This window comes from Papilio machaon, chromosome 1, assembly GCF_912999745.1.
Source record: "Papilio machaon chromosome 1, ilPapMach1.1, whole genome shotgun sequence".
NCBI lineage: Eukaryota > Metazoa > Arthropoda > Insecta > Lepidoptera > Papilionidae > Papilio > Papilio machaon.
In genome coordinates, this window is record NC_059986.1 from 1,713,067 (window position 1) to 1,771,755 (window position 58,689).

The following is a 58,689-nucleotide window of genomic DNA, read 5'->3' on the forward strand; positions in this document are numbered from 1 at the left end:
AATTATTCCCATTTTTCTTTATTTAACGAAATACCTAATTAGAAAAAATTATAAGATTTGATTTAAATGATTAATTAAAATACTTCTTGCACGTTACGTTTTTTGTTTATTTTTATTTAAATATCTTGGTTTTAAATCTACTAACGTTTTGCAGTTAAGCTCTTAGAACATTAATTACTTTTAACTTTAATAATTTTATATAATTGTGAGTTTTTTTCCATTTTATTATAAAAAGTATTTCTCAGATAAGGGGATTTAATAATGAGAATATTCAATGATATCGAAAAAAAAATTCTTTAATTTATAAATTAATTAAGTTACGAAATATCTAATATTTAAACATAAGTGTTATTCAAAATTTTATGTATGTAAAAAAAAAATAAAAAAAAATCATTTATTACGTTATAACCCCACGCCTATGTTTATTAATACACGTTCCAATACAATCTAGCATTGACACACCCAACAAGAAGAAATGCCCAATACAACAATTGTTCTGGAATTGGTCTCGAACAAATGCATCGGCGGAACAATAAAATCTATCAAGAATCGTATTATTCTGTTACCTATACAATGTGATTGTCACTTGTCGGCGGGGGACGGATGGGGGCGGGGCGTCGCATACCACGCCCACTGAACGCACCGATAAGGTCCAAATCACAATACACAGCCTCGAGATATTCGGCTTTAGCGACCAGAAAGCCGAATGAACGCCAGCCGAGTGTGATACTCGCCTTAATATATACCCGCGATCCGCGACGGTCGCACGCAATGCGCCCTCGACGAAACGTATCCGAACGTTCCAACTAACATTTTTATTTTATCGTATATGCTAAAGCAAATATCCAAACATTCCAAAAAAGTGACAGATGATTTTTTAATTTTTTTTTGAACGTAAACATTGACAATGGAAGTTAGTGCGATGCCGCCGATGCCACTGGACTTCTCTATGGTACGGAATGACAGCGGCTCACCGGGAGGAGGCTTGAGGGAAGAATCTCCGAGGCCGGTGTCAAACAGCGCTTTTAGAGTTGTTACGCCGAAAGGTAAGTTTCTCAAGTTTTCACTTATAATTTTCACTGCTCATAAAAACCTGTTTGTAAACTAATTGTCATTCATCTCAATATTTAAAGGAAAGAAACAAAGATAATCTTTTTTTATATTTATTTTGGAAGTGTAAATTCGAGTATGAAAAGATATTGTTAATAAATCCCACCTTGCATTGTAAATGAAATTATTGTTACACTAAAAGGTTTTTATTGTTTTCTTCTACAAACAACAGTGAGTAGATTTATTATTACTAGAAATCAATAAAGAATTTTCATTACAAACTTTTATAATCACATTTATATAATAGGAAATATTACTGTTATTGGACGAAAAAATCTTTAAATTTTCTTATAAATATTGTAAGAATGTAAAATTAAGTAACATTTATTAAAACTAAAGTTATAAATAACCATTAAACTTTATGAGAAATGCCCATAAATTAATGTTAGGTGATAAGTTAAATTATGTTTATTTTTACGATTAGTAATGTTGAATAAATTAATTTTTGGATATGTCTGCCAATATTAAAAGTTTTTTGATACATATATTTTTTTCCATTAACTAAATGAAAAATGTCAATATTTTGACAAAATTAAATTAAATCTATATTTAGTGTGACTGTTTCGTTTAAATTACAATTTACTTTTGTTAATTGGCAACACTTTCAGAAATATCTTTAAGTTGTCTTTTTTGTCATTTTTTTCAAATTATTTGATAATGCGCTGTTTTGTTAGACACAATTAAGATAGTAAATACGTAATTAAGCAAGATGCTTTATTTTGATCGCTGTAGAAAAAGCCAAGAAAAAAAATCACTAAAGTTGGAAAAGTTAAAAAGACTGAATTATTGATTTAACTCTGCTATATCAAACTACAGTACAAAACTATCAGTAAACTCATACCAATAGGAGCATATGATATGTAGATATTAGAGAGGAAAGACTATGCTATAATGCATGCCCTAAAATTGAAGGAGGAAGTGAAATTCCGAAGTGAGTTCTGATTGATCAAAGGCTTACCTTACGTTGCATCAGACAATCGACAAAGGAGTATCGATACAGACGAAATATTAATTTTCAATTTGCTCTGCAGACGGTACAATTGTGAATACTGGAGGAGCTTTGGTGAACTGCATTTGTAATTTTAAATGATCGTTTAGTTGTAGCTACTTTTAGTTATTTTTGTTCTTTGAATACAACTTAAAACTTGCTACACGCATTCAATTTTAACTGTATAGTCAAACGACATACTTAAAACTGAAGAACTTTATGATAAACTAGTTTTTCCCGCGACTCCGTCCGCGCGGAATAAAAAATAGAAAACGGGGTAAAAATTATCCTATGTCCGTTTTCTGGTTCTAAGCTACATGTCCACCAATTTTCAGTCAAATCGATTCAGCCGTTCTTGAGTTATAAATAGTGTAACTAACACGACTTTCTTTTATATATATAGATTGCATAATTTAACTGACAGTTCAATTATTGCCAACATATTCTGTTTAACTAAACAGTCCGAATGTACCTACAGTTAAAACTGAAAGTGTTTAGCGGAATTTATTACTTGAAAAGTTTACAAAAATTTTGGTTTATAAGACAAAATGTTTTTGCATGTTATTATTTAAATCGATTTTATTTGAATATATCTAATATTAGTAACATTAAAAATATACTTACATTAAATAAATAATATTAAATATAAAAATAAAGTTACGCAAAAACACACAAGTCAAAATTTCAGTTTTCAATAAAAAAAAATCATAATTGATTAAAAAAAGGAATCATACAATCAAAAATTCTGCGTTTGATCAACAAAAGACTTGAAATAGGGAAGTCCAATTATTAGAACAATATAAAAAGGGCAAAACACCCCATTGAACGTCGGGTCGAGACAATAACATCGTAACACTAATCCGCCGCGAACCTCTTTGCCGTCGCGGGTTCCTGGCCCCTCGTGAGCTGTCGCAGAAATTGTGACCTTTCGTGGGCTGTGGGCCCTGTTGGGCTCACGTGGACCCTTTGCCGGCACGCGACCGCCGCAACGCCCTTTGAGTGCACTCGACCTACAACCGATTGTTGTTTTACACCGTTTTACTGGTGGATTAAGGAAGTGGAATAAATCCAATCAAGCTTTTATTAATGAACCTCTGCCGCAGTTACAAATTCAAAACGTTTAATGATAATGAATCATTAACCGTTTTGAATAAAAGAAACATTGAAATCCGTGAAATATTTTAAAATCGTTAAACTGGCAAAAAATCTTTTCATTTTTCAACAAGGCAGAATTGAAAGAAAAAAACTGTATTAGACAACGTATCATCGAAGTAACTAACAAGAACTAATTTAACTTCGCAAACAACGCAAAAGTTCATTACGCTCTAAAGACTAGACGACATAGTTTCATATGCACTATTAAAAATCAATGTCCATAAGAGTATTGTGTGCAGAGAACTAATACCAAATTCAATAACAGCCGGTGCTCGATCAGCTAAATCCGATTACCTTCGGGATCAGATGTCTCGGCTGCGTCCGGACAAATTATTGGCAACTTGGATTACGCCCGTTCTCTCTTGCTCTTTCTATAATATTAATTGCCCTCCGTAATCTGTATCATTGTGATTTTGTTTTGTTTTTAATATCATAAAAAGAAGCTTTTATAGACTGAAACTTTGTGTAACTTAAATGACCATAAATTGACATTCTCTATATTTTTGTGTGTAGTCTACACTCTTTTTAATTTATTAAAAGCGATTCAACAATGAAGAAATAATAATTTCTGAAGCTCTTCTAATCCTTTCTTACGTATAAATTATTCTAGGCAAGTCTTGTTTAGTTAATACTAGCTTTTACCCGCGACTCCGTCCGCGCGGAATAAAAATAGAAAACGGGGTAAAAATTATCCTATGTCCTTTTCCTGGTTCTAAGCTACCTGCCCATCAATTTTCAGTCAAATCGATTCAGCCGTTCTAGAGTTATAAATAGTGTAACTAACACGAATTTCTTTTATATATATAGACTAGCTTTTACCCGCGACTTCGTCCGCGCGGAATAAAAGTAGAAAACGGAGTAAAAATTATCCTATGTCCGTTTCCTGGTTCTAAGCTACCTGCCCACCAATTTTCAGTCAAATCGATTCAGCCGTTCTTGAGTTATAAATAGTGTAACTAACACGACTTTCTTTTATATATATAGATAGATATAGAAGATATGTTCAAATACTCCTACTAACAAAATGTTGAACACTACCATTTATGGAAAGATTTTTTTTTTAAATTATCTTCAGCTTTTTTTATAAAGGTAACCGTTAAACCTTCTGGCACAGATAACAATATCATTACAAAGTCAAGTGTGCATTTTATTGCACGAATGTTATGAAAAATTTCGTAGCTTGTACAATTTAGTAGCAGTATTAGTTATGTCACATCTTATCGAAACAGTATCGTATATTATCGTTTGTTTTATTATATCCTTCATCACATTATCTATGGTAACTGTACAAATGTATCAGGTATTATCAACCGCAGGTATCCGTTGATTGCTAAAATTTAAGCTTTTCGATTTGTTTTGCTGCGTACAAATGTTAAGTAATTACTATTATTACTACTTGTAGCTGATACATAAATCTGAATAATCATTATCTCACAACAAAATGACGTTATATTCATACGAGATGAAGAAACTTACAGCCGATTTCCTAATATCGATTGATACGATGTCTGTGGACATCTACAACATAAGAGTAACTGCTGGTGCGTTGTCGGTCTTTAAAGGGGTTTTTTTTGTTTATTTATTAATGATTGAATTATATTCAGAAATTATTTCTGTAGCAAATAATTTACTTGTTAAATTTGAACTCACTAACTAAATTTATTTTAAGAGCAATAATTAATTATTACTGAGGATAAAGTTTTACATATTCAGTACGTAATTCTAGTGCTACATAGTTAGCAATCGATGCGTGATTTGAAGCGGGGCCTACCTCCGATCCATCATCACCGATGGAAATCTAATTTGTCCGCATTCGGCCACTAGACGTCGCCCCTAAACGAATTAACTGCGACACGCGCTACTATTATTGCCTCCAACGATTTCTTTTTACCAGACTATTTTGCGCAAATGTTCACCAAAAGTTATCTAACAAAAGATTGTTTGTGTAATCTTTTAACACTTTTGTGAACTTTTAAAAACGAACTTTTATCTTTTAATGCCTGTTTGCATGTTCGTCAATGTCAAAGTAATGTGCTGGATAACTAACAAAAGAATTAATTGACACGTAATACTTCCTGTCAAAATAGTTCGCGTTTCACAGCTTATTTGGAGATTTTGAAACGGCGTCTACTACTACTAACCTACTGAGTAATTAATCTACTAATGAACATAATACATTCATAATTGAATGTCCTATGTCACACCGTAGCGAAAAAAAGTCACAAGAACGAAGTGCCGAGTGGCGAGTGGCACATGTTGTGACAAAACAACGACACCACAATCGCACGTCCTTGGCAACATCCTACATCCGCTTCTCACACTCAGCCAACCAACGACGCATTAAATCTTGACGCGTATAATAAGAAGACTTGATGAGGCTACAATTACACCGAAGCGTACGTTTCGTCTATTAATATTAAGAATCGAATTTTACACGTTGTTTGAAATTGTTTTGTGTAATGCTTAGGTCCAGCTAACTTAGTAGGTTTAGTTAAACTTCTATTATATGATCATCATCATCTGCTGGACATAGGCCTTTTCTAATTGCTCCCATAGTTTGCGCTTCTCCACCTTCCGCATACAGCGACTTCAAGCTATCTGCACTAAGTAGTCGGTCCACCTGGAGAGAGGATGTCCCACGCTCCAGGTCCCCTCGCGTGGCCTCCATTCCAAGATTCGTTGCATATTATTTTGAAAAAGATTAACATTTGTTTTTGCTCTTTTTTAACAAAGTCGAATCATAAGTTTCAACTGTAGTAAGCTGTAAGAAAGCGTTAACAAATTGAATGCGAACTTGAACAATCTAATAACAGAAATCTCCGAAATCGAGGATATTCCTGTAACAAGCATCTATCCCAAAACTCTTCCGCATCTTAATCAAATAGGTGTAATCTCTAAGGAAGTAATAACTACATTTATCTCTAAGGTTACGAATTGCTTTAATCTCACTCAAATGACAATTACAAATGTGCTTAGGCACGTTAAGCAAACTAAAAATACAATTATATTATAAAAATGTAAAGCCTAGAGCAATTTAGTAGAGGAGTACGACAGTACTGTTCTAGCCACTAACTTAGATTAATTATTAGCTCCTCGAACTAAACAAATACATCAGGAATTCTGTGAGAACCTCAGGAAAAAAGAATCATCTGCTTTGTTTAATTTTTACCAATAATGAAGTAATAATTGTAATTTTACAATCACAAGTTAACATAACAAAATGTCGCCGAGTAAAGCAAGGCGTAGCGAGCATTAATTCATGACGTAGTGAGTCGCAGTTGTGTATGAGAAAGATTCCAGGGCCCGCCATTAGGCTAATGGCGCACACGTGGCCGCGCGCCGAATTTGCTAAATCCCTTCGTCGTATAAAAGGCGATTTACTGCCCAAATTCATTATTAATGGGCCCTTTGAAGCCGCGGTCGCTTCAACAAGGAGATGATTAGTTGATTGCGAACCGGATTTTTGGGAGGCGACTTTACATTCTCGTGCTTTGTGCACACAAGTGATATTATTTTATCAGTTAACTAAACTCAATAGGTGCCCCCTTTACTTTACTAGAAAATTCGTATGAATAATTTTCACCAAGGAACCGCTTAATGGGAGTAAAGAAGGTGGAAATGTTTTCAGTGAAAAATTTAATTTGCCATGCACTATTTATTTATTACTATTATAGTCTCACTAAAAGAGCAATATAAAGGGAAATTCCATTTCAAATTTTGGTTTGATATTACATATTGAGGTGTTTTTTCTTGGCGCACGTCATTTAGTAATAAATATTGACATCGGCATTTGATTGTGAATTAGCCGATCAAAAATGAGAAAACGTAGCCAAAATAGGTTATTTTCCCATAAATCGTTAGTTAGTTATATTTTATCTTCTAAAACTATTTAAGACAGTGTGATACTGATTATGAAAAATCTGATACAAAATAAAAAAAACCTTGGCTTGATTTGGTACATGCATGAGTAACATTCTAATGGCAACTGAAACTAACAACGTCCGTCTGACCCGGCGGCTTCAAATCTTAACCCTATTAGAATGTCCGCGGCGGGCGGCGGGCGGCGATCCTTGTGAAACTGTCGGCTCGCATCAAAAGCCCCCGCGCCTCTGACCAATACCGCGCCGCTCTGACGGCTAATTCAAAACTTGCTGAAGAATTGATTGAAAGACTTTGATGATTTGCTACTTATTTAGTTTCTGATGAACTGAATACCTCATTATATTTTTCGTTACAATAAATTTAAATCTGCATACATAATATTGTAAAGGTATTGATCGTTTCTAGCAATGATCTTCACACGTGTAATAAATGGCTACAAAATCCGTATTTATGCGTCTTCAGGTATATCAGAATAAAACTATAGAAACGTTATTAAATTCTACTTAGATACATGAATCTGTACTAGAACTTTATGTTATTTGGCACATCAATTGAATACAAATAATTGTTTTCGGTCCATGACATTGGCCTTAATTCGTCCATGGCTCGCGCTCCCACGGGATTTCAATCAGTCAAAAGTTTATTGCCTCGTAATGTGTTCGTTATGATTTTTGACAGACGGCGAATAGTCGTTAATATGGAGATTTTTATATCATAAAAAAATTCCATTTTAAATACTGTTATCTGTTTGCAAGGGCTCCTTTGATGAGCCATGAGATGGCAGGTATGTAAGACATTTACATTGTGACCTATTGCTGTAGAAGAAAAGACCTAATGTCTTTCAATACCAAGGTGTCTTTCGAATTGTATTTTTCCCAATAACTTAGATTAACACTTTGACTGGATTAATAGTTTATTCGTTAAATAATTTATGATATGTTCTAAGTAGATACTAAACTGTGGGACCAAAAGTATCCTATTTAGTGTCTCTACTGAGATATTTGATGTTTAAATATGGTGTCGAATTATAATTATAGTACTTTTATAATATCTTGGCAGCCCAAGGTCACAGGCGAGCTGCGCAGTGCCATACCTCAGATCCCGATACGCCCCACTACACCTAACATTGTGTTCTGAACTGAAAAACTATTGTACACTAAATTAAAAAAAAATAACTTATAAATTTTATATAACTCTGCTGAGATAACTTTAAATTAATTAAGTAAACTTCTTATTGGACCTCGCTCTTCTAAGAAAGGTTCCAGTTACTAAGAAATGTTAAATGTTATTTTAGTTATATGAAATTATTTCCAGTAAAAAAATAGCAGACAAACAATTGCGTCCAATTGAAATTGTGCCCTGGGAAAACATTCAATCTCGCACAATTAACACCTCTTAACCCGATACAACGTTCGCACGACAATCAGACCACTGCTGGTACAATTTAATCTTTGTTCTGCTGAAACTTGCTTACAATATTTACTATTCATATCATTTGATATGTTGAAATAAAATTTTATCACACTAATTTGCCCTTACATTACGCTAGCTTATTCTTTAAATTGCTACGTTTTTAATTAAATCAATGCATTTTATAGTAGTTAGATATTTCAGATTACTTTTTGAACTCCCTTCCAAATAAATTACAATAATATCGTTAATTCTAATAAATCAAAATTTTAATAAAAGAGACTTTTCTTATAGTTAGTACTTGAATCACCCTTAAAACCTTGTTAAATAGTAAAAAAAATTAACCTGTTTTCAATTCACGGACATCATGCAAGATATCCTATCATTGTACTAAAAAACTTCGAAGAGCGCATCACTGACGAGCCACGATTTAATTTACCCGGCAGCGAGATCTGTAGATCAATTAGAGCAGATGACAAACATCGTTGGGGCTGAGTAACGTTGACTAACGCCACGCGTGGGCGGCGTGCCGTGGGAACCGTACGGCCCCGATTACACGTGGACTAGATCTACGTCATTTGGACCTTGCGCTGATTTGTCAAGCATATTTTATATGCTTCCAACTACTAAGAACCTTTAATTATTTTCGCTGATAAATCCAATGTGATTATTATAAGAGGTAGGTACTTAATTAAAACCAAAAATTTTAAGCTATAGAACTTGTTGATACTTAGTTCTAAGGTAATTGTACAATTACATTTTAACACGGGATGGAATGGCAATAAAACAATACGTAATGATTTTTGTCTTCTTTGCATTTATTTTCATTATTTTTTGTAATTCTTTGCATACATTTCCGTTTCCTACAGTTCAAAAGAAACACTAGGAATATGAATCTGAAGAAATAACCAAGCAAAGCGTTTACTAAGTAAAGAAAAAACTTGATTGAAGAGAACGGATGTTCGTTATTCAGCGATCTGAAAACCGAGATGGAGTGGGCGTGGGCGTCGACGTGAGAAACTCGTAAACGGTGCGTTTGCGGCCGACACTAATCGAATCAAGTGGTAATGATGCGCTTTTTAACTGATTTAACTGACTCACTCTATGAATCTAAGATTGTACGGCTCTTCTAACCACATACAAGAGGCTTACGTTCATAGTATGACGAGTTTGTTTTTATATTTCGTTTCTTTTTTCGCCTAAAAGCAATAAAATTAGAAGCCGAAAGTTTACTATACCTACCTTTTTAGAACTTCAGGTAAGTCTCCCATAGCATCTTTCCTAAAAATTAATCTTACTAATATTATAAATGCGAATGTTTAGATGGATGGAGAGATGTTTGTTTGAATGTATCTCCGGAACGGCTCAACGGCTCATGATGGAATTTGGCATAGATGTAAAAATACATAGCCTGGAAGAAGACATAGGCTAAATAAGTTTTTTTTTATTCACATGAAATAAAAACAAATGAACGCTGATGTTCGAAATACAAATTATATACTTTGAATTAACTTTAGTGTTTGTTCCTTATCCTAGCGCAATCCTCTATAATCCGTGGTACCAACAGCTAAGTGTTAATTAAATAAAAATACTTCCTCCATGAGCGCGATTGTTGATTATATTAGAGTTATGTATAACGATCGCTTAATTAAAACGACTTTGTTATTCATTAATATAAGAAAATGTATTTTTCATAATCTGTAGCCAGGAAGGAGCGACCTCTGGCGACCCCGGATAGCATATGTTTTGCTAATAAAAATAAGAGAGGCATTATTAACAATGAATAATAAGGCTACTGTTCTAAAGATAATTATATTCCGTAGACTGCGTGTCACCAAGTTGATAACGGTATAGTATCATCTGGAATTTTTTGATGACACATTTAATTATGGATTTTATTCTCATACAGTTAAAGTTCATTTTAATTAAATGTGTTACTCTGCTTCATAAAGCAATTCTTGTAGTTAGTAAATATTTAAATAATTAACAACATGTTATATACAAAAGATATAATTTTATTCCAGTAGATTTGTTTCGTTTATTTGTTTGTATAAATCTATTATATGTAAAGTAACTTTGGACATTATTATCATTAAACAAATATCTTATTTAATTTCACAATTTCATAATGTCTATATTTGTTATGTTAATCCAAGATTTGCTTATATTATAACAAGCTTAAGGCATTTTCACACTGTCTTAATTTCAGTACTCTAGTTTTGCAAAGAAAATGACCCGACAAAAAGGTAACTGCATTTTAAATCTTGTTTACGCAAATAGGATTCAAATATAGTAAGTTTATTCTTTGGACAACGTATACATTAATTAAAAATTCTATAAATTTATAAATTTTCAAACAGTAAAACCAACTGTAATGACAGTAACAAAACAGTGCAGCTGTTGCACAAAGTTATCGTACAAGCGATATATTATATTGGTTTCCGCTCGCGTTCCCTAGATTGTCCACTCTCAGAGAGTCGATTGTGGTGGCCCATAATAATGCACTATACAAGTGACCACCCAGACTCCGCGTAACTTGACACCAGGATTAACAACGAAAGATATGGAGAGGACGGCTATATTAATATATTCTTAATAACTCTATATCGTTTTAAATTTATTTGTTACACACGCGACTAACTCATTTAGCAGTCCTTTTGTGTACATTTCTAATATTCACAGATATTTTATCAATTATAAACAATCAGATTTATTGGAACGAAGTTCCTTATCGCGCGTTGTGAAAGGGGGCTAGACGGAAAAAATTCTTACGAAAAGTTGTCACGACACTTTTTGCTATAGTAAGTATGTTAACGAAGAATGAACGCTACTTCACCATGGCAACGACGTGACAATATATAACGAAAATTCATAGAAATAAAATGTACTTCTTGTGAAGACTTAAGTTTTTTATTCATGGAATAAACATTGGTTCCTTCACTAATTAATCGAAAGGAACTTCGTTCCATCCGGGTGTCCCTTGACACCTCTCAAGTTTTTTGTAAGTAATTTAAAGTGTAAATAAGTGGCCGTTACAAGAGTTTAATAGCACAAAGGCTTTTCTTGTCATTTCTTGTGGCCTTTATTTAACTACAGCACATTTTAAGTATTGTCTTCTCTCTCTTTCCCATTGAAAAAAACAGAGTTATCAATATATTTTAAAAGTATACATGAATAATTTTACAATAAGTGTCTTAATAATAAACTGAAGAATCTTATCTCCAAGTCCCAATATCGGCGCTGTCTTAAACTTAACCTGTACAATAAAAGACACTTACAATTATGCATTCACAAAATTAAAATTGCACTTGTTATCGACCGCTCCACGCATTCATTGTTCTTTCATCGCGTATCGACCGATTTGTACATCGTCGGCTAATAATAAATTCTATCTGATGAATGGTCCCGCTCCCATTGATGGCTCAAGGGGCGATTGTCTTGCGACATACGCGACTAATTGACGTTCTGCGGCCGCCTTTGACTGTGATAAAGCGCATTGGTGGCATCTCTGATACAAACATGTAGGTCTAAACTGAATTACCTATTGCAAGTTAGTATTCGAAGGAATTATCGCCGATCGGTAGTTTCAAAAGTGTCTAACTCCAAATTACATCCCTATTTCAAATCTATATTAAATAAATTCAAAAACAACTGAACCGACTACAAAAATAGTTTTGCAATTGGAACCGACATCAAACCTTTCAAATATCAAATTTGTTCGTTCGTTATCCAATTTAAATTAAATTAGAACTTTTTTCCTGATGGTACCAGTGTCGATTACTTAAACTAAGAGGCTGTCTAATAAGTTACTATTAAATGTCTCTAACCGTTGGTTTCTGAGATCTAAATCTCCGTATAAAATATATTGTTATCTCTGTTTTGTGAAAGATAATGACTGGGATGCCGATATGTTTTATACAGAGATGTTCTCAGAAACCCACGGTAAGTGCAATAGAAAATCTTAGAACGTCGAATACTTATCTCATATTATATATTGTAATTTCATTATTCGTTTGTCGTCGTTACGATTGCTCGCTTAAAGTTTTCTAAGAACTTAAGATTTCATTAGAAGTCGTTTATCAACGCGGAAACCGCAGTTCACGAAGTTATCTGCGAAACAATCGTTGCTTTCTGAAAGTTCCGAGAATTTTTTTTATTTACAGATTTAATACTAATTAAAGTTCAACATAATTGATACTCAAAATCTTGGTATTGGAAACAGATTCCACGAATTCGTCTTGTATAAAGTATTTAGTGCGAAAAGAGTTATAAAACAGTTCGTCTTATCTACCCTATCACGATCTAGTTAGCTAAGTGCTAAATATTATCTAGTTCTTTAGTTTGACATCTTAATATTTTACATCAATACGTTTTAAACTTAGTCTTTCCAAAAAGCGAGAGTACTTTTTCTTTAAGGGCCGGTATCGCATCTGCATATCCTTCGGTGTCGCGGATGTCCATGACCGCCGATTATCACTTCGTTGATCCCAGCGTTCGCCGTCTTATCTTAAAAAAAAAGCTTTGAAATCCCTATATTCATGATTTAACTTATTTGTTAATTTTGAGTTCTTGTTTTAATAAGTCGTACGAGACGGCAATATACGTTCATATTATGATAGACAGTTAGGTGTAATGATCCGCTTCGGGTGCAATAAAGGCGATGGTAATTGAATGATCGCAGCCGCGGCCGCGGGTGGGCGCGGCGAAGGGGGGATGTCGTCACGGGCCCAGGCGCCGTCGCACGCCCTTGTTTCAGCTTTTTAATTTAGCGCACCACTTAGTGGTTTTTGGTTTTGATCGTGGATTCGAATCTCTTTCCTGTTCTTAGGTGACCATAGGTTCTCATCGACAAGCGACATGCTGCAAAATAATCTACTAAAAAGTAGACCCTTCATGTTTTTCCCGATTTTGTATGTCCGGTCTATTATAACTACCTGTGGGATAAACGTCTTGATGTATTTTGAAGAGTTAGGTGTCTTAAATTGCTATATTTCTCTGAAATACATGGCTTTTTCAAGGAACGTTTTGGACGCTTTACGAATTGACTTTTGCTTCTTGATCAACGACAAACATGTGGCGATATTATTATTGTAATACCTCGTCGTCCATCACTTAAGGCGCAGATAAGTAACAGGAAGCGATACGACAATTGCCGCCGGTCAAATTAGCCGCCCCTCACCGACCTGCCGCCCCCCGCCGCCCGCCGCCCGCTGCGCCCGTTGCGACCGTCGCGGCCGGACGACGGTCATTGATTCTTGAACGCGCTGGCGCCGCACCGACCGCCTTTTGTTTTACAATTTTATTGTCATAAGTAAGATGCTTATCGAATTAACTCAGGATTGCCTGTTGTTATTCTATTAAAACGTTCTTCGTCGTTCATCGTTCTTACGATGCAAAAGTAAATTGCATACAATCGTAGCTTTATGGTACGTTTGTTTAGGAATTAACTTCTAATCTGACTAACTAACGTGATTATACAACTAGAGGCTGAATAAAGAAAAAATAATTACGAAAATTTCACAGTAAACAATAACACCGAATCAGTAAATCGACCTTAGTACGAACCTAAAACAAGGTAAATTTTAGACGAACATATCTTAACTGACTAATAAAATAATACAACCTCATGTATTATTTTTTTGAAGTTAATCTACGAATTATTGTAATTGCATCCAAAAAGCAATAAAAACCCGCTTTTTTAACATTGGCAATAATTTAATAAAGTTGCAGAGGAAATCTGTCGCGAGCGCGTGCGCATATATCAACATTAAGGGGACGTCGCGGTCCGCCTGGCGCCACTGAATCGGTCTCTTCCTTCGACAACCGGGATGCACAGATTGTCCTTGCGTCTCTCATCGCTCTTATCCTGTTATGAAACATCCGCTTTTATACCACAGCTTCGATTCAATTGTTCCTTGAACTTGATTTTATAGAACTTTCACATTTATGTCTAATCGTTTTGATATCAAATTGATGCTTTACTTAAACGATTTTAAATACATAAGTGTATAAAGTATGTCTGATAAATATATGGTCATAAGGCAAGGTTATAATATGTTATGTATATATAAAATACAGGTGTACCTACCTTCAAATTACTTCACCAAATCTCAAAACATTAGTTAGTGTAAGAATATCGTTTAGGTATCTTTAAATTTTATTAACTCCTTCCTTTGTTATTATCACACACTGTTACCGCTGGTTACATCCAAGATTTTGACAGAAGAGACTTGAGAACCTTATTTTTGTAGTGGGTCAAAAAGCTAGTGGAATTTCGATACCTTAGCAACGTTAATTACTAATACAAAGTACTGATTAATCGTGTATATTGTAAAGATTGTATTAATCATGTATGTTTTCGTTAATGAAGTAAAATTTAGCCATCGCTCAATCAAATACATGGTATTACATGTAATTACAAGCGATAAGTGTTAATTATCTTCAAATTATCTTGTATCTGCGGCAGTGATTACCAAAGCGCTCGGGACGATAAACATTTTATCGATATAAAAAATAGAATTCAGCACAACTCTATATTCCTAATATTTTAATTTAAAACGTTAAGTTTACACGTCACTGCTAAGATAGCTCCCGGTTTTTTTTCTGTTAGTATACTTCTGTTAATGGGTTAAGTGTTGTAATGTGTAAAAAAAAAATGACGCAAGATATTTATAACACAGGTTAGTTCTTTGTTTTTTATTGCATAAAGCGGATGCATTTTTAGTCATTGATTTGTTTTTGCCAAAGTAGAGTGCAATAAATAAGTGAAGAATGTATTTTTTATTAGAATGACATATCTACATTTCATAGACTGAAGTAGAACATGTTTAGGTAGATTGTAGGAAATGGGAAACAATGTTTTCGATGTGTTAAATGATTTTCTTGGATTTCCAATATGCGAGAATCAAACGCAGTACTTATCAGCGTTTAAAAAAGTGTCTCTTGTGTTTAACTTCACAGATCATTTTACTTTTCAATCATCGTCGATATATTTATAAGTAAATAATGCTATATATTAATTAGAATTAATAAACACAAGCGTATTTGGGATTTTAATCGGATCTCGTTTAACGTTAATATGACAAGTGAAATTTTATGTGAATAAACACGTGAGAGTTAGGAAAATTATTAAAAAGTGAATGGTTGATTTGTTTTTGCTGTAAGTAGACAAATGTGACCTCTAAAAATCTTCTTATAAAGTTCAAGATCCTGAACATAACAATTCTTTAATTAAAACGGATCAACCAACGTCAGATTTTTAACTGAAAGCCATTAGAGTTTATTTATAAGTCGTACTTCGTTCCAATTGTTCCTGCTATAATGTTCGACTGATAGCTACAAATTGTACCACTTTCAAATGAAATGGATATTCTCAATTAATTTTTATCCTCAACTCAATTCGCAAAGAACTGTTACAATTAGTATTTGATGCTCTTTTAATCTTGTATGGTTTTTATATTAACAAAGTAATTATCAACATGTTTTCATTAAACGTAAAAATGGATAAGCTTTTCAAGATGCTTAATTATTTTAGGAGACAATTTTTAATATGATTCGAAAGTATTTTGTTCTTGCACATCACAATTATAGTCTACATTTATTATGCGCCATTAACACTAGATTTACCAGACCAGTCATTTAGACTGGTCGTGCAATTTCAATTCAAAATTCCTACTATATTACACATTTTTTTTCAGAACTGATGTTATGACTTTTGTAGCTATAATAAGAGAGTACGTTTTATAAACTTAATGTTATTTTATATACATTAGTAACAAATATAATTTTTGTTGTTGACATTTATACCAGTACCAGTCAAAATGACAGGTTGTGTTTGTATGAAAAAATGTATGATTTTGGGAATCATGAGACCGATACAGTACATATAGCACTGAAGCGTTTTTTGTTATCGTCTTTGGAGTCAACTTTTGCAGGCAGACAAGTTCGCTTTAGTCTCAGCAGTTTGGGATAAATTTATTGAAAACAGTAAAAATTGCTTCAAACCGGGAGCTTATATTACCGTGGATGAGCAACTTTTTCCAACAAAGGCCAGATGCAGATTTACTCAATATATGCCAAACAAACCCTCAAAAATTTGGCATAAAATTTTGGTTGGCGTCCGACGTAGAGACGAAATATGTGGTAAATGGCTTTCCGCATTTAGGAAAAGACGAAACACGAAATGCATCAACCCCCTAAGCGAATTGATCGTGATGAAACTTCTTGAACCATATACCATGAAGGGTAGAACTGTAACAACTGATAATTTTTTTACAAGTATTCCTTTGGCGTTGAAATTACGATCTAAAAACACTTCATTCAACACAGAGGGAAGTGCCGAAAATTTGCAAACTAAATAAAGACAGTATGACACTTTTCTCAATGTTGCTGTACCAATCTAATGGATGCACACTTACTGTTTATAAGAGCAAACCTAATAAAAAAGCACTAAGTACAAAACATAAACACATCAAAATTTATAAAGCTGCAAAGAAATTACCTGAAACCGTATCGTTTTATAATAATACCAAATTTTTATTTTTTATGTAAATTTTTTATGCACCAGTCATTTTGACTGGTCTGGTAGAAATAGGTATATTCAAATCGCTGGTATATCTAGTGTTAAAAATGGGTATCACATTTACGAGAAAGAATTAACACGTGACTTTATTTTTATGACGTCATCATAGTGTCCGTGTAGAAAACAAAATTTTTAAATAATTATCTATAGACTTATGAGCATGTGATAAGTAATATATACATTTTATTCTGTTTGCTTATATTTCATTACATGTTACTAAATTTTTTTTTTTTTTGATTGTCACTGCTCTTTGTTTTGGATCTCTTTAGATGTGTATAAGTATAATGTTATTTATAGTTTTGTTATTGTGGTACTCTCTTTGATTACATGAATGCTGTGTTTGCCTGTAATTGAAATATGTTTAAGATTACGCTTAGATGAAACTTATGTTTTAAATTATGTATAACTGTGTGTAACATATTTTGTTGGCAACCCTAAATAAATAAAATAAAATAAAATAAAATGAGCATGCCAAGTTGTTGTGAACTCATTGTATGAAAATATTTTTACTATTAAAAGCTAAAAAAAAAAATTTGCTCGTTGAAAAAATATTTCGAGGTAAAAACCGATTAAAGGTCGCCATAAACGGACTGTTTCGCAGCCCGCATCGGCTGCTTCATGTGGCAGCGAAAGGAATAACGACTGATCACCCAAATTAATAAACAATATTATTTTGTCTAGGTGTTTCGGCCAGCGAAGCACTGAGAAACGGAATCTGCCAGTCGCTGTGGGGCTCCAGCGTCCAGCGCCCGGAGCCCCGACTGGCCTCGCCTCCTCCGCCGCAGACCCACGATTCTTATAATGTCAGAGGTAAGAATATTCATGGTTCATTACTTAGTTATGAGAAAAAAGTGCCGAAGTGCCTATTAAAACAACTGTCACTCAGATCTCTATTAAATGGGTCGGCTATTGCTTGGAAAATAACACATTTTGCTTCGTTCCGATTTAAGCGATCAGCGCCAAAATTGTGTTAATCAAATAGGCACAAAATACTACGTCTTATAGCCACTCTATTATACATGTCAGTGTTGACTCCCCATCTTCTCTTGCCATAACGGTTTGGAGTTCCCTGTTCTTCCCTACTCAAAACGTTCCTTCTTGTTCGTCATCTTTATGTTCACTAGCTAACTAATTTTTACGGCATTACCGACATAGAATATCCATAATATTATTGTGTACAAATAATATTCTGCAGCACATAGTTTGGTTGATTTATAGCGCCCTTTGCTTGGCTGTATAAATTCCAATAACACGAGTTCTGAGCAAATCCCACGGCTTCAGATTTGGGCTTGACATATCTTATCGGGGACCGACAGCGCGTATCGCTGGCGAAATTACGTTTGTTTTATGACTCTGATTTGCCGGCGGCGGCGACAAAGGTATCGCAGATACCGTGTGTCGACAGTTTAAACGTCCGCTGCGTGTTATGATGCTTGTAATTCATATATCGAACACAAATTTCGATATCGGCGATAACGTAGTACCGTCAGCAAGAATAACAATATTTATTAACCTTTTATATGTTTATGGCATTTGTCGTCAAGGTTGCTAGAGTCCAAGGAATGAGTAGATTTATTAGAGCAGCTTTTGCCAGCGTTCTGAATGGATTACAAAATGTAATAACACCAAAGAGTCTGCGTGAATTTCACAAAAATTTTATTCGTTACATTTTTAAAATCGCCGAAAAAGCGAAGCGATCGCTGCCTATAGACATAATGACCTAATTACAGCTGCGTTGCCTACTTTTGATCGCCGGAGGAGGGGACGCACAGAAAGAAAATATTTTCCCTTCTTGTGCGTTCTACTCGGTTAAATCGCCTTCCCATCCTCTCCTTGTAAGAAAAGAGTGGGAAGAGAAAGAGGACTAAGATTATGCCTCCGACACGCTCACTCATCAGACGATACGCGGGATTGCTTTCACATAACGTCTATCTTCTTTGTGGTCGTGGTATTGTACCGGACGAGCCGGACAATTCGTGCTACTGATGTTGTTGCTGGCGTCTACCACTGTTAATTCTGTCTGTTAATTTAAAAACACGAAGGCTTTTTTGTTTTAAATGAATTACAAAATTAAGTAATGAATTTAAACATATATTATTTTCACGCCTTATATCGATTACGAATATGAAAGTCTTTAAAAAATATGAGATATTTTTGTGGCGACCCTCCATCGCCCTCGTCTCGCACGTTGTAAATCCGATTTGGACATGTGTACCCTTGTAAGCAAACATTAGTGTACAAGATAACGTTTTGTAACCAGCCCATTTGAAATGTGTGCATTGTCACATGGACGAAACTATTTATAAACTTAATCTTACATCTACTCATTCTATAAAAATGTAAAAAAATCACATTACATTAAATTTAAAGTTCTCGAGACATTACATAATACCTATAAATGTAAATAATAAATAATAGAAATGTTTGTGTAAATTAAATGTACTTAATAAGACCCTTCGTACATAAGGCAACATATATCGTGGAAACTAATATTGTATGGTTGTGTCGCGAGTATCGCGTTGCGCGCGCTCCGTACACACAACGTTGAATCGTCGACGCGAATCGTACAGATATTATACTGACCGAATAAACGATTCGTGTCGACGTAGTATACTCTTTGCCTATAATAGATAGAAATGTCGGCGACGCGCACTTTCTACGATCCTCTAGAACAGTTTAGTGAGTAAGTTGCTGAGAGACTAAAATAATCGGGTTTCTAATATTTACTTTGCCTTGTGCCGTGTCATCCAATAACCAGTAAATGTAGAGTTATATTAATACATCGTTGAAACACAACTACCAGCCATAATCTACGAAAGAAATCTCTTAACTTACGTCTTTTATCAATTGTAACAATTATTTAAAAACAAATGCGTAACATAGTGTCTTTACACTAAGGTGACCACAATGTACAATCAATCAAAGGGTAACATTCGTGCACGCCAAGAGTGTCAATATTTGCGCGGTGACCACGCGGGCACGATATCGCCCCATGGCCCCTGTTTACCCTATTATTCACTTCTTTGTTTGCCAAGTCCAGCCAAGCCACTCGGTAACTTTGCTGTTTAAAGTTCGCGTGACATACCGTCATGATCATTGAACCAATGCTACTTTGTGTCATTCCCTTTATTTGCAATTCTTGAAAATAATTTCTACAATAACTAACTGTTTCTTTTTTAAATACACCAGTTTTATAAGCTTAGGATAATAACTTAAATCGTCCAATAAAATTTATCCACAGAGAATTAAAATTAAAATTAGATGACAAATTACCGTATCGTATCGAGGCATGAAATGGCGAAATTCCACAATGTAACATGATTTTGTACTTTTCATAAAATGTAAATGGGTTAACTGTTGACAATTCCGTGTTAATCTAATAATAAAGCCCGTTGTTATCCAAAGAACTGTAAGGTCATGATATAAAAGAATTTTCACACAAGTAGGTAAACGTAATCCAACATGACAAGAAGAAAACCTATTAAAGACAGTTACCTCGTAAACACGCTCGTAATCACAAATCTAGGCACACTTTAAATAGTAATTATTAAAGCTGAATTTAATCTCAAAGACGCCGCGAGTGACATTTCGTCAACGCTCGAAAGACGACAATTGTAAAACTAATCTCATCGAAATTTTATCAAGATATTTTCGTCTTTATTCCTTAGTAATAAAGATTGAACGCGTTGAATTATACACGTTTTGGAGGTAAATTGGTTTATGACACAAACACGACGCGTGCTATTGTTTCAGCAAATAATTCGTGGAAACATCGAGTGGAGAAATCGGGGCACGTACTTAAGCCCGCCGCCGCCGTTCGGGATTGTTTACCATTACTCCTTACTATCTATGGAAACCTGGGAAGAAGTGGACACACTATTACTCATAATAAACCTCCATTGTTTAAGCACTTCAAATTAGTAAAATACAAATGAAGAATATGTTAGGGAAATTATTTTTCTAATAAATTTGCAAAAAAATAAGTTTGTCGAGAACGATTTCTAATACATTAATAAGAGAAGCGGATGCTGTCAAGATAACTGAATTATCATATTTAAAATGCAAACCACTCGAATAATAAAGTGGTATGAAATTATGAAAAGACTCGTGAACGTGTGACGTTGTCCGCAAATATCGAAAGGCGTGGTAACCATAATCGCGTTCTGTCGGAATTCGAGAACGATAACATGAAATCCGACAGATCTCGCCGCAGTAAGCCCTGATTTATCAAACTTATCTCGAAAACACACTGTCAATACTAAGACCGACCGAGACGAATCTGACATTAGATTACGTGCATCGCTTCTATCGTCATTTCTGATATCTTAAATTAAAACTTTAATGACGAATTTGGCTTTTGTTTTTACTTCATAGTAAATACTTAATATTTCATGAGGTACAGTATTAGAAGATCTAATCCATTCCAAAATAAAACAGTTGCACGTTTCTACCTTAAATAAATATGTAATTGTGACGTGCTGATTTTTAAAATAATATAAAAATGTATATATATTATCTTTAGATCCTAAATAATTAAATTTAAATTAAACACACTTTCTAAAATAATTACGATACAGTGTTGAAATAATAAAGCTTACAGGCGAAACTTCACACAATTTTATCGAAAACAGTAGAGTCTTCAAAGACAATTTTAGTAAACATTTTGGACTTTACCTGTATGTTTAACAAACCATAACTAGGATGTTCGTTGTTTATTCAGGAAAATATAAAATAATGTTTTTAAGTAGCAAACCACAAGATGCCGTTGATAAATATTTTAATATCACTAACGTCACTTCCTTAGCAAAAAAAACTGTAAGCAACCGTAAAGATAAAAGGATCAACATAACTTTATGTAATCAATATGAGTATAGAACAGTAATCGCATACCGCGGACCTTCGATATATTACTTTGATTACTTTAATACCCAGTAAAAGATCTGATTATACTGTAACAAATCCAATATGAATCTACCCGAGGTTTAAGATAACAAAGCAACGGAACACAATATTTTCAAACGTAACGGCGATTTACAACTTACGGGTAAAGACAGCAGCCAATCAGAGAGCGTTGATGTTTGTGTGCGTGCGAGCCATATGTATGTGTTCGGTCACGGAATTAATTCGGACACGTCGCGTCGTTTACAATCCTAGATTTAGGTAATCCCTGCAGATAAATGGTATTAAAAACATTATAGCGCCTGATAAAATGTATTAAAATTGAATGATAACATTTGATTTATACTTATTATTTTATTATTCGTTTTCGATTAGTTTGAATAAATTGTAAATTAGTTTAGGTTTTAAAGTGGTTTTTCATGAATACAAAAACAAGATGGCGCCTTCAAATTAAATATACGCAACAAAACAATACTACAATATACTTCCAGTGTCTAATCAACTTTATGCAATTCAGGAAATCTAAACTCTAGGCTTGGTCTTAATTGATTAATTTGCGATGGTGTCTTTTTTCTTCATTTTAATGAAATTTAATCGTTATGCTTTTAACGCTATTTTAACGCACTTTTCATACAAAAGATTTGACATTAACCATGGAACCTGTTTAAAACATTGTTATCTCTATTTTGTCAAAAATAATGACAAGGATGACGATATGTTTTATATAAAGATTTTGGTCTCAGAAACCAAAGGTAAATAAGCTAAGTTAGAATTAATTATGCTTAATACATCGTATTAAGGAATGGTATTTGATTCCAAAATATGAGAAGTCACGCGTCAATCGTTAATCAAGATTAGCGTTTCCAATAAAATATTTAATAATGATCCCTGTTATATGGGGACCGTGACAAATTTCATTTTTAATAAACCACTCACCGCACTATTTCTTTGAACAGCCTGTTGTAAACAAATGACTTCCATTTGATATGAAAAAAACTGTAAAGATTTCCATATAACAGATATGTGCACTCTAAGAAATAAAAAAATTACAATATTTATCACTTTGATTTTAAATCTTATTTTACGTTAATTACTCCAAATATATATATAAAAAATTCCACTTGTCTTTATTCATCTTCATCATCATCAGCTCACTATACGTCCCCACTGAGGGGCTCGTAGTCAACCACGGTGCTGGTTGGTCAATGAACTTCTACTCAGATATGTGCAGGTTGAATCACGATGTTTTCCTTCACCGTAATTACGTAGGATACATGTACATATGTAAATCGAAAAACACGTTGGTACATGGCGGGATTCGAACCCTGGACCTGCAGATTGCAAGTAAAGTGAGCCACGGACGCTTTTTTGTGTGTGCTGATTTAGAATCCCTGATGTCTTCAACCCCTATTCTCATTGGGTTATATCATAAAAGTTATTCAGACGACCTTTGTAATAATATTGGTAAGTCTTAAAAAGGTTGTACGTATAACATTCATCTTAAAGAAAGATGATTAAACCACTATTCGAAAGTTAATTCCATTACGCAGTTACAAACGGATGCATTTTTCTCTCTGCATACAGCGCGCAATGATCATTAAAGTCTGCTTGTTTGCGATCCTAATGCAATTTTAATTATAACAGGCGCGGCTTTCGCGGTGCATTCAGATTGTTATTTTTCAGAGTGCTTTTAACAAATTAAAAATAAGCGTTTGCGGTCGGAAGAGGGCGACGGGAAACGTTTGTGTCTGCTCAATGGGGGTTGGATATTGAAAAATCTTGTCTAATAGATAAATAACAGTTTAGTGATTCTATGTAGCAACTAAACCCAATGGTCTAACTACAATGATGACTGCTAAGAAAGTTTCTTTTTGCCTGTCTTTACCATATGTGACTTTGACGATAATAAACAAAATAATAATTTAATAAAGCAAGTGTAAAATAGTATAAATTATCATCCATTCAAACATATCAAATCCTTTATAATTACTGAATAAGACCTACAATAGAAGGCAATAATGGCAGTCTTTGAATTACACATTGCTCGGAATGGGGTCTGTCTATTCAATATTTTGCAAGGCCATGAATTCAAGCGTACTGTTGGGGCGGAACAATGAATCTAAATAACCATTAATATGTAATAAATACTATGGGGCAATAAAACCGTGTCGTTGGGGTACAAACAAACAAGTGCAGAGGGACAGAGCTCCGGGCGTGAGGCCTAATATTTAAAGTCATCCTACAATAGAGTGCGCTTTGTTTGGAAGTTATCTTAGATTCACACGAGGGTCGTTCAGTGAACAGAACAGTAGAACAGAACAGTACTGCTATTTGAACAATTACACCAAGAAAATACAGGACAGTTTTGACAATAAGAATGAGTTTCCATTGCCGAAACCGTTGAATGAAAACATATTCACTCCATTACCACAGTCATTTTCATTGCAAAAACGAAGGAAACAGTATGTTTAATGTAAGTGTTTCCGCAATGGAATTTCATCACAAAAGTGCATTTAAATAATAAAAGTACTGCATTATCTCCTGCTCTGCCCTTTTCTGTCTCCGTGTAGAATAAGCATAACGAAGGCAATTGGTTCCGCTCTGTATCGCAACAGCTGCTATTTTTCAGACGGGGGCAGATCTTCATTAGCGCAACTTGTCACAGCTATAGATGGATGTTTGTTTTTGGACAGCGTGAGCCCGAACTGATGGTCACTTGATGAATGTGGATCATAGAGGAATTGAGTTCGACTTTTGTTAAATTCTTAAAAATAATAGTCTAATAAGGAAATTCAGACCAAAAGTCTTCTTTACTGATTAAGAGGAAACTTAAGTATTTTAGGTTCAAGGCATAAGCACAATGATCTTGACTTAAAACCGAAATCATTGTCATGAAACACGGCTTAACGAAACTAAGAACACATTGAACTCAGCACACAAATTTTTTAATGATCATATTTCTCTTTAATTATGTATTTCGGAATAAAATAAAGCCTTATAATTCCATTGTATCAACTATTTCTAATATAACGTAAATAATTTATAGAAAAAAAAATAACGAAACCAATTAATTTGTAACATCGATGTGGGTGAACAAATATTAGTTTAGAATAACAAAAGCAACGGAGCATCGACCCGCCAAACAAAACGAATTGAACATCGAATACTGTGGAGTCGCGCCCGCGGATTAGTGAATTGTAAAAAAAGATTGGGGTCCGATGGAGCCGAGGCGAGACCGACGTGTTAATTACTGGGGCCGGCCCCGAGCTGCGAGGGCTGAACAGATGAAAGTCAATTTGCTGCTGCGACATGATACGGCTCATTTCGTCGCTCGCTACAAGTGCGGCACCTGCACACTTTCCCTGCCCTACCCTGGCCCGGGGCAAGGGACGCGGGGGGTGTGCACTGCCCCTTTGTGCTCTTTCAACAAACATTTTGCAAGTTGCACTCTAAAGGGTTGTGGATGTTATATTTTTTCAAATGTTTATTTTGCTTTTTGGACCGCTTTTTTTTGTTCCTTGCTTTATGTTTATTTTTCGTTTGATTTGATTAATGATACTTTTGTTAGGAATTTTACTATAGTACCAATGCCAATCTATCCTTCGTTATGTTTTATCCCTTCCCTATCTAACTCATCTTCATCTTATTCTCTTAAATGAAGACAGTTGAAATAAATTAGAATTAATGGCTTATCACTAATTTTCTTTATCACTTTTTAAAGATGATAAGGATCACCTAATTATCTTCGTATAACTTTCAATGATAGTGTTAAAAATACAGATCCTTTCCGTGCCATTTGGATCGATAAGGATACTATGAATCATGGTTTTTTTCAATCTAATAATCAACTGAATGATTCTTTGTTTTTCGACTTTAAAATTATTAACGATATATTATTTTTTGGCAGAAGAAATCAAATTCGGCATCAACAGACTTGTTGGAGAAAGATATGATGAAGAAGAAGATGAAACACATAATACAGAAACAATCAGACCTGAGAATGTTTCCCCAAACTCCAGATGCGGTAGTCCTTGTTGGGCGCCGTCACCTCAATCTCCTCGTTCGATTCGTTCTAGTTCCCCTGAACTAGAAGTCGATTCTCCTCCATCTTCACCAAGAAGACCACCGGATTCATCACCTCCTTTAAAAAGATCAGAGGCGTTTTCTGTCAGCGCTCTTCTAAGACCGGATGCGCCGAGAGTACAGCCACAGAGACCGTTCCTGTATCCGCCGCTTCCTTTCGCGGAGTTCCTCAGAGATGCGAGTAGTCTTGGTCTTCCTGGTTGGGGGGGTTATAGTAACTTGTACCTTCACGCCGTGCAAGCGGCCGGACCTGAGTTACTTCGACTACGAGCTGCAGTATTAGGCGCCCCTAGTCCATTAACCAGACCATTGCCTATTGGAGATGTCTACTCGTGTGTGAAATGCGAAAAGATGTTTAGTACCCCTCACGGATTAGAAGTACATGCTCGAAGGTCTCATAATGGGAAAAGACCATTTGCCTGCGAACTGTGCAGCAAAACTTTCGGACATGAAATCAGCCTCAGCCAGCACAGGTGAGTGATATTTTTAAATTTATCTGCTGCTATAAATGTTTAAAAATTAGTTTCTCGTCAATTTATTTTCTATTTAAGTATATAGTTAGAGGTTAATTTCATCATCATTGTGAATTGTTATATGGATTAAGGGCCCAATCTCCTATTGGCACCATACTGAACTTTCGAAGAATAACTGCAAATGTTTTAAGAACCTTTTCAAATAAGCTACGAGCCACCAATAAACCAAAACAAAGAGATCAACATTAGAATATAACAACGTGCCTTTTACAGGGCTGTGCATAGCGTGGAGAAGGTGTTCGAGTGCAAACAGTGCGGGAAAACATTCAAACGGTCGAGCACGCTTTCCACACATCTGCTGATCCACTCGGACACGCGGCCCTATCCCTGCCAGTACTGCGGGAAGCGCTTCCACCAGAAGTCAGACATGAAGAAACACACGTACATCCATACAGGTAAATTATACTAAGCATTTTGTTTCATTAATGAATCTTGTAACGGCAACACCGGCCCCGGGGTTGTGTGGCCAATGCGCACCGCGCATCTTTCTTTGTACATATAATTTGCTTTTTTTTCTTTTTACCATTATTCTTTTTTTCCATTAATAAAAAGTATTGTCAGGGTAAGTTTTTTCATCACCAAAAATAGATTTTTTCAATATGTGCTATAAAATAAATATCTGTTCAATTGTAATTAGTGATTATCATTTCTGTACAGTAATACGTAAATATTCAAAAAAATTAATAGAAGAAGTGACCATTCTAGAAAATTAGAAATCTGTACTTTATCCTCTTCAGCAACGAATAAAAACCACGAATGGCTTGTGTGATATTACGTAACCCAGTCCCAACCCAATCTAGATAAGGTTTTCATTCTTTAATTTACATATTTAAGACATGCTCTTAAATTGCAAACAAACGATATCAACTCCTTCAGTTTCTAATGGAAGATCCATTAGAAACTGAAGGAGTTGATATCGTTAACAAAACCACCCTTATTCAAAGTTGAAATTATGTCAAAACATCTTACCCTAACCTCCCTTAGTCACATAATTAATGTACTTTAACACCTTGAAATAAGTTAGCTGCATGTTCTATAATAATCGCTTGCGACCTACGTTTATGGAGTACATAAAGTTGAATGTCCTGAGATTCACAGACAATTAAAATGAAAAGCGTATAATGAATTATAAAAAAAACTATCATCACTGACTATTAACTTAACAAAATATTCGTCAAAATAATGGTCGTGACAAAAGTCGTTTTCGTGCGTAACAATTGTCTTTAAACTTTAATATTATTATTTAATTGTTAAAAAATAGAAATTAACATTTTGTCTTCACGATATTCTATTTCAGCGTGTATTAAATAATGCGTCTAAAATAGTATGTAATAAAATCCAACCAATGTTTGAACTTGCTTTCAATAATAACTACAAAAAGTACTCTATCTTTAATGACCAAAAATAGATACAGAGTTTCAACGACACATTTTGAACACAGTAATTCCAAGTTCGTCAATCGCTACAGCCGTATGTAGCAACGTCTGTTCATAAATTTAAGATATTGCGGTCGGCATCCTTGTCACACTAACACTTAAGTCTGCGATTCCTCGGCGTCGAGACCACGACGATTTCTGTTGAACCCTCACAACAATTCTCACAACATTTTGTGTTTTGTTGTTACCAGAAATATAAGATTTTGTTTCGAAGATGAAATTTAATTACGTAATATTTTTATATCTTAGAGTACTAACTTATTACCAACATAATATATATTGGCCAACATATTTGGCAGTTGATTTGAATCTGCTACTCGAATTTGGACATAAAATTTAAAGGAAGACAGTAAAAGTACAACAAAGTTTATTAAAAATATTTATTAACTAGCTGTTGCCCGCGACTCCGTACGCGCGGAATTAAAAAAAAACTTAAAAAGTATCCTATGTGTTCTTCCAGACTATTTTTTGTATCTGTGTCAAATTTCATCGAGATCCATTGAGCCGTTCCGGAGATAACTTCAAACAAACATCCATCCATCCATCCATCTAAACAATTGCATTTATAATATTAGTAAGATACTTTCAATTACTAGTCTTTTGAAAAGCTTAACTAATTTTATCAGAAAATAAAAAAGTTTTCTAGTAAAATTCAACCTCGTATTTAGCAGAATGAAAATTTATTCATCTCTATTACGTCGCCCACCTATAAATCAACCGGGAGCTGAAACATGTGCCCCAATAACTAACCCGACCCTTATATTTATTGTCTCATTCGCACTTATCGTTAAATAGAAATCTGTTTCGCTCGCACACACTGTTCTGAGGAGTGAAAACGGCGAATCTATGCCTGAATCACGGACGATAGAGCCCCCTCCCACGTCTTAAATGAACTGGGGAGTGCAATAGGTATAGTGATGTAAGAGAATGGCGAAGGCACTCGTAGTGAATACCGCTTTACATAATACACATACCAGGGAAGAATAAAAACTTCATTCACCAACGATTAAAATATTTTAAAAGATGTCAGAACTCTAAACAAAAAAAGAGTAGTAGAATATTTACTTTAATGCTACAGCAAATAATTGTTAAAGAACTTGTTTTTTAATTACTTTAAAATTGAGTAAAAAAACATGGTGATTTCATTAATAGGCTTTTAAATGAATTACACTACTGTTTGAGGGTCAATTTGTAAAACAATAAAAACAGCTTACAACGAAACAGTTAATACGTATATAATATAAAAGGGATTTTCTATCGTAACACTATGAATCTTTTCTTTCTGTACTGCTCAGTCAGTACATTCATTAAAATCAGTTGCTATCTAGCCATTAGGTATCAAGCAAGGAGCCGCACCTGATCCCACCTTCTCCCTCCTCCCTCATTCTCTCGACCTTTAAATTATTAACGATATAAACTCAGCAAATAGTTGCTCGAACGTCGTTTTAATCAGTGTCTCAACTTCTTGATTAATGCGAGTCTAGACAATTTATCGTTTCCAAAATTTTAATATATAATTAAACAACCCGAAATTAAATACCCTGAGCTATTAGTCAATGTCATGGTAAAGGGACCGAGTCCCGCTTTTTGTCACCTCAACAGGACCGGTTTAATTCGACGCTAATTGAGCCGGGAAGTTTGTAAACTCGCGAAACTTCTAACCCACCTGCTGGTTCGGCAATTTTCAACTTGGCATCTACCACAGCTAGTTTTGAAGCGATTAGTTTATTAGTTGGTGCCATGAATTATTCATTTGTGGCCAATTAGTAATACTGCATTGAATATTGATTTATATTCTATTAAGTCATAAGATAATAAGTACCTATAAGAGTATAATCACCTTTTTTCCTTCATCTATTTTAAAAATTTACAAATTTAATATAAGCTATAACCAGAAAAGTAAGTATTTACGTAAAGATTCAGCTTAATGAAAATAGATTAATGGATAAACAAATAAAATTTTGCCGTAAAATATTTAGGTAATCTTACTTCTTACTAATATTATAAATACGAATGTTTAGATGGATGGATGGATGTTTGTTTGAAGGTATCTCCGGAACGACTCAACGGATCTTAATTTGACAAAAATGTTGAACACATGTAGTTTGGAAGAACACATTGGCTACTTTTTTTAATTCTGCGCGGACGGAGTCGCGGGCGACAGCTAGTTTAATATAAATCTTACAAAAAAAATATTCTTACTTAAATGCCGTAAAAATATATTTCATTCAAATTTTAATAATGGACTGCAACATTCACAATTTGACGAATTAAAAAATACATTTAGACAGTAGGGAGGGTATAAAAATTCATTAAAAATTTGAGAAAAATTCACCCCGACGTTGCCCTGTCTTACATAATGAATGTTTGATTCCTTTTACTGCCATTTCAAGGTATTTTTTTTAAACTCTTTCTTCTCTTAATTAGTCAGGGAATAAACAAGTGGCACATTAGCTTTTTGAATAATTACTCGGCCGCCGTTTTCCTACCGTTCTACCGCTCTTTGGTTTTTTATTACGTTTTTTTTGCTGCGGTTACGTTTTGCGGTGAAGAATTTAAAAGCATTTAGGTAAATTGGTCTGGTTTTATAACGGTATTACAATTATACCATTGCAATTGAAAACGTTAAAAAACGCCCTCTGAAATAAAACAGAGATGACAAATATATTTTTTGGAATGTTATGAACGAAAGTGGAAACTGATAGTAATTGAAATTACATACATATCTTTTAAAAAAAAATCTATTATCGAAGATTTTAAATGGAAAAGATTGCAACGAACGAAATTAGAAGTATAAAAGTGTAATAATTGGCATCCCCGAGCCAAATGTTCTTAAATTTACATTCACGATCCCTGTGATTACTTTTTAAAGCCTTTTCTCGACTTAGAAGTAGCTGAGAGACACCCAGAGACTTTTAAATGCTTACAAAATGTTTTGTAATTTGAATTTAAAGTGAAAAGTTCTTTTTTAACGAAAATAATATAATTTAAGTTCGCCGTATTATATTTAATTAGAAATTATTTACGTACTAGTTGTTGCTAGCAACCCTAACTATGCTCTAGGTTTTTCCAGACTATGCTCTACACTCTACATCTATGCAAAATTTCGTCAAGATCCATCCATCCATCCATCTAAACATTCGCAACATAACTGATCGCATATAAGTATGATTGTTAAAAATAATAATCAAGAAATATATTTATATAATTCTTATTCTATGACTTTTTTGTCCAGTTTACTGTAGAAAAATAATAGCAACGGTTAGCAAAGCGACAATAAAGTTCTAAATGTACTCGGTCATTTAATGTCGATGGTAAAAATAGAAATACCAATTGAAGGAGCAAACGAGAAAAACACCGTTAAAACTAACGTCCGAATCTCTCAAAACCAATTCTTTGTACAAGATTCTTGGCTGAAAGTATTCCGTACACACGACCTTAGGGGGTGGAAATCTAAGCGGTCCATAAGGAAAGGGGGGGTCAGTGGTGGGGGGAGGGTGTCACTCGCCCCTGGGAACTGAATCAAGGAGTGCTACGTGCCTTGAGTTTAATTAAGGACGCCGAAGAGTCTTGGGATACTTCGATTTTAGTGGCATTTTCTTTTAATTTTTTTTTGTCGCTTCCGTTTGTACTTAGTACTGTTTACGGTAATTGTAAGTATTTGTTCGATTTCGCTTTTTAACTAACTACATTGTAATTACTTCAAAAGATATCTTAGTTTTATTTTTTAATCAACGATTAAAAATTAAAAAGTTGTTGTTAACGATGTACATCATTTGTATTAACTTGCATTAACAACTGACCAATTTTAGACGGCAAACTATAGATGAATTGAAACAAAATAGATCTGCCGCATCAGTATGTATATCGAAATTATTTATATATATATATATATATATATATATATAAATATCAATAGTCAAAATCTGTTATAACGACATCGAAGGGACTACTCATATTGAGTCGTAAAAACCGATAGTTGTAACAACCGGTGACAGGTATTAATAGGAAAGATATGTTTATAACATTCAGCCAGGACCTTTGATTTTGGTCAATTTAACCGGTATGTTGTTCTAAACGATGTCGCCATAAACGGTTTTGACTGTATATATATATATATAAAGAATTAATCCTAAAAGAACAAATGTAAGTGAAAGAATGAGTTACAAAATATTTTTTTTTATACAAATAATATCGATAAAACATAAAATTATATAAACGGCGGCATTCTTTGGTTGGCCTTTTTGAGCTTCTAATATCAAAAACTTTATGTTAATCAAAACCTTAGTAAGAGCCGGAAAAAAAATTGTATTTTGAAAAAATAACAATATCCAAGGTAAATGTTGAAATATTTCCACATTTTGATTTATGTATTTTGTCCGTTGAAGCAAAAATACAAAGCAACGTAACAGAATTTCGCACATTTCGTGATACAAGTAACACGATCCGTGTCACTGGGGATGAGAGAAATCAGTTTCAAGATTTTTTTTTTTCGTTCTCACGCGAAAAAATTGTCGCGCGATATTTGTATGACGGGCGACTCGCCTCTCCCGTATTAGAGGCTCCCGGGGGAGAGGTATAATTAAATTAATGTCGGCCCTCTCTCACTCCCAGTAATCCAACACCTGCATTGTTTCCACTCAAGCAACGGTGTTGGGTTGCATCTTATATTTAGAGTCAGTATTTTAAGTATGTATTATGAATATAATGAACGTTGATTTTCATTATTATGTTTCTAGTTTTTAGATTTGTTGTGCAACTTTTTTTGCTCATCTTTTCTGAGGACTAGAAGAAAGACTAAGATATCGACTTTCAAGCGGCCTTTACAGTACTGTATTCTATAGTAAGATTTAACCGCTTTTTTGCAAACAATAATTCAAGTCTTACTTACTTTAATTTACTTAGAATTAATAAATGCGCTAATTAATTAAAATCAAACATACTAGATATTATATTGACTTCAAATCATAATGATGGAATGATTTAAAAGCTATCAACTGATTAAAACAGATTTATAATCCAGACAAAAAATTATAATCAGTAAAAAGGCGTGTGATGGTATCGATCACCCCCTAACAAGTGATACCACTTAACTGCAGCACAGAGCACGCGTGTACACTGCCGACGCACGCGCCGACTAATTCAATAAACACATTATCACGATTAGCCTGCGACCCCCCGCCGCGCCCACAACGACCCCCATGCAAGTGTAGCGCCACTTTAATCGATAATTTCATCGATATTAACGTACAATACTCCCTCGATATTGGATCAGTGGAAGGCAATTGGAAAATGTGACAAAGAACATGTCTTTAATTTAAAAAAAGACCTAGGTTAAATGCTTAAGTTAGTAGTAGATCTCTACTCTTTATAAAGACAAGTCCTAATAACTACACTTTTTCTAGTTTCTAGTCTATTATTGTGATACTTAAAATACCAATCTGTTTCATATATATTGTTTAATATATCACAGAAAATATTAATAATAAGCATGCAATGTATGCGCTACAAAAAGTAATTACAGTAAAAATATCAGTAGCATAATTAAGGCGCGAAACGACCCGAGCGCCCCCAAGTGGTCCCTATGGGACCGCTGTCAGATTTCGTCGGACAATTCTAGACGATATTAATCATTAACTAGTTCTTTATTCAAATTGACCAGACCGGTACTATATTAGGGGCGGTATAGGGTTATATTTTATGACTACGGATTATTAAAGGCTGAGTAAATAATGTTCACATGCGATAGTTCTTTCGATAATCACAAACACCTGTGGGCAGGGCTAGCACGTTTATTTATGACAATTGCCTTCGTATCGACACCGTCAATTGTGTCTAAATAAGTATGAGATTTTTTTGCACTTTATCCCCGATATAGGCGATGCAAAAGTTTAGTTGATGACGGTACGATGGGTGTTTGTCACAAAAAATCGTGCTAGGCTAACTGTACTTGTTTTAACAACGGAAACGGCGGGTATATGTATCACAACTTACAATTATTTATTTATAAATCGTTCTGTAACAAACTATCGCAGTTTCTAATATGAATGTATGTTGTATTGCACATTTAGTGCATTCATAAAATAAAGTATGTTACTATCAAGATATATTTCCTATACGTCACAGGCTGCAAACAAAATGCAAGTACCACACTTGCCTTTTGTTAATTCGAAACCTTGTATAAAATATATTAATATATCAGATTATTCAAAGACCTTGAATTCCATTATTTGTGCTTTTTAATTACACATTATGTCAAAATCAAATCTCCTTAAGTAACTCTTTTACAACAACATCTAACTCTACAACGTTCACAAAACTTTATTCATATTTGGATTTCTTTTCTTAGATTCTTATGTCGTTTCTTTCATCCAGTAATAATTAAAAAAACAATAAGCCACATGTTACATCGAACCATATGGCCTGACTATTACTTAATAACAGCTTAGTCGATTTTTAACAATATCTTTAAATCTTTTACCGCACCAATTGCACACATTATGCGCCACGTGTCATACGCGTGCTTTTCAACTCCATCTACTGATTACAGTCTATAAATCGAGTCCCGACATTTTAATCCGTGTTAATCATTTAAATATATGCCGCCCTGTAGCCCGACCTCATGTCATAGTGGTACTGTACCATATAGAAAAACGATTACGATGGCATCTCTCGGGTTAGCCAAGCACCACTGTGCTTAGGGTGAACTAATTTTACTGTCTTGTACTGTCATGCCTGACTTTGGTTTTGAACCATATGATAAAAAATCAAAAACCCTTGGTTCACGACAATTCCAAAGTCCACGCATAGCAAATACATTTTAAAATTTTACTTCTTTAAACAATTGACACGCAGGTTTCCAATTTGTGGTTAAAAATATCAATAAAAAACTTAAGAGGTGTCAAGGGACACCCGGATGGAACGAAGTTCTTTTTTATTAATTAGTGAAGGAACCAATGTTTATTCTATGAATAAAAAACTCAAGTCTTCATCATTCATCAAGAAGTACATTTTATTTCTATGAATTTTCGTTATATATTGTCAAGTCGTTGCCATGGTGAAGTAGCGCTCATTCGTCGTTAACATACTTACTATAGAAAAAGTGTCGTGACAACTTTTCGTAAGAATTTTTTCCGTCTAGCCCCCTTTCACAACGCGCGATAAGGAACTTCGTTCCAATAAGGTACATTTTCTATTAAATACATATGTTAATGATCATCGTTAATTAACCAATGTGCAAAATAACGAGCATTATAAATAACTAGAATAATGAAAACAAACCATTCACATTATTACATTACGAAATGTTTTGATTGTCCGGGACTCGCGCCGGCGCGCACTCCGAGTGTTTGCTTCCAACGCCCGACAATGGAGTCAGTTGGCCGAGTGTTTTTACTACTGGTTACAACGCACCCTAATCAAGTATCAGTCAAATACCAACCTTACACCTTGGTCATAACACAGCAAATATCTTAGCAAGAGACTCTATCGACTTTTGTTTCAAGTTGGTGAATAGTGAATTTTATGCCTTCAGTGTTAAGGTTGATTTTAAAATGTATAATATTAAATTAATTTTCTCGTGGGTCCACATCGAGTCAGATGTGAAATGGCGCACTCGAAGACAAAAAACAACACCGACAAATGTGTCGGAGCATTTGTTAGAATCACATGAAATCTAGTTAGATTTAAAAATATTATCTGTACAGATACGAGCATGTGTTGCTAACACAAAACCCCTTTCGAAAACTTTCCTGTTTATTTATTTTAATCTAAAGTATAAAAAGTAAATTTTGTTGGTCTAATCACTTCCAAATATATTAAGAAAGTTGAATAATTTAATGCATGACAGGTTTAATTTCAACATCACATTGTTAACTGTAAAAAGCTAAAATTGTGTTTTTCAAAACTGAGGTTAAATTTTTGATATACGTAATTATTTGACATATCCTCCAATTGTTCTTGCAACCTCGTAGATATAAACAAGTTATGAGATTTTATCAAGATTTAGCGTAGCTCGTAGCACGTAGGGCGTAGCGCTCGTGTCCGCAGGCTTTATTTGTCGGGGGCATCAACCCGGACTATTTTTAGTGCAACCTAATAAATATATAGAGAACAAAGCTGTGTTACAATGTAGCTAATATAAAAATACCAGTCTCGTGTTCGTATTAATACGTAAGATGTAAGTAGTTATTAAATAAGCATAGCATCAAGTCTTCATTTCTATACTAATAATAAAACTACACAACTGCACTCCATCAAATAATTACATCAAATCCAATATAAAAATAAAGTAGATAATATAAATTGACACCAATGCGACCGCAGCCGCTACGAGCAAGGGTAGTCGTCATTTTGTGGGATTACATATTTTAATAGCGGTTGAATAATGCATTCGATTTTTGAATCATTTTAAATTTCACTATTATTTAATCAAATTCAAAGTTATATTTTGCAACCCAGTTCTCTCATCGGACGACATGACAGACCGCCAAGTACCATCCATACCATCTTGACGGCTAATCTTCAACGGTACGGTTTTCGCGCAATTCCTTGCCTCGCGCCGCCGTGCTGTGGAATACTCTGTCCTCGGCGGTAGTTCCAAACCGTTTCAGTGACTTTGAGTCTTTCAAGAAGCGAGGCGGACAACGCATCAACGGTTTCTCTGGTGTTGCGGATAACCATGGGCGTCGGTGACCTTTTTTTATTAAGGATCCCAGTGCTCATTAGCTACTCTTATAAAAATAATAATAATATGTTTGATTAAAATGACACATTAAAATAAATTATATCGTAGTGGTTGTTTTACGGTTTTAAGGATCTCTAAAATTATAATTATTATTCAAACTATATTATCTAAATTTTTATATTCTTTTGTCATAAATTAAAAAAAAAACTTAATACTTTCCCCCTCTTTTTTATAAATTACGTTTAATTCAGATTTTATATTCGACGTGTCTTCAACGTTGGATACTAAATGCGAGGACAGGAGTCCAAACATCAATTGTCGTCGCGCAATAAACGACGTGACTTTGGCATTCCATGCGCTTCTCTCCGACTTAGCAGACTTTAGTGACGTTACAAACAGAGCAGGCACCCAAAATACAACATTTTTAATTCTTCTTTTTAGTGTCTGACGATAAATATGTTTTCTTATTATGGATTTGTTTACGAACGAGATAAATGTCAAATAATAATTACTCTGATGATTATTCGGGTTTGTAACTAAAGATATAAATCTGTTCTAAATTTAAATAATGAAAACAAAGAACCATAGTTATGAGTTACAACTTTGAAAATTAGAAATTGCATTTGCTACACCTCTACGGATCCGTAGCTCTACGCTGTGTGAGCGATAATGTCCACCTCTAATAGAACGAAACGCCGAAAATCCCGAAATTCCGTCCCGAATAACGGTCACAAATACATCGCAATAAGTGAAGTGACTGGAACATTCTGGAATTGTTCCCAACAATCCCGCCGGGGAGCAATCCCGCCACATACCTTGACCGGTGATCCCCGCCTTTATTGTTACGACTCTTGCAAAGTTGATTACGAGGTGTTAAGAGAAGGTGTTAAAGCACCTTTGTTTCGGCTTTACCTACAGAATATCATAAAACTAGTTTTCATTACAGGTAGAACCGCCAGTTTGATGAAACCTGAGTTAGGTACAAGCACTGTCAAAACTTAAGTTTTTCTTGACATCCCTATCAAAATGAGAACCACTCTTACCTCTGTCTGATAACTTACTTCTTCCCCTTTCCCTGTTAAATCTTAACATTAAATCAGCCTACTCGTTTGACTATTATTTGCGATACAAAAATGAAATAAATCCAATTTTCATCTTCAGATCGAGTCACGAATAATTCTGATTGAATAATTCACCGAGGCCATCGGGGACGGTGCAAGTAATGAACGAATTTATGATCCAATCCAACTAAAGACCAACGTTATTGTAACTCGGTACTTACGATCTCAGCGCCCTCTTTCGTACGGCCTGGAATTAACGAATTTGTCAACTGTCATCGTGTAAGGGTCTTAATAGTTTCTCCTTAGGGGTATATTATACTCGATGAATGTCATTGTGACATGTCAATAGTGTTAGGGATGAGGTCTTGAATATATCTTGTTTAAAAATAGATATCTAATTGTTTGTTTGCACTTTTTTAAAGATAGTAATGTTAGCACGCCAAAACTAGCTTCAAGTTTAAGAACAACTTCTAGAATTTTACATTCAATAAACATTTTTCCTAAATTATAAAGTTTCCAATTTATAATCTTATTATCTATATATATAAAAGAAAGTCGTGTTAGTTACACTATAACTCAAGAACGGCTGAATCGATTTGACTGGAAATTGGTAGGCGGGTAGCTTAGAACCAAGAAACGGACATAGGATTTTTACACCGTTTTCTATTTTTTTTTTCCGCGCGGACGGAGTCGTGGGTAAAAGCTAGTTGTGAAAAAAATACATTTAGCTAGCTAAAAAACTCAACATAGAGTCTGTCTCGCTTGTAAAACCTCGTTAAGTATTGTAGAGGACAAACTCGGGCAACCGCGATAAATCTACCTTGTAAGTGGCATTTACACACAACACATATCTTACCCCAGTAAGAAGCAAATCGTAAACGTCCCTCCGCCTAGCGTCCGTCTGCTCCCGCAGAAATACGATGATGCGATTTAATGGAGGAAAGCTAAAGAAACAGAAACGATATAAAAACCTGCTTTTGTTGAAACCTTTTTAATGGTTATTTAAAATCGAATACTTTCATGTTATAAGAAAATGTTTTTGAACAATATATTACGATATGAAATATATAGACGTTTGTTACTACATCTTATTCATAATATTCTCGTGTCACAATGTTAGTTGCCGTACATACTCCTCCGAAACAAATCAGGACAAGTCACTAGTTAGCAATAAATGTCAAAATTCGTTATCCTATTTTTAGTTTAAAAACACAACGTCAAGTATTTTTGGAATCATGTTGTCTCAAGGAAATTACATTTCTCCGAGCAATAGACAATTTTCTTTCCCCGTCACTACAGCGAGCGTACCGGCGGGCGCGGCTCTCTGCACTTCAGACAAGATTGTGCGAGCGTTGCCAATTTTACATTAGAGTAGCTTTGTTGTGATAACTACCGTCGAGAGATTGAATTGTTGAGGAGGTTTGTCTTTCCTCCACTGCTTTATTGCTTCCCTTATTTCAAGAGATTGAACGCGTTCCATGTTTAAATTATAAACGTTACTTTGTGTTGAACTGTTTGGAATAGTTTAAAATACCACTCTACAAATGTATAGATTTCGCACAAAATGGAATATGGTTCACGAATTTTTTAAACTATAATATTAGTAAACACCTTTAATTACAAGCCATATGTTTTACAGCAACACATATTTGTCTGCAAACAAAATCACTTAAAGTTTTTTTGCTTATATCACAGATCATTTAGAAATAATGTGTAAGACTTAGTAAGAAGCTATACTTTTATATGTATTTAGGTGTGGTCAACTCACCTTCCCCTGCCCGACAGTGGGGAAAGGGGGGTTAAGACATGCGGATCGTAAACCGGATTCTCCCAGGATAAATCCGCATTTCACTAGCGAAGCAACGACCCCGGGAATCACGCTTTCGTCTCGTTTCGGTGTGTGGATTTCTTATAATATGTACATATTTATATTTAACACATATAACTCTTTCACATTTTTGGTATAAGCCATAAAATATTTAAAACAAAAGCTAGTTTAAAAAAAGACAAGACAAAATCGACAAATTTTGTTTTGAATCTGCCAGTTACAAAAATAAACTATTTTGTAAGCGTTTCCTCGTTAGTGTTTTGTTTATTTTACAAACCTTTCAAAAAATATTTTAAAATAAGAACAAGATGTAAGTTAAAACACATTAAAAGGTTTCGTCTCATTAATTATGTGTATAGTACCTACGTTAGGGAGCCGAAACTTAACAGCCGACTCTACTTTTAGTGGCTGTGGCGGTGCATTTAGTAACACCTGAGCTTTCTCTAAAGTGCAAGTCGTGGCCTAACTAGTAAACAAACAATATTATAGTGTGAATACTCTGCCACTTCAGAAGTAGTTCTGCGATGATGGCTATAAAATGTAACAGTTCGGGAGAATAAACAAAATGGTAATATAAAATTATTTTTGTGTTGGAGTTTCTTAAAAATCAAGGATCTTCCCCTCCGCTAGTAATGGCAAGAAAGCTATAACAATAATTTAAGGGACTACCCACGCGAAATTAATAATTCACAGTCGTATAAAAAACGTCATAGCAGACTGGGGCAGAAATACATAGCATTTTGTAACGCGTGGATTTATACACCGCTTATAATTTTATTTCACTATATTAAAGGCTTTGTTTTATTGTATTTAACCAATTAAGTAATGGTAGGAAACTATTACAAAAAATGTTGTAGATAAAAGTATTGAATAATAAAATCTGGTCTACATTTTCACTATCCGTGTTGCTAAGTTGTCTGGTTATAGATTTAACTACAAAATAACAAAGAAAAAGTAATTAAAGACTACTTTCATGTTCAGATTATAAATTAATATGCCTGTACTTCACTAAAAGCGTATATAAAGCCTTTTACCGCCGTTAAAAGTTATTAAATCCGCTCCTAAAACGACCGATATCATATTTCTCAAAATCCTTACAGCGGCGGAAGCACTTTAAGTCTACCGCCTCGTATATTTAATTCACAAGCGTCTAAAGTATACGTCTCCATAAAAATCCTTCGCTGTGATATTGCACAGACATCAGGGCACAGGGACGGATTTAGGCGGGAAGTAACTTAATTGTATTAATGTCTGTTTTACTGCGAATCTCGCGTTTAGTGCCCCGATAATGGGCGGTAATGATTTCTTAGACGATCCAGTGCGGTGTCTGTTTTCAAAAGATTGCTCTGATATTGAATATAATTTAATAACTAAACTTTGTAGAGAATATTTTTGACCGCTTGGTATTGACTCTGTTTTCGTTGCAGGACTAAAACTAAGCCTTTGTTCGTATCATTAGTGAGACGAATGGAATTTTTTAAATATATATTTAAGGCATACGGAAAGAAAAATGCGTTGAATTGTCAGCACTCAACAGTGCTTACTAAAGTAGGGCTCATCACTTAACATCGGTTGGGTTGAGTTGGGTCATGCGCCAGTTTTTTATATAATAAAATATATTGCATTTGAATAAGTTCTTGAAAAAAATTAAAAATAAAGCGTGCCGGATCTGGTTTCAGTAAGTCCGTATTCCTTAAACCTGGGATTTACGGTTATCGTTCGCCGGCGCTCGTTCAATCACAACCAGCAAACTTAATACTTAACGCTTTACTATATATCACGTTCGAGCTTTAAGCTCTCTTGTATTACGCACAGCTTTAATATTTTTCATAAAATTTTGTTTTTGCTTATTTTTTGTTAAGTAGATTTTATGTTTAAAAATTAAAAATTATTAGCTTAATGTACCCAAATGCAAAAATATGCATTAGTCGTAAGCTCGTAGGTTTGTGAAAATATATCTCTTAGGTACTAACTAGTTATTAACTAGATAAAAGTGTTATCACATTTTTAATGCAAAACTAGGTAGGTATATTTCAAAGACACTATTTAGTAATTTTTCCAAAAGTTAATATTATAATATCACTATTTAAATGTTACATATTCAAATTAAGATCATATATTTATACTGAGTTTATAAAATACACAATTATTAAAAAAAAAACGCTAAACTCATTAGTTAATACAGACGTAAGTTGAAAAGTAGTAACCGACGTTGTGAAAATCAGTGAACGATTCCGCAGTCGTAATAGACATGCCTCGCTTTACACGACCATAACCTGCAGAGTGCGCGCCTCAGATAAAACGATACGAGATAAAGACGTCTGGTTTCCACGCTCCCATTGAGTTTATGTTATAAAATATCTCAACCCTATAGTTATTAAGAAATTAATATACCAAGGAAGAATGTACCAACACAACTTGATAAACTAAATAAAGGTCGAAAATTATACAGCAACTTGATAAATGTCCACTCATTCCATAAGCGAAGACGTGGTAGAAAAGTCTTCAATTTTCAGACGCCTCGAATAAATCAAACTCACTACGGCGCAATCAATAACGTCGTCAAATTCACTGGTGAAGCTCTCAGAGGGACCCTTAAAACAATTAAGGCTCTCCTCCCATCCCTCCTACCTCACACTCTCACCCCACCGTAATATCGCGCCGTAATTACGCTGTTAAAGAGACGCGCGGCGTAGATTTTACGCACTCCGCCCGTGGACTTTGCGTAAACTTGGTAATAATTTCCAAGTAATACGTGTAAGACGCGTAATTTGAATACAGGGTGTTACATATTTAAGGTTACCGCAAATAGTTATATGGGTTTATGTTACAATTTAATACATGAGTTGTATGATTAAGTATTGGATTATACTCGTATATCAGTGTCGAAAACGTTACACCTTTTTTACGTCTTTTAAAATGTTTTCTATATCTTATTTCTACCTTGAAATTAATTATTAAATCTTAAATTGTAATAGTTTTGTCTGTTTCTGTTAAGATCGTGGAAATGAAATTTTCGGCCTTGTTATATTTTTTGGTAATTTCAATATTTTACAAAGTAATGCCTTGTAGGCATGTTGTGATTGTGATCTTATTAATTCAAAGCGAAGGAGATTTTATAACAGATGCAATATTTCATTTTATTGCGCAATAAGAAAAATCGGAAGAGCAGTTGCGAGCATCTTGCCACGAAATCTGTATCGGAGGTCGACTAACGAGCCGCGCGGCTGCCGCTCTGATTTCCAATTCAAAGGAAAATTGCGATCCATAACCCGACCACCCCGGGGGTGGGAGTGGGGTCTCCCCCCTTTTCCGGTTGCTATGCGACGCGGGGAGGAGCCGCCGCAATCACGGCCCAATGGCACGACGGATATAAATTGCTCTCGAGTCGCGACACCGATGCGCGAGCGAGAGGACAGATAGACCGCGTCATCTCTCCCATTTCCTCTAATGAAGTCGCCGGACCCCTTGATTGACGGACTCGAAGGCCCTTTTTCGAAATACAGTACCCAAGTGTTAGGTATCAATGCGCCGCCGTGATTTGTGTAGGTAATTACCTACCGGGCGCTGTATTGGTCGTTCGATGCGTTTTCCTGTTGCAAGCGCGTCGCCACGCAATGCCTAATGCCTACAACAAGACCGAACAAATGACTCATTGCAATTTATGCTCGCCTGGTACTTAAAGCTGGCATTGGACTAAATTGTTATAATCATAAATAACCACACCCTCGTAACAAAACTCATAACTGAGAATGGTGTCATCAAGTTTGACTTGCTTAACACAAACTTAAAAATATCTTTTCAAATTCGCTAAACGACAAACTGTTAAGGTATAATACATACATAACCGAAAAACTAAAGAACCATCTATTATTATTCTCATATAAATTTGATTAAATTCGCTTTACTGCCAACCCCATTAGCTGACGCGTACTTGAAGTATGACATATAGTATTGATTAACTTTATATATTGTTAGAAAAGAATGAAAAGTTGAGAAGACGCCGACGGCTAACAAAAGAGGCGTACAATGAAGTGAGTGGATATTAAATTCCTCTCGCGCTCGAATCACGATACATAAACGGTTAATAGCGTATATAGCTGAGGCTATAAATTTTTGTAAGTCCAGCGGCGGCGCGCTGCGGGCCGCATCCCTAATGCGGGCCGGACTCCGCACAGATTACGCACACCTGCATTAATATAGGCACGTGGAACGTTATCTCAATAAGGTTGTCGTCTACAAACTAACACTTAGAAATTTCATTTTAATACTCAGAAAACTTAAATAGTTAGCAATTATTGTAATCGTAACGTACTTAAATATTAACATTGAATCACTTCATAATAAATAACAGTAAACTTATACTACAAATAAAATTACATAAACGCTATGAAACAAAATACAAATAAAAAAATATTTATAACGTAGAAAGTGGCAACCCTAACTATAGACCGACGTCTCCTCACGTCGTTCCAGAGCGGGTCGATACCGGAGGACTTTGGCACGGATTACTTGCCGACCAACCTGCCGCAATATGTCAAGTCTACGATGCTTTCTACACTATGGTTTTCTAAAAAAAATCTATTTCAATTGAAAAGTTAAAAAAAAAAACAATAGGCAATAAAAAAAATTAGGATGCTTTAAAGCAGCTTAATACACAGTATTCAATAAAATATTTTATTTGTATCAAACAATTAATAAAAAATTTAGAACAACAATATCAAAATTTTTTCGCCAATAGATGGCTCTCTTATCAAAAGGACTACCGTGATTATATTTAGTTTTACTATCTACAGGTTCGAGCTTGACGAACTATTTAATAAAAAAAAATATTTGTCCACAGGTGAAAAACCCCACAAATGCCAAGTGTGCGGGAAAGCGTTCAGTCAGAGCTCCAACCTGATCACGCACTCACGCAAGCACACTGGGTTCAAACCATTCGCGTGTGAGCTGTGCGGGCGTGCCTTTCAGCGCAAGGTGGACCTGCGGAGACACCGGGAGACCCAGCACGCGGACCTCAGGGCCCCGCAGCATCTGCCACACACAGACGTGCATGGTATGCACGCGCAGGATATGCATGCGGTCGAACATCGAATAGGTAAGCTGTTGAATCAGACTTTTTGCTGAAGTTTGCGTAGGCAGTAGGCAGATTATATAGACAGTTGTAATGAAAAAAATCAGTTCCGATAAAGTTGGTAACTTTAAATTATGTGATATACTATCACAATACTAAAATTATTATCTTGTTTTGCTCTAAGTAACGTGCCGATAAATCCAGAAGCCAAAAAATGGTTGACTTCACACATAACTTTGAATTTTTCCACAGATATGTGCATCACGATGTTTTCCTTCACCTTAAGAATGTCGTATAAATGTACATACATATATGTAAATCGAGATTGGAAAAACATATTGGTATACATGGCGGGATTCGAAACCAGGACCTGCAGATTACATGTCAAGTACTAACCCCTGAACCACCAACGCTCTGGGAGAGCTAAATAGTATTTAATCACACATGTTCCTTTTCTTGAATTCTGACTAACTTTTTTCCATAGACCTACGTCCCCCGCACCCCGAGCTGCGCCCCCCGCACCCTGACTTCCGCAGCCACCTGAGCAGCGCCGTGCCGCCGCTGCAGGCATTGCCCTCCTGAACTTCGACAGCCTTCGCGCCGCCTGACTGGCGTTGAGGCAATACCACACTTACCTCCTAAGTCTTTGAGTTCAATTTTGAGTGGGCGCTTCGTGTACCTAGGCTTGCACCAAAGATTCTTTCGACGTATCTATGTGATTTTATTGTAAGAGTTTAATCTGTGTACAATTTACAATGCGATAATATAGTTACCTACTTATTATAGTAGTTTAGTAGATATTTGAATCCGAGGATTTTATTTTGTCATTTGTAAAAAAAAACTCCTGGTCTTTATTGCTGTATCTCTAAAGATTAGATCACTTTTCATAAGTAAGCATTGGTAATAACATCGTATAGTTAATCTATATACCATTGAATTCTGAGACCAAAATCTCCGTTTAAAACATATTGTTATCTCTGTTTTGTCAAAGATAATGACAGACGACGGATTGTTTTATACAGAGCTCTGAAACCTACAATTAGACAGTTGAGGCATATAAGATAATCGAGCCATTGCGACAAAAAGTAATTAAGAAATACATGAAAAATCAACCTTATTTCAATGAAAATAAAGTTTTATTAGCTAAGAGCTTTTGCTGCGAGATTGATTACGATACGTAGTTGTATGGATAAGTCATGTAATGTCACCTAAGAGGTATGTTACCATTACGAAAAACTTTGTTGTTAGCTTAATAGAGATGTAAAGGCTTCATTTTATTTTTAATTTGATCTCATCGTGAAAGTACAGGCTGTTTTGTTTATCTATAAGTTTTGTTGCACATTCAGTGTTTGTACTAACACGGTTATAACGTCAATCTTCTTTATAAATATCCCGATAAAAAGCATATTCCTTTTCATGCAAATAGCTTTTAAATTCATTATGATTGTAGCATAATATTGAAAAATAAACTTTTATTTTTATTACCGAATTTTCATAGTTAAAAAAGTTTTTTTTTTATATAAGCTAAAAGCTATTTTTCAAGCTAGTTCACAGACGTCGTAAACAGATGTTACGTCATAAATTGTTTAAGTAAATATGTAGTTATGATGTCTTGCACTCCATTAGTTTTTAAATCTGAACAAAATCCAAATCAAAAATTTATCATTTAACATTCCAAAAATATATACTTTTCCAATTTTTATCATTCCTATGATTTTTTTTAATTGAAGATTAAGATCTATGAGTTAAGGTTTTTTTCATTGTTTAAATTAAATCCAAACATAATGCCAAAAATAATTTTAAATTTAGTTCATCGAATGTAGAAATGTGTCAACATTTTTATTTGTTCGCTGATTTAGCACAAAAATAACTTCATCGTATTAAATATTAATTAAATCTGTATATACAATTACACATAGTTTAAATAGTCAATTGATGTCCTTTATACTATTACAAATTGCAGTAAAAAAATATTAAAGTCAAAATAAATTTAGTCACTTTTTATAAATAAAGTGTTATTTTGTTGTTACAAATATAGTGCCATAAATTTAATTTTTAACATAGTTTTAAATGCCATAAAATTTGATGTATACTATATTTACAAATTAGTCGTAATTTTCTTTATAGAATGTATACAAAATAATTTTTTAAATAATAGACGTATTTTAAGTTTTCCTAATGAAATATTTGTTTTTATTAGTTTAATAATTAAATTGTTTAAATTTTATCTATTAATTGTAATTATGTATGTACAATATGTATTCTAAACATTTTATCGTCTCGAGATTTTTAAAAATAATAGTAAAAAAAAATGTTATACTCAATGTAAATATTGTAAAGATAAATAATATTAGAATTAAGAACGAATCCAAAGAGGGATGTGCAATCCTTATGTCATTATTACTTATCATTAAAAATTATTATTATCATTAACTTTCACTTCAATAAATGACAATGTATTGATTAATTTGATATTTTATTTTTATTACCCAAGCTATCTTAAAATTAGACTAAGTTGGACGGATAAATGGATGGATGTTTGATAGAAGGTATCTCCAGAACGGCTCAATAGATCTTAATGAAATTTGCCATTAATATAGAGCATAGACAAGAAGATGTTTAAGCTACTCATTAAGTTCTTTTTTAATTAAGCTCGGCCAAAGTCGCTAGCAAAAGCTAGTAACTTAATAATAAGACAAAAAAATATATTCAATATACAAAATTTATTAAACCGTATAACCTGACATTACCGTCAAATTCCACTGACGTGATATTTCTATTAGCACATTTTTTGTCATAGGAAAACCACCTTTATGCTATGTCTAAAATGAAAAACACTCTAAGATTTCATAGCCGTTATCGACTAATGAAATATAATAAGAACAAATTATTAAGCAATTATATAAATTAATATCTTCAACTCGCAAAACACTGTCTTGTTCAGAGACGTCGACTTACTTACTCATAACTCATTTCGAACAGCTAAGTTCTCAGATTACATCCCCCTTAGACATTATCACGGCGAGATATTAGAGGCTTTTATGGTCAAATTACAAAAGTACTTTTAAACATCAACGTCTTATTTAATTTCTAATTGAATATAGCACTACTAACTAATAGAATAGAGAACTACAGTACTTTTATTACTAAAAAAGTTATGAAGTAGATTATCTTTCAAAATTGAGAGGAAATCGTACTTGATTGAGGAAAACCTATGTGATTTTGTTAAAGACTAGCTGTCGCTCGCGATTCCTTCCGCACGGAATTAAAAAAAAAATTAATAAGTAGCCTATGTGTTCCCCTAGACTACATTCCACATCTGTGCATAATTTCATAAAGATCCATAGAGCCGTTCCGGAGCTACCTTCAAACAAACATCCATCCATCTAAATTCGCATCTATCTTCTATATCTATATATATAAAAGAAAGTCGTGTTAGTTACACCATTTATAACTCAAGAACGGCTGAATCGATTTGACTGAAAATTGATGGGCAGGTAGCTTAGAACCAGGAAACGGACATAGGATAATTTTTACCCCGTTTTCTTTTTTTTTTTTTTTTATTCCGCGCGGACGGAGTCGCGGGAAAAAGCTAGTTTATAATGTTAGTAAGATTTCTTACAAGGAATATGGGTTAAGAATTCAAAAGCGTCAATGATTCCAATTTCAAAAAGGTATATGACATTTCTCGCTGAATGCTTCAGCAATTAAAGTTAATTTTTAATGAAATATTTCGTATTTGTTTAATTTAAAAAAAGAATGTGTTGATTCTCATATCTTTAACATCATCATCGCCTGACCTTCTAACTCACGTGAGGTCGGTGCATAAGGTTTTTAAAACAACGTGATGATTCTCATAATCAAAAGGATATCAGAACTTAATAATTTCTGCTGCCACAATCATACTAATCAATCATATTGAACTAACGATAGACGATTGACCGCAAAAAAAGTGAAACGCTTACTAATAACAGTGAGGCTTGGAAATGTTTGCTAATCATTGATGAGTGACGCGACTGTGTGTACAAATGATCGATTGCTCATTAAACTAATGGCCGATGTTATCGTCCAACACTTCATACGTGTTATAGTTTGATATTTTTTTTAACTATCTAAACATCTATACCTATATATAAAAGAAAGTCGTGTTAGTTACACTATTTATAACTCAAGAACGGCTGAATCGATTTGACTAAAAATTGGTGGGCAGGTAGGTTAGAACCAGGAAACGGACATAGGATAATTTTTACCCCGTTTTCTAATTTTTTTTTCGCGCGGACGGAGTCGCGGGTAAAAGCTAGTATTTTCTATAGTAAAAGATGGAGCACGTGGTAAGAACTCATTTGATATTGAAACAACATAGAAACCTATCAATAAAATCTCTAAAGAAAATTAACTATTTACGAAAAGATTGGATGCTGGCAAGTCATAAATAAAAAAGAAAGAGTACATACAATAATTGTGGACGGCTACAACTGCAGAGGAACACAGAAGAAAGTATGAATTGATTGTATGAAAAAGGTTATGTATAATAAGGCAGTGATTTCAGATAATATGACAACTGATAGTTCTTATCCTCTGCAGGGAAAAGTGAAACAATGTTTATAATAATAACTGGTACATTCAAAGTACAAAGTAGTCCCAATTTTTTTTCTCTACAGTACAAAACTGCTTATAAAAAGCAGCTGCTAACATTTTCTACGGTAGCTGTGTACATTTGAAAAAATATATACAAACATATAGGCTTGTAGGTACTATTTGATTACGGGGCTGGGTAAGCCTGGTGAGGCAGGACAAAAAACATTTGGATTTAGTGCTGTGAGGTCTCCAGGGGCGGCGGCGGACGCTAAACGCCTGTTAGCACGCACTGCCCCGGACCCGGCTATTGTACAATACAGGGTAGAACTTCGAGTTAGTTTTTATTTTAGTTATTTAAAATGTAAGTTATAAAAAAGTTTGCGAAATCGCTAATCACAATATATTTATGGTAAAAGACGTATTCCCTTTGAGATTTTGATACTACTTTCGTTATTACTGGCATAGGTTCCATGGTGTAATGGTTAGCACTCTGGACTTTGAATCCAGCGATCCGAGTTCAAATCTCGGTGGAACCTATGATTATCAACCTATGTGGGACAACTAAACTTTTATCGATATACTTTATCAAAAAGACAGAGTACCTCTGTCTTTATGGCTCTATAAATTAAGTCTAATAACGGATTAATGTCTTGAAAAACAGTTACATACAAAAGAAACGATCTTCAACACACAACAATATCTAGAGTCCGTCCCCGTGCGGTCAGAATGGCCTTACATATATAATTCAACAACATCCACGTGCGTCTCGGACGCAATCAGTATTGTGAATAATTGATGGCGCGCGGCCGCGATGATTGCGCCCCCGCGAGATTGCACGAAGATTTCGGACCCGAGTCCGGTCCTGTGTGGATTTATTTTATCATTACGTACACGGACAGTGAAGAAGGAAAAAGATTATTTATCTTTTATACCAATGTAACATCAAACAAGGATATTTAATAACAAGAAGTTGACAAGAAAAAAAAAACATGTAAAATCGGAATGATTTTCTTTTCTAGTCGTATTATTATTGTATTTATCGTCTACCATAATATTATTTAACAAAAAAATTGATTTGTAATTGATAGACAATGATTACTATGTATTTAAATCAATAACTATAAGATCCATCAAACTATTACTTATTCAGAAACAACACATGTTCTGAGCGGCAAGCAGTGGCATCATTTCTTTGACGTCACAAGTGTGAAAGTTAACGGAACCAGTTTGTTACTCGCCTTGACCTTTCATACCAAACGAGATCCCACGACGTCTAGCCAAAGTAATGACTTAGATCCGTTAAATTCATCGTTATGAATGTACGGTTCCATGGTGTAATGGTTAGCACTCTGGACTTTGAATCCAGCGATCCGAGTTCAAATCTCGGTGGAACCTGTTATTTTTATAAGATCTAAAAAATAAATGTTGTACTCTTATAACCATTCTATAAATAGTGTATAGTTTTAATTTTTTTTTTACAGTTCATAGTTGTGATTATTCAATAATAAACAAACTTTGATGCCATTCGTACATAAATAAATTTAAACTTCCAAACTAATATTGTAAACTTGCTTCGCGAGTATCACGTATCCCGCTCCGTACACACAACGTTCAATCGTCGTCGACTCGAGGATTGCGTTGTTGTATTGCATCAGTCGCTTCGGAACTAAAATTGCCGGGTATAGAAGATTTAAGTTGTCTTGTTTAGGAAGGGATTGAAGTCAATACAATACAATACTTTCTTGTATAAAAACAGAGAAAGTATTTCCTATGTGCTTGGTTTTAGTAAAAACGCAAATCCATTATGTTTCATTTTTAAGGACTCCATTAACCAATAAAACTTAAGGGCGTAAGCTATATAAAAGATATACAAAATTTTGTATGAGAAAGAGAGAAGGTAAATAAATAAATAACCAAGGAAGAAGGAAGCAAAAAGAATATTCCTCTTAAAATATAATCGCTTTAATATTTGTCCTTATTTTCCTCGATATCGTATCCGCAATGTACAGGCGAGACAATAAAAGTCGATTTCAGTAGAAGGCTTGATAATCCGCAAGTCGTGGCCAATTTGATCACGTCATGGCGGGTATCACTTTCCGATATCATCCCACCCTTCCGCGGCCACCGGCGACATCGAATTTATTCAAATTGTCCCGTGTCGCTGCCACCTCTGCCGCACCTGCTTTAATCTATTAACAGTCAAAAATATATCGTATTCCGACCGCACAAAGTTTACAATCCTTCAGCAAAATAGAACTCAATTCAAAACGTTGCAATATACGATTATGGATAGAAATTCTTATTCCACTCAAAATAACATCCGTTTCCTCTTAGCAGAGGTTCACTAAGTCTTAAATGTGTGTGCCAAACGAATTTGCCCTCTATTTTTGAGGAGATAAAATTGAAGTTTGGTTAACGTAGTATATACAGTTAGGTTTAAGGAAAGCAAATGGAGATGGCAACGTTGAAACGTCTGCAAAGTCTTTTGTATGAAAGCGCTAAAAGCTAAGCTACGTGAGGTTGTGTGCACTGCCACCGTACTTGCGAACTGCTTAAAACTTAAACATTTCTGCAGCGTATGCTATTTTAATTTCGTTGAATATACTGTTTGTTATTCTTTTTAATCTTGAATTAAAATTTTAAACAACTTGTTAATTTACATGAATTTTCCGACCCTTGCATAATGTCTTCCTAAAATAATACTTTGAATATGCATCATATGAAATCTCATTGGTAAATTGAAGTTGATTGTTAGCCATAGTAAATTATGTTAACAGTCGACAAAGTCAAATGTAACAAATAAAATCAATCAATACATTACAAGAGACACCGCTTAGGTATAATTCAATGAAATGAAACATCCAATATGGAATGAATATTTAAATTTGAAAAGAATTACATAAACACATACGAGCATATTGAAAGGATGTATTCGGATCCCAACAAATCAACTTACACGCGGATCTCGCTGGGACATTAACAAAACCGTCACGACATCGATGAGATGAAATTCTTTACTCCTCCACTCACGACAAAACGTATTTGCAGTCTTAAAAATATCCCTCCCATATTACATAGAGGTGTTTTCTGTTTCTACGACCGCAAAAGAATATTGGCAATAGAATTTACATAAAGATAGCTAACGGTGAGTTTGAGACGCATCAGAATTGAGTTAGGGGAAGGCGGGGTGTACTTTAAAACTGTCGCTTAGTTGAGACGTCGAATCCGTTTAGAGTTTAACAAGAGTTTTGCGAAGACATCGCACCGCTTTGCAAGTCAAGTTATTATCGATTGTCATATTCGTGAAAAGAATTTTTAACAAAAAAACGTTAGTTCGATTAATATAACCACTGTTGAGAATTGAGTCGAACAAGTCATATTGTTAGTAGAAATTTAGGTATTACGCTCCACCTTCGTTATAACTTCTACATTTGCCGTGCAAAGTTTTCAAACTATAATGATCTAAAAATTACAGCTCATGCCGAAAATATGTCCCTTCAAACAGAAACTGTAAGCGTCTTGGATATTTAAAATCCCTGACAGGCAAAGGTTACTAGTAAATTGGTAAATTTATTTATTTAAGCCATTAATTTAATTCTGACTACAATATTAAGGTATCAAGTGACGTTCTTTATTGCGTTATATTGTATACGATTCAAATTCAATAAGGTATCGATAGATCAGTAGACGTCTCTAGCATCCAGGGCGTCCAAGTTGCGTATTGAGTTACGCGTCCCCGCGCCCCGGTGTCCCCTCGCCCTCACTCTTCGGCGTCCTCGCGTCCGCCCAATCGCATAACCCTGAAGCCATTATGATATCCCATTGCTGGTTGAGACGTTACAATCCTGATTAACATAACAGCTCACTGGTTGCAGTGGCGAGGCACCGACAACAGACCTAACACAAAAAAAAAAATTGTAGACTGCTAGGACAAAACCAACTTGCAATATTTTATACATTGATTAATACCTTGACAAATCATATCTCTAAGCCCTAAATTTGAGGGTACGTTGACATTAAAAATGTGTCTAAAAATCTTGTTCTATGTTCACATACAAATGTCTTCCGGTGTATAAAAGAATACATTTTAAAGTCACCAATAAACATTTAAGAAAACGAACCGATTGTTTAGCCTCTTTGTACAAGGTAACTTAGACTAAAATGTGGTGACGAACGCGAACAAATGCCTGTGTACAAACCTCTATGAAATCTCTATTTCGTAAGTTGCTAGACTAAAATCGCCGAATTTCATAGATTTACTTGCTTTACGTTCGTATCTTTAATGTTAGCCTATACAGGGTATGGTTATAGTTAGTAAGAATCCTAAAAAAAGTGATAAGAGTATTTCAAATCGAATTCAGATATCATTGCAATATTCAAATTTGTAGGTAACCCGACACCACGGATTGATTTACGATGTCCCTCCCGTTCCCTCCAACTTCCCCTCGTCTGTGACCACTCACCTCGAGTGAGTTATATCAGTTTAATCGTAGTCCATTGAAATTCAAAAGGCAGTACGACGAATCAATTACAGGAGGCTCGGAGCATTCAAATGCCATCCCCTTCCCCTCCCTTCCTCCACTTCGGGGGCGCTGATAGAATTGTTATTGGATGAATGTGCGTGTGATAGAATTCGTATCCAATATACACCAGCACGTGTTTTCTTCCCTCTAACTCGCTGTCTTATTTGCCTGCGATCTATCTTAACTACGGCTTGTAGCATCTCTCTTGACAATAATCTATTTTATTACTAGACACCTTCACACTTAATTCTACACATCTCTTTAAATTTCTATACACCTAATCTGGATTTGAATTAAGAACACATCTTACTAATATTATAAACTAGCTTTTACCCGCGACTCCGTCCGCGTGAAATGAAAAATGGAAAACGGGGTAAAAATTATCCTATGTCCTATTCCTGGTTCTAAGCTACCTGCCCACCAATTTTCAGTCAAATCGATTCAGCCATTCTTGAGTTATAAATGGTGTAACTAACACAACTTTCTTTTATATACATAGATGCGAATGTTTAGATAGATGTATGGATGTTTGTTTGAAGGTATCTCCATGCTGCATGGATCTACATGAAATTTGTCATAGAGGTAGAGCATAGTCTGGAAGAACACATAGTACATATAAGGATTTTTTTTTATATTTCGCGTGGACGAAGTCGCGGGCGATAATTTTTATTTCGCGTTCGACATCTAGTAATTACATAATAGCATTTAAAAATATAACATTTCAATTTTGTGTTAAATCGATTAGATTGTTTAAATATGCCTTAATTATGTTTACCTCATGATTAAGTGACTAATAAAATAGAGAATAGTCGCACCAGGATAAGTGAGAGTCATTGTCTTGTCTCGGCAGATATTACTGAGAAACACGGGTTAGAGAGAAACCTCTGTAAATAAGAAAAATGTCTCGGAGCCTTGGTCTTTTGTTTGGCCAGGTTCTACTATATATGTTTGTACAGGTGTAAACTCAAGGTTAAGTTCTTTAAATAAAATGACATGAGCGATTCTAAACTAAACGTAAATAATGAAATGTAAGTCTATTCAAAATTGTTTTATTTCTAAACGAAGTAATGTGTACCAACGACCAATAACAAAGTTTCAACATTTATTTTATATGCAAAAAATATTAAAATGAAAAGTGATTACTGCAATAAAGGAGAGAAGATCGCGTATAATTTTATACGTAGTCATAAATACGACAAACCCTGGTGAATTTATGACCAACCATTCAATACTAAGTGATAGGACGATAAAATTTATTTCAGCTATCGCGTCACAAGCCAACGTCGAAATATGAAAATTGTAGCTATCTCTCGCGAATTAGCCTATGTGATCTTCAGACTATTTTCTACTTCTGTGTCAAATTTCAACAAAATTCAGTTAGCCGTTACGGAGATACCTTCAAACAAACATCCATCCATTTAAACATTCACATCTATACAAATAAAAGAAAGTTTTGTTAGTTACACTATTTATAACTCAAGATCGGTCGAACTGATTTAGCTGAAAATTGATGAGGAGGTAGCTAGGAGACGGACATAGGAACTTTTTTATCTTTATTCCGCGCGGACGGAGTCGCGGGTAAAAGCTAGTTTATAATATTAGTAAGAAGTAAGTTATAAATCAAATTGCAATAAAATTATTAATTTTGTCTCTCTTGTTTTTATCTAAAAAGAAATAGAAAGTAATATGTCTTATTACTACTGGAATACTGATAAGTCATTTTGGACTGTGACATTAATTTATTAGTTGGCAAAATTAATTGTAACACTGATCTAACTATTCCAGAAAAGAGTTAGAATAATAAAAACTCTTAAGAAATTCCTTGATAAATTTCAGGATCTTGGGTTACAGTGGGATACCAAAAAGTGTACCCCTCGAGAATCAAGTTGCGTGGAAGCGAAAAATTTATGCAAAGAGCTTTGATGGTCAACGTGAGATGGGGGCACGTTTTATGACATGACATCAATATTTTATGTGACACCTCTATGCTATTCCAAATCAATCATTCCTGTAGCCGTCTACTTTATATTCGGTACGGAATTTTTTTTTTTGCCAAAAACGTTTTTTATAGTGTACGGAGACGCTAAAATGTAACATGATATTTTGTAGTTCATTTTTAAGGTACATAAAATTACGTATTTAACCCTGTGTTCCTTTCGTGGTACTTTATTACGTTGCAATTGGCAGTTAGTTCTGTTAACAACTAATCAATGTCCCAAATTACGCACCGGCCGAGGGTTCAACCTCACAGTTAATATTCGTTAGTTCGGCGAACGGTCTAAGACATGCAATAGCCTACTAAACATACATATTCATAAAAGACTTCTTGCATTTCACAGACAGGCTATCAAATATATTTTAGGAACGCCTGTAGAAATTATAAAGGCAAAATTTAGTATTGCTCACTTTCTCACTGCACAGATGCTTTCACTAATGCTGCCAGTTGACAGTACTTCCATAAAGCATAAATAACCTTATAATTTAACACAAAACCATTGAAGAAATGTAGCTGGATCATAAATATGTATTCTATAGAATTATGCTTTCTTGACCCTAGTAGTGCAGTTTACATAATTCTGGTAATACAACCCTAAGATTCCTTGCGTTAACTTACTTATGTCGTCATTTAAAGCATAAAGTAAATCACACAATAGCGGGCGTTGCATGCGAGCGCGCACGCCGCTTCTCCCGCGGGAACCGCTAATCATCAATTATTCCTGCGGGGTATTTAGCTTTCCACGCGAACTGCGGCTCCGTTTGTCAGGATATGTCTTCATTTACATCCGATAATGGCTATGTTGTCATTAAAGTTTCAACTTTACGACTGTTACATTAAATATTCTATGTAAAGTCGTTTTTAATACTGTTAGGTAGAGAGTCGATATCAAAACAATCAAAAAGTGGAATTCCAGAAGTTAAATTGTAAATTTTTGTACAATTAAGTACCTGCATACAACTAAAACGTATCTTCATGTTAAAATATTTAATTTAATTTCAATAAGTACCACATAAAATCGCTTGGCTACACCAAAAAACGTTTAAAGACAGTTTTTATACATCAAAAAGGCGTATTCTTCAAATTTAAACATTTGCATATGCAATTTTTACAGGCGCTCATTTTAACTTACAAATACAAATATAGCCTAAACGGAAGCAATTCAAGTAATGGCCGTCTACGTTTTCCGCTTTGCAACAAATAAAAATAAATTTACATCGCATTAAAGAGACTACGTGTCGTGGCGGGCGTGTCGCGTGCACACAGCGCCCGCGGGTGTCGTCAAACTTCCTATTGCCGATAATTATCGAACGGTTATCGTACGACTTTCAACTACGCTTAACACTTGACGACACGGGAACGTTATGGTTAAAAAATGCCCTAAAATATTAGGCCATTATTGGAAGAACTACTAAACTTAAGTGACAATAGCCCAAATACATAGCTTATAAATTATTCAGGTAATCATTTACCATAAAAATACAGTTTGTTAATTGGTTTAAACGACCTTGAAAGTCAAAAGTAGCAGTAAAAAAGGTTTGGTTACGCAGCTGACTTTGAATCAGGACTAACCATAAAGCCATCTTTAGGAGTGACATCTATAGTTTGTAAAAACAGAAAAAATCTGTGTTGAAAATGTTCTACTTTCAGAGGTAAACAAAATAGTCACAAATAGTCGTATGATGTAAAGTGACGTTAGAAGTGTAGGCCGTAAGTGTTCACGTTAACGTTACGGGTTACGGCCAATAGAGTTTAGTGGTTGTTTGCATATTGTCGGTCGCCTGCACCCGAGGCGCTGCAACTTACAGCTATATGCCATCGCTTTATTTATTACCAATGGTACAATTCTATCTTCTATCTATAAATTATTTAATCTTACTATCTTATTATATCTTACTAATCTTAGTAATATTATAAATGTGAATGTTTGGATGTGTGTATGGATGGACGTTTGTTAGAAGGTATCTCCAGAACGGTGCATGGATCTCGTTGAAATGTGATATAGTTTTAGGACATGGTTTAGAAGAACATATGGGCTACTAGTTAAGTTTTTTTTAACTCCGTGCGGATAGAATCGTGGGCATCAGCTAGTTTTATTATAAATATAAAAATTTTGATGCAAGCATGGATGAATGTTTTTTATTACTTATGTCCAGAACAACTAAAGAAATCTAGCTGTTATTTGGGATAGATTAAGAACATTCTATAAGAACATGTAGGCTACTAATTAAGTTTTTTTATCTTCGCGCAAAGGGCAAAAGCTAGTAACTTACACCCGATTAAAACTACATAATAAAACATTCATCATAAATATGAACATTATGGTAAGTGGATTTAAATTTGTTAAAACTACCTTTGCATTTGTAATGTATACGAATTGTGAACAAACAACAACATATGCCAAACCTGCGCCAACATAAATCGCTTCATTAAACAACGCCAATATTTGATCAAACCGCCCCAAACGTTTCGAACCAAATAATAATCTCGTTATTAACTACGCACAATGAGCATTCACAAATAAAAATTCGCTAAAGTGTTATACATCTCTTGTTCTTAAACAATAGCACTCGACGCGACAAAACGTTTTAGGGAACAAAAACCATCGCAAGAGAAAACTGACTCTATTTCTTGAACGATAAGACTTAATTATATTGAAAAGATGCAAACGTTTATAAAAATGAACTTCTATTCAAGCTTCGCTGCATTTTTAAGAGAGTGCAAAGTAAAATAAACTTTAAAATTTACCTACTAAGGTTCTAATTCTTAATAGTTAGTATATCAAGGGTCGTAGTAGGGTCGTGTAAAGCCGTAGGCCTATTTGTGTCGGTTTCACACTTACAACAATAGTGTCATGATTCGTGAG

The 58,689-nt window shown here is 34.5% G+C and overlaps 2 protein-coding genes and 2 non-coding genes across 4 annotated transcripts; all 4 read left to right on the forward strand.

Moving 5' to 3' along the window:
• Positions 1-753: 753 nt before the first annotated feature.
• Positions 754-27,050, forward strand: LOC106714174 (zinc finger protein Gfi-1). Its single transcript, XM_045679865.1, has 4 exons — positions 754-1,046; positions 17,808-17,936; positions 25,933-26,581; positions 26,855-27,050. Exons 1-4 carry the CDS (start codon positions 908-910, stop codon positions 27,048-27,050), a joined length of 1,113 nt encoding a protein of 370 aa, XP_045535821.1. The 5' UTR covers positions 754-907.
• A 16,219-nt stretch (positions 27,051-43,269) lies between these two features.
• LOC106714175 (zinc finger protein Gfi-1b) lies at positions 43,270-45,565 on the forward strand. Its single transcript, XM_014507143.2, has 3 exons — positions 43,270-43,327; positions 44,496-44,750; positions 45,211-45,565. Exons 1-3 carry the CDS (start codon positions 43,270-43,272, stop codon positions 45,306-45,308), a joined length of 411 nt encoding a protein of 136 aa, XP_014362629.2. The 3' UTR covers positions 45,309-45,565.
• Positions 45,566-49,768: 4,203 nt separating this feature from the next.
• Positions 49,769-49,840, forward strand: Trnaq-uug. The gene has a single exon. It is a non-coding gene; the product is annotated as a tRNA-Gln (tRNA).
• A 787-nt stretch (positions 49,841-50,627) lies between these two features.
• On the forward strand, positions 50,628-50,699 carry Trnaq-uug. Its single transcript has one exon. It is a non-coding gene; the product is annotated as a tRNA-Gln (tRNA).
• The last annotated feature ends 7,990 nt before the right edge of the window (positions 50,700-58,689 follow it).

What these genes read in the sequence shown, in the direction of transcription:
- LOC106714175 (XM_014507143.2), top strand. Translation starts at nt 43,270, where the DNA reads ATGCCTAATGCCTACAACAAGACCGAACAAATGACTCATTGCAATTTA. An exon ending in TTGCAATTTATGCTCGCCTG is followed by an intron (nt 43,328 to 44,495) that starts GTACTTAAAGCT and finishes ATTTGTCCACAG; the next exon opens with GTGAAAAACCCCACAAATGC. An exon ending in TGCGGTCGAACATCGAATAG is followed by an intron (nt 44,751 to 45,210) that starts GTAAGCTGTTGA and finishes TTTTTTCCATAG; the next exon opens with ACCTACGTCCCCCGCACCCC.
- LOC106714174 (XM_045679865.1), top strand. Translation starts at nt 908, where the DNA reads ATGGAAGTTAGTGCGATGCCGCCGATGCCACTGGACTTCTCTATGGTA. An exon ending in CGATTCTTATAATGTCAGAG is followed by an intron (nt 17,937 to 25,932) that starts GTAAGAATATTC and finishes ATTTTTTGGCAG; the next exon opens with AAGAAATCAAATTCGGCATC. An exon ending in ATCAGCCTCAGCCAGCACAG is followed by an intron (nt 26,582 to 26,854) that starts GTGAGTGATATT and finishes TGCCTTTTACAG; the next exon opens with GGCTGTGCATAGCGTGGAGA.